Source organism: Argentina silus, assembly GCF_951799395.1.
Source record: "Argentina silus genome assembly, chromosome: 7".
Classification (NCBI taxonomy): domain Eukaryota; kingdom Metazoa; phylum Chordata; class Actinopteri; order Argentiniformes; family Argentinidae; genus Argentina; species Argentina silus.
The window spans coordinates 22,249,766-22,319,491 of NC_139661.1; the positions used below are offsets into that span (position 1 = coordinate 22,249,766).

The 69,726-nt window shown below is 45.3% G+C and overlaps 8 protein-coding genes across 13 annotated transcripts in view; 4 read left to right on the forward strand and 4 right to left on the reverse strand.

The window, feature by feature from the left end:
* Positions 1-606, reverse strand: part of avp (arginine vasopressin) — a gene marked incomplete at both ends in the record, with an annotated part of 1,218 nt that extends 612 nt beyond the window's left edge. Inside the window, one exon of the mRNA XM_083672642.1 lies at positions 487-606. Within this exon, the coding sequence (XP_083528768.1) occupies positions 487-606 (120 nt within the window). The remainder of the gene's footprint in view (positions 1-486) is intronic.
* Positions 607-5,061: 4,455 nt separating this feature from the next.
* Positions 5,062-9,841, reverse strand: ubox5 (U-box domain containing 5). 4 transcript variants are annotated; one of them, XM_083672755.1, is made up of 7 exons: positions 9,722-9,841; positions 9,369-9,436; positions 8,229-8,330; positions 7,262-8,055; positions 6,346-7,124; positions 5,925-6,074; positions 5,062-5,557 (listed from the first exon to the last, which is right to left on the reverse strand). In XM_083672755.1, exons 2-7 carry the CDS (start codon positions 9,420-9,422, stop codon positions 5,340-5,342), a joined length of 2,097 nt encoding a protein of 698 aa, XP_083528881.1. In that variant the 5' UTR covers positions 9,423-9,436; positions 9,722-9,841; the 3' UTR covers positions 5,062-5,339. The 4 variants fall into 4 exon arrangements, with proteins under 4 accessions (XP_083528881.1, XP_083528880.1, XP_083528878.1 ...); XM_083672754.1 differs by having other exon boundaries at positions 9,562-9,841; XM_083672752.1 differs by having other exon boundaries at positions 9,369-9,841.
* Positions 9,842-13,426: 3,585 nt separating this feature from the next.
* lzts3b (leucine zipper, putative tumor suppressor family member 3b) lies at positions 13,427-18,031 on the reverse strand (the record flags this gene model as incomplete). Its single annotated transcript, XM_083672940.1, has 7 exons — positions 17,870-18,031; positions 17,042-17,506; positions 16,446-16,613; positions 15,716-15,844; positions 15,112-15,303; positions 14,619-14,849; positions 13,427-14,212 (listed from the first exon to the last, which is right to left on the reverse strand). Exons 1-7 carry the CDS (start codon positions 18,017-18,019, stop codon positions 13,427-13,429), a joined length of 2,121 nt encoding a protein of 706 aa, XP_083529066.1. The 5' UTR covers positions 18,020-18,031.
* A 5,541-nt stretch (positions 18,032-23,572) lies between these two features.
* smyd1b (SET and MYND domain containing 1b) lies at positions 23,573-30,879 on the forward strand. 2 transcript variants are annotated; one of them, XM_083673132.1, is made up of 10 exons: positions 23,573-23,796; positions 25,343-25,519; positions 25,817-26,030; positions 26,315-26,445; positions 26,678-26,716; positions 27,992-28,187; positions 28,809-28,901; positions 29,042-29,205; positions 29,727-29,895; positions 30,202-30,879. In XM_083673132.1, the coding sequence occupies exons 1-10, from the start codon at positions 23,675-23,677 to the stop codon at positions 30,358-30,360; spliced, it is 1,464 nt and encodes a 487-aa protein (XP_083529258.1). In that variant the 5' UTR covers positions 23,573-23,674; the 3' UTR covers positions 30,361-30,879. The 2 variants fall into 2 exon arrangements, with proteins under 2 accessions (XP_083529258.1, XP_083529259.1); XM_083673133.1 differs by lacking the exon at positions 26,678-26,716.
* Positions 30,880-32,292: 1,413 nt separating this feature from the next.
* Positions 32,293-33,324, reverse strand: LOC310806514 (isotocin-neurophysin IT 2-like; the record flags this gene model as incomplete). The annotated part of the gene is made up of 3 exons (XM_083672641.1): positions 32,293-32,438; positions 32,726-32,930; positions 33,205-33,324. The coding sequence occupies 3 exons, from the start codon at positions 33,322-33,324 to the stop codon at positions 32,293-32,295; spliced, it is 471 nt and encodes a 156-aa protein (XP_083528767.1).
* A 4,037-nt stretch (positions 33,325-37,361) lies between these two features.
* Positions 37,362-42,621, forward strand: znf366 (zinc finger protein 366). 2 transcript variants are annotated; one of them, XM_083673111.1, is made up of 7 exons: positions 37,362-38,345; positions 38,502-38,669; positions 38,869-39,019; positions 39,224-39,415; positions 40,869-41,043; positions 41,229-41,554; positions 41,693-42,621. In XM_083673111.1, the coding sequence occupies exons 1-7, from the start codon at positions 37,429-37,431 to the stop codon at positions 42,164-42,166; spliced, it is 2,403 nt and encodes an 800-aa protein (XP_083529237.1). In that variant the 5' UTR covers positions 37,362-37,428; the 3' UTR covers positions 42,167-42,621. The 2 variants fall into 2 exon arrangements, with proteins under 2 accessions (XP_083529237.1, XP_083529236.1); XM_083673110.1 differs by having other exon boundaries at positions 41,229-42,621.
* Positions 42,622-46,782: 4,161 nt separating this feature from the next.
* On the forward strand, positions 46,783-53,610 carry mrps27 (mitochondrial ribosomal protein S27). Its single transcript, XM_083672654.1, has 11 exons — positions 46,783-46,863; positions 47,187-47,264; positions 47,917-47,987; positions 48,258-48,316; positions 48,853-48,967; positions 49,247-49,325; positions 49,473-49,588; positions 50,521-50,623; positions 51,021-51,163; positions 52,490-52,660; positions 52,875-53,610. The coding sequence occupies exons 1-11, from the start codon at positions 46,788-46,790 to the stop codon at positions 53,121-53,123; spliced, it is 1,260 nt and encodes a 419-aa protein (XP_083528780.1). The 5' UTR covers positions 46,783-46,787; the 3' UTR covers positions 53,124-53,610.
* A 10,228-nt stretch (positions 53,611-63,838) lies between these two features.
* On the forward strand, positions 63,839-66,123 carry ptger4a (prostaglandin E receptor 4 (subtype EP4) a; the record flags this gene model as incomplete). Its single annotated transcript, XM_083672937.1, has 2 exons — positions 63,839-64,618; positions 65,551-66,123. 2 exons carry the CDS (start codon positions 63,839-63,841, stop codon positions 66,121-66,123), a joined length of 1,353 nt encoding a protein of 450 aa, XP_083529063.1.
* Between the last annotated feature and the right edge of the window lie 3,603 nt (positions 66,124-69,726).

Below are 69,726 nucleotides of genomic sequence, written 5' to 3' on the forward strand. Positions count from 1 at the left end.
CAAGAGATTAAATGAACAGTAAATGAATAGCGATTACTGAATTTAGGCTTAATTCGTGCTCTTGAAATATGCCAAACATAAATTGATTTATTTCCACCATTAGGCCTACATCATTACGTAACATCATTACAATAAGCACCAGGACTAACTCCGAGAAGAAGAAATAACTGGATAACTGAAATGACACTTTGGCTGTGCGTTCCTGGCTAGTGCTACAACAATCGGGCGCGGTAAAAGCGCTCTGAGCGCACAGTGACATTTTCAAATCAATTTTGGACCAAGAATAAACATTTTCTGTGAGAAAAATATGATTTAATCTGTGAAATGTTCATTGAACCCGATGTCTCCTCCACAATGGTAGCATAATTGCAATGATGCGTTTCAAACCAGTCATGCGTAAAATGGTGATGCGTAAAGTGGAATGATGACGGTCTCTTTCTAACTCTCTCCAGCTCCACAACTGCGGCATCTCTCTGCGGTCCGTACCTGTGTGACGCTGGCGTCGTGAAGCGCGCGCTTCCCTCCCCGAGGACAGTTTTGGATGTAGCACGCAGAGGACAGCGCGAGGAGTCCGAGTACGCACAGCGGAAGCGCGGAACTTGGCATTGCAATTACACGGAAAATGCGCACCTGCATCCTTCCAGTCTCCAACCTCACGGATGAGTGACAGCTATCCGATGCGATCCGTTATTTATATGGGGATGGGTTGGTCATTCAAAATGATTTGACGTCAGAGGTTTCTTCGTACATATTCAACATCTATGGACATATTCTTATATGAGTCAATCATCTAAAATAGCCTTTTCAATCATCTAAATTCGAATCACTGCCCCAATTCTGTTTTGCTCCTTGATTCAGTATGATTCTCTCGAACATAAAGTAAGCTAAATAAAACAGAGGTAGTTTTTTTGGTGATTTGTCACCAATTGGTAAATGCAATACGGGTAGAGGAATACTGTTCACATTGGAAAATTAAACATTAAGAACATGATAGACTTGTTTTCCTATATGGCACTCTCATACAAAACATAGACAGAGAGATAGACAGCTAGATCTATCTAACCCTAACCCTATATATAGATAGATAGATAGATAGATAGATAGATAGATAGATAGATAGATAGATAGATAGACAGATAGACAGATAGACAGATAGACAGATAGATAGATAGACAGATAGATAGATAGATAGATAGATAGATAGATAGATAGACAGAGTCACAATATGGCCTGTATGATCCCATAAAAGGAATAGCGGGGATGGAGGACAGAGAGAGAGAGAGAGAGAGAGAGAGAGAGAGAGAGAGAGAGAGAGAGAGAGAGAGAGAGAGAGAGAGAGAGAGAGAATCACACTGCAGTGTCTGTCTCTGCATCAGATATAGTCCATCTAAATCTGTCAGTACAATACAGAGCTGGTTACCTGGCAGAAGAAAATATCTATTCCGTATTCAAGACTGCATGTACACTGATGTGATATAATGTTCATGAATTATTTATAGATGTGATAGGTCATATACAAGCATGCAAACAAAGGGTGGCTTGAACAAAATAAATTATATTATCATGTGCCATATGGATTATTGTTTATTACTTTTATCATAATGGGGACAAAGCATTGATTATGCATGTATTTTGCGGGTGGCTTTGACAGGGACTCAAGTGTCCACATCTTTATTACAGAGAGAGATCATTGTTTAACATTCATGTATCACATAAAGGACATAATTGTCCATCATTCATTGAAAAAACAGCACCAATCCGTTTTTGGATGTATAAATGTATGATATATATTCACTCACCAAACATTTTATTAGGAACACTATACTAATACTGGGTAGGGCCTCCCTTTGTTCTCAAAACAGCCTCAGTTCTTCGTGGCGTTGATTCCACAAGATGTTGGAAACATTCCTTCTGGTCCATAAAGACATGATTGTATCACGGAAATCCTGCAGATTTTTCAGGTGCACTTTCAAGCTGTGAATCTCCCGTTCTACCACATCCCAAAGGCGTTCTATTGGATTCAGATCCGGTGACTGGGAAGGCCACTGAAGAACACTGAACTCATTGTCAAGGTCATGAAACCAGTTTGAGACGACTTTTGCTTTGTGACATGGTGCATTATCATGCTGGAAGTAGCCATTAGAAGATGAGTCAATTGTGGCCATGAAGGGATGCACATGGTCAGCAACAATACTCAAATAGGCTGTGACTTTCAAGCGAGGATTGATTGGTATTAACGGGCCCAAAGTGTGCCAAGAAAACATTCCCCACACTATTACACCACCTCCACCATGAGAAGGTGTACAGGTGTTACACCACCTCCACCATGAGACATGTGTACAGGTGTTCCACCACCTCCACCATGAGAAGGTGTACAGGTGTTCCTAATAAAGTGTTCAGTGAGTGTATGTAGCCATTGATTCTTGAAAAATATGACCTATAGATGCCTTGAAGCTTAATACAACTGTCTTGTCATAACCCAAAATATATTTACATTTACATTTACAGCATTTAGCAGACGCCTTTATCCAAAGCGACTTACAACAAATACATTTGTTTAAGTAAGTGAATCATTTATCCAACAGTCATCATAAGACAAAGTAATCAATGCTCACACCAGGGGCCATTGGCAGTCGTAATGCCAGAAGCCAATTTTATTTTATTTTTATTTTTTTATTATTAACAGGAGAGAACTTGTACAGGGGGGTAGTGGGGGTGAAGAGGTCTCAAGGGTTGGGGTTAGGGTTAGTACAGGGGGGAAGTGGGGGTGAAGAGGTCTCAAGGGTTGGGGTTAGGGTTAGTACAAGGGGGGTAGTGGGGGTGAAGAGGTCTCAAGGGTTGGGATTAGGGTTAGTACAGGGGGGTAAGTGGGGGTGAAGAGCTCCCATGTTGAGGTCAGAGTTGAGAGTTGTAACTTGTTGCGTTGTAACATTTCTCAAATGACGGATGTGGGTTTAATGAATTTCTAAAGAAGCAAAACAAGTCCTGGTCAAAATCGATGGTAACATTTGCATTTCAAATAGACATTTAAATGACTGGTTTAATTGTTGTGTTCTAGATAAATGGCTTGTTTCATGCCCAGGCTTGTGTTCCACTTCTGTCATTATGCAGCTGATTAATTCACATTAAATAGCGAAATTAAACAGGCACATTGCTCAGAAGCACAAAAGGGCGAGGGGGTGAATTGTGTGTGCTTGATTGTGTTCTTGCGTGTTAAATTCAGAAGCCAGCCACCTGATGATTAGATTAGAAACAGCTTTCCAGACTGATATGACAGTAAAAACATCACATGTATACCCTCATCAGAGGACGGGCTCATTGTAATGCATGGAATGGAATGAGGAATGGTATCAACTGTATGATATACCTCCACCAGCCTCCACAGATAACAGTATTCTGCTACTTAAACTTTGACTTTCAGGTTTGACTTATTCACAGCTGAGGTCTGTACAGTGTGGATGGTTTATGTCTGCACAGCCCATAGATAGTGTTGTTTTTGTTTCCCCAATTTAACCCCAGTGCGGATGCATCAGAGGGAGAGTGTGGCAGCATTGCCTTCCACCATTCTACTTGTTATAAAAGGAAAACTGGGTCAGGACACTCATCAAGTTTTTCTTATTGTCATGGCAACTGACACTTATCTGTATATTTGCACATACAAGAAATTGACTTGGTGAGGTTGGTGCATGGGACATAAAAAACAAATAGCAAATATTGATGGAGGGAGTAGAAGTGGGAAGGAGGGGGAGGGGGCAGACAGAGAGGAGAGGAGGCGTTGAAGGTGCTCTCCTGTCCGGCTGACCACACAGGACAAGGTCCCGCCGTCTGTCCCAGAGCAATACCACACAGGACAAGGTCCCGCCGTCTGCTCCAGAGCAATGCCACGCGGGACAGGAAGAGAAGAGCCAGAGATGGACAGGATGTGAGCGGTGAGGAATGAGGATTGTTGTTTAGAAGAGGAGGAAGAGCGGAAGTCCAGAAAGAAGGTGGAGAGGAGAGGTGGAGGAGAGGTGGAGGAGAGGTGGAGGAGGTAGAGAGTTGAAGAAAAGAAGATAGAGAGAGAGAGGAAGAGGAGAGGAGGGTTTTTCTTGTTCTCTCCATTATTATACGGCAACCTTGGTCCACTCTACTGCCTCTCTCCTCCGAACATTCTTTATGCCTCTGAACAATGAAAGGCAGGCAACCCAAGGCCTGAGAGAGACAGGGAGAAGGACGGTGGAGGACCCAGTTCCCTACCAGGTTAACACTGAGATGAGACAGACAGAGAGAAGGACGGTGGTGGACCCAGTTCCCTACCAGGTTCCCTACCAGGTTCACACCGTGAGAAGAGAAGGTGCAAGTCCTTTTATTAGGTTACCGTGTTCGTTAAAGGTTAGTTTGATTTGAACCACCTCTGTTTCTGATGTAAACGACATGCTTTAGAAAGGTAGAGACTTTTTGTGTGGATTCTCTTGGTTTAGAGAAACTGAGTGTAGCCTTATCAGGCTAACAGAAGAGCTAGGGACCAGCGTGCAACCATGAACAAAGGCTCCAAAAACACCTCAATACGTCTTTTTTTTTTTAAACTGCTCCCAGTATAGTAATATATAATACATACATGCCATTTAGCTGATGCTTTTATCCAAAGCTACTTACATTGCAGTGAGTGCATACATTTCAGTATATATGGTCCCAGCAGGAATCAAACCCACAACCTAAGCGTTGTTAGCAACATGCTCTACCGACTGAGCCACAGAGGACCACATAATGATGCAGGTCTTCAGATGACGTACATGAATTTGTGGCTATCCAAACCTCTTCTGCAATGTTATATTCCATTTTGTTGATGAGGCGTATTACTGGTGCCTGTAATTTTCTCAAATCCAACTGACATTTTACAACATGCTATTTACATAAAAAAAAATAGAGATTTGGTTAAAAGAATCTGAACGTATCCTTTAACCAGATACTACTGTCTCAAGAGAGGGAAGTTTCCGGCGCTTCTCGAAAGCAAACACAAAGGCGGCGCGACCAAGCAGGGAGAAAGGTGTGGAATACGGAATGAAACACATTCAAAAGAAGTTCTAACAAACATATTTTATTGAGGTATTTGGTAGAAGGTGTGCAGGAACATTACCTGAGTCATCGTTGACCCGGTCCGCCGTCATCCGGTCCTTAGGCATGTTGCCTACTGCTCACATGTGCAGTGAAGGACACGCGTGTGGAAAGTGAGGGTGGAACCACGTGTTGGGTGGTCGACAGCACACGCATGTTCAATGGGGGCATATCTGTTCAACACAACACATTTCTATCTGAACGTTCTCGTGAATTCGCCTCGAGAGCCCCGTTCAGTGATTCAGTCAGTGATGTACGCGTGTGATGTCACTTGAAGAGGCAGGGTCACGGCAGGTGGGACACAGGAAGCGATTGGGCGACGCTGTGGTGACACAGTCTGGTGGACGTGACTTCCTGTGTAGGCAGGGACGGCACAGGAAATGGCCACATGGTAGGCGGTAGGCAGACAGGGAGGTAGAGTAGACGGAGAGAGAGCAGGAACACAAACCACACCTGCTTTCACCTGAGAGAGAGAGAGAGGGAGGGAAGATAAGTACAAAGTATTGAGAAAACTTAACGGCATAATCTGGAAGACCTGCACTTGGAGAGTCTTCCCATACGACACCTCTCTCTGTCATGAACACTGCCAGCTGACTAAGGACAAACAGCGGTCTGCTGGAGTTGGATGTACTTTACCTTCCCATAACAGTACAAGTACAATACTCCAGGTCATTCATATCCTGAAATATAATTTGTTCAACAATTTACCTTGCGGAAAACAAACATTTACTTATTGCATCATGTCCTACAAAGGAGGAAGGAAACATCTGCGTTATGAATCATACAAACAAGCCCCATTTCCTTGTGTCTGTTCCCCCATGCCCTCTGACCTGCGGGGGGCTCAGGTGTGTCTGCAGTCTGTCTGTGCTGGTTCGAGGGCGAGGCAGAGGAGGTGAAGGAAGGTCGACCCTGCAGGGCAGAGAGCAGGGCCTGGTCCAGGCTGGCCGTCAATCGCTGCTCATGGGAGCTACCACTGGGAACTGTGAGGAGGAGGAGGAGGATGACACACACACACACACACACACACACACACACACACACACACACACACACACACACACACACACACACACACACACACTTCAGTACAGGGGAGGACACATAAGAGGAGGAGCCCTACCAAAGGTGAGAGAACACCAGCGTTCCTAAAGTCTACCTGAACATAGTTTGGAATCAAAGGCGTATCTTAAAAGGTGGGTATGAGTCCAACAGTGGATTCACAGATTTCCGAGACGTTTTGCGAGGACTCACCTGTCGAGTTGGTTGCAGAGGTCGCGTGCGTTCTTGGCCTTTTTGATTCAGGCAGTTGTTCATCAGAGTGGCCCCCCCTGGCTGAGGCTGCCTTGGGCTGGGCAGTGTCTGTGTCCCCTCCCAGCTCTCTCTTCCGCCCACATCCAAAGCGTGGCCCTTGATCTTGGGCATGTGGTCTCTCCTCTCTCCTTCCAGGGTGGAACTTAGACCCGTCATTCCCATTCTCCGCCCTGCTCCCTCCAGAGCCACTCCCTTTGCTCTGTGTAAGCTGCTGTCTGTCCCTCTGTGTATTTCCACTAATTGCCTTCTGTTGGAGTGTCTGCGTGAATGTCCCACTGTTTCCACACAGCGCCCCCTGGTGGCTGGCTGACTCTATATTAGCACCACTACCACCACCATCACCACCAGGATCACCAGGACCACCAGGACCAGGACAGTCTCCAGACTGCCCTTCCCCCTGTTGAGCTAGGAGTCTGGATGGGTGGGGGGTATCCTGCCCCTCCTGTCTCCCTATCACCCCTTCCCTGAGGCCTGCCCCGGCCTGGAGGATGAAGCGGTCAATGCGGCTTTTCAGGTGGGGGTTAGGGAGGGGTTGGGAGTCTGAGGTGAAGGGGACCCCCGTGAAGGGGTCATTGGGGGCCCGCCCCCAGGTGGCTTCCCTCTTCTCGTACTCCTCCAGAGTGGCGTTGTCCACTGATGCTCCGCTCGGCAGCAGCATGGGTAGTGACATCACTTCCTGGGTCAGGGGATCGAGGAAATCTTCAGGAACGGATGTGAGGCTGGTGTCAGACAGTAACGTTTTTGCAATAGATTAGAGTAGAACGAAATACAATGGAATAGAATAGAACTGAACCATACATAACAGTGTTAAAATGAGATTAAAAAACTGGTCAAATAAACCAAATGAAAAACATACCTTGATGTTGTCAGCGTCCGTGGTGGATGATTGACAGGTGAGTGCTGAGAGGCTGAGGGTGGAAGGCTAGGCTGCGTGGGCGGCGGTCTCAGACTAGCGTTGTAGTCCCGGTGGGCTCGACTCACCCTCTCCAGCTCCTCTGGAGAGCAGCAGCGAGCGGGCAGCCCCCACACCGCCAGGGCCTTGAGCCCCATGGCGGAGGCAGATCCGCCAAACGGCACGGTCACGCGGAGCTGCGTCACAGAGCCTAGCGACAGCGGACCCCTGCTCCACAGCTCCTCCTGCCTGGACCTGGGCGGGGGGGGCGGGGCAGGGGAGGGGCAGGGAGGGCGGGAGCGTGAGCGAGGATGTGAGAAGCAGACGAGAGCCTCCTCCCTCAGCTCGCAGCGGCCCACCAGACAGAACTGGCGGGCGTCCGTGTCCCCCTGAGCGTGGCCACACTGCTGGTTCCATCGCTGGCCCTGGGTTTGGCTCCGTTGTTGAGCCTGGTCCTGGCTCTGTTGGCCCCATTGCTGAGCATGTCGGCTCCACTGGTGGCCCTTGGATTGGGCCGGTTTATGACCTTGTTGTATGTGTTGTTCTTGGCTCTGTTGGTCCCATGGTTGGCCCTTCTCCTGGGCCTGCCGGAGCCCTGTTCTGAGGCCCTGCTCTGGGTTGTGCGTCTGGGGCAGTAGGGGGTCTGAGCTGGTGCTGATCTCCAGCCTCTTGCAGGCCTGCCCTCGGTCCATGCCCCAGGGCCAAAGCTCCACATCCACCCTGCACACCTCCACCTTGAAGGCAAACTGCAGCGTCACCTGGGAGCAGATATGGAAGGAGTAGAGCATGAACAGTATGAAATGACAGAAAACCAGAAGCACGCATGGAAGCCTGTCCTTAAGCACTTACCCTGCCCTCACCTAACAATTAGGGGGCTTGAAAAATATCACACACACACAACTTTTACCTTCTCCTTATTGCATCATCTCACCTGCACGGGAGGACGCAGGAAGTACTCCAGCTTGAAGCCCCGCCTCCGGACAGCTGGGTCAGCTGACAGGAGGTTGGTGACGTCATACCCATCCGCACACAGCTAGGGGAGAGAAGTGCAGAAAGGGGAGAGGAGAGGAGAGGAGAGGAGAGGAGAGGGGAGGGGAGGAGAGGAGAGGAGAGGAGAGGAGAGGAGAGGAGAGGAGAGGAGAGGAGAGGAGAGGAGAGGAGAGGAGGCGAGGCAAAAAGGAGATGAGGGCAAGAAAAGGGAAGGACGGAGGGAAAAGAAGAGGGGGGAGGGAGGGAGAAGAGAAGAGCCAGATAAAGCACAGCCAACACAGTATCAGACATCTTACGACACATGTAGAAAGAGAAGAACATATCAAGGTCAGCTGTGACTCAACCTCCCACACACCACCTTGCCCCCCCCCCCTCCTCCTCCTCCTCCTTCATCCTCCCCCCTACATACATCCTGCTCTTCACGTCTTCCACCCATATGCATCTCTCCATCTACTCCTCCTTCTCTCCTTCTCCAAAAAAACCAAAACAAACGTGTGGGAGGACAATGACGGGGAGAACCTGACAAAAGAAAAGCTCATTAAGTTGGGCACCAAGGTTGCCTTCAGTAGTTAAGCAACAGGAGAAAAAAAAATAAACGTTTTTCAAACGGAGCCTACGTTGTCTGCTATTGAACACAACCCACGTTCAGAGAGTTTCAGGTAGAAGGTCTGTCTGTAACACAGACTAGAACATACACTGTCAAACACATCGGTAGGCCTAACCGTGGGCTGGGGTGTACCGTGTTGAGCTATGAATTTCGACATCTCAGACATAGTTTTAATAACCTAAGTATTCTCCAGGTGAAGAGCAGCAGCACTGGATCCCTACAGAGCAGCACTGGATCCCTACAGAGCAGCACTGGATCCCTACAGAGCAGCACTGGATCCCTACAGAGCAGCACTGGATCCCTACAGAGCAGCACTGGATCCCTACAGAGCAGCACTGGATCCCTACAGAGCAGCACTGGATCCCTACAGAGCAGCACTGGATCCCTACAGAGCAGCACTGGATCCCTACAGAGCAGCACTGGGGATTCTGTTAACAACATAAGTTGAATGTCATGTAATGTAATTATTGGTACCTTGTTGCACTGGACAGTGGTCTGAAAATGTGGCAGGCAGAGATTTATCACCATGGTCTCGACTGACCCTGTGAATAAAATTAATCCGTTATGACTCATACCATTCACAATTCTTTAACAATATACACTGACTAAGGGAAATCGCTTTTCTCCAATTGAATGAAATTGAATGTTTTCAATAAACACACTGAACTTTGGCTTTGAAAGCAGATTATGTCTTTCAGTGTGTGATTGAGTTTCTATCATGTTGATGTCGGTCGTCCCTCCGGCTGCTGAGACACTTCCCGACAACTTGGGACTTGCTGCAGAAGCTGGCTAGCTTGCTAATGTTCCTTGTGGCTAAAACATATTACCTTGTCTGCAAATGTTCTAGTGAACCAAACTGTTAACATGGAAACGAGCTGTCTGTACATCAATACGGAGACTGGAGCTCTTCTGGTTAAAGGTTTGCCTTGACAGGTCCACCATCGCGGGAAGGCACCGCTAAGTCCCAGCTAGCATGTAGCTACAACACAACCAACATGCTGATGATGTAGGGAAAGGGAGGGAGGACAAACCTCGTGCGTAAAATATTATCGCGATCGCAATTGCGACTGCACAGTACTCTTTCAAACCAATTATTGGCTGTTACCAATCCCTGATGCTAATTTATGTGATAATGAATGTATTTAATGAATACCTTACAATGTCTATTATGCACATCAGAGATTGGTAACATATACATTGTTTGGTGGTTATGGTTTTGACAATTCAAGACAATACAGAATCATCAAATGAGATGTAGACCAAATATACACTCACCGAACACTTTATTAGGAACACCTTCTTATGGTGGAGGTGGTGTGATGGTGTGGGGAATGTTTTCTTGGCACACTTTGGGCCCGTTAATACCTATCAATCATCGTTGGAATGCCACAGCCTATTTGAGTATTGTTGCTGACCATGTGCATCCCTTCATGGCCACAATTTACCCATCTTCTAATGGCCACTTCCAGCATGATAATGCACCATGTCACAAAGCAAAAGCAGTCTCAAACTGGTTTCATGAACATGACAATGAGTTCAGTGTTCTTCAGTGGCCTTCCCAGTCACCGGATCTGAATCCAGTAGAACACCTTTGGGATGTGGTAGAACGGGAGATTCACAGCTTGAAAGTGCACCTGAAAAATCTGCAGGAATTGCGTGATGCAATCATGTCATCATGGACCAGAATCTCAAAGGAATGTTTCCAACATCTTGTGGAATCAATGCCACAAAGAATTGAGGCTGTTTTGAGAGCAAAGGGAGGCCCTACCCAGTATTAGTATAGTTTTCCTAATAAAGTGCTTGGTGAGTGTATGTATTAGGGAAATTGATATTTAATGTAACCAAATGTTTGATAGGTTGGTAATCTGTTACAAATATGTGTTTTAATGTTTTATTGTTTGCTGAATAAAATGACACTCGGGACCAAAATGATGTTGACGCGAATGCCTTTATTTCTTCTGCTGAAGACTGCCACGGAATGACCTTCATCAACCCATCACAGGAACAGAAATACAAACAATAAAAATAAGTACAAAAACATCGGTAGCCGTTTGTTCTCTAAAACATTTATATCAACAACATCAAAAGTAAACAACGGTTTCGGAGATGATTGCTGCATTTGTACAATGCGGTAGATCAAAGGAAAATGGATGTATCTACAAACTAAAGAATAGCTCAGATGGCATGTACTGTATACTTGGTCAATTCACCATAACATATAATAATAACAAAATGATAGTAACAATTAACTTTTTTAATATTCATACATTATATCTTTGTATGCTGGAAAAAACAGGTACACATAAAAAGCCATGATATCCACATCTGATTCCACTGCTAGTCTGAACTCCTGGATAGAACATAGTGGAGTCAGTCTGAACACCAGGCCGTGGGGAAGGTAGTCTCTTCCTTTGCATGGTGCTCTGGCTCTTTGGGATGCATCCCATTTTGAAAAAATTGCACCCTTTCCCTCTGCTCTTACTGACTTGTTCTTGCCAATCTGCAAGGAACAAGTGATTGTGACAGTTTTGAGAATGGAATACAGCCTTTCTCTGGCCCAAGCCTTTCACATTTTTGTTGCCTACTTTCATCACTGACCCTGTCCCTGGCCGACTATACCTAAGCACAGTGTGACCCCTGACCCTGTCCCTGGCCGACTATACCTAAGCACAGTGTGACCCCTGACCCTGTCCCTGGCCGACTATACCTAAGCACAGTTTCAGTCCAGTCCTCTCTTTCTGCGCGCTCTATTGGCACTTGCTCCTCTCCTTCCCATGCGTGTATTTTTACATTCTCCTGTACATCGGGTATACTGACTGACTGGTCCCTCCAGTTAGTACATCCTCAAAATTCTTATAAAAGCATTATTAGAATAAATACACAATGATAAAAACCACGTATAGCCAGTGTGCTTCTGTCAGTGTTTCTTTAGCACACTTTTCCAGTTCAAATAAAATAAATGGGCCCTCTCCAGAAACAAGCACAAGCTGACTCACTGTCAACAAGTGTGTCGATCTGATTCGATGGGTAAGTGAGAATGCTGCTCCACCACTTTGCCCTCTGATAGGCTAGGTCCAATCTTGTTGATACTGATCCCATCCCACCCAGGTGTCTGGGAGTAGGGGCTAAGGGGGTTGTTTCCAGACAGGGCCACAGAATCCAATCATTTTCAAGTATATCTCCCTGCAGTGGGAGCCCTGACACAGCTCTATGCTGACCCCTTGTGTTCATCTATAGTCACTGCAGACAGTCTGCAGCACTGGAGAGCCAGGTTCTCCAAAACTGTATGTCCCTGAATCTAACGGAACACTATGCAGTTGGGGCCAATCACATGGCAAGTCACGCCATGCTATAGAGAGAATAAACGGGTATACTAGTGCTTTTGACTTCTCTTTTAATGGGTCAGGTTAACTAAAGCCACTTTAGTAGAAATTAACCTGATTCTGTTATACCTGAATTGAATATCGAGTTATATTGTTTTGTGAAGATGTAATCCGATCTCAAGAAACTGGGGACAGGAATTTAAATGGAATCGACCGACTCCATCATCTTAGTTTCCTTCCCAAACAATGCACTGTAGGTTTCTATACCATCCCACTCAAGGGCACCACCATCTGGTCATTCTAAAATGGATCGGAAGTAAGGCGCTTTTTGGATGCAAATGCAATTGTGACCTCTAACACTAATCCCCAACCTCAAACCCACAACCAATAAACAGCTCATGTACTTGCTAATTCACTTCAGACCACACCTACTGTCCACTTGTGTTTGTCCCTTCTGGGCTAGCATGACTGGTAACTACAAATGCTCTCTGAGTGGGACTTTTCTCCCTTTTTCCAAGCCTATTATCAATGGAGTAACACTGCTTACCACCAAGACTGCCTGCTTAAGTGATGTGTGGTGAATGACCATTGGTAGACAAGCTGTTTAAGAGCTCAGCGGATGTGGGTTTTAGCTCATATTCGGTTGCTTTGCTCATGGTGTCTTATGCTGCTGTGTGGTTGTTCAGTTTGCGTGGTTGTTTTTCACTGTTTTCTATTCTATTTTTCTGTATACAGTACCAGTACCAGTACCAGTACCAGTACCACCTACAGTACCAGTACCACCTACAGTACCAGTCAAAGGTTTGGACACACCTTGCCAAGAGTGTGCAAAGCTGTCATCAAAGCAAAAGGTGGCTACTTTGAAGAATCTAAAATATAAACCATATTCTGGCTTGTTTAATTTTTTTTTGTTTACTACATAATTCCATATGTGTTCCTTCATAGTTTTGATGTCTTTAATATTAATCTACAATGTAGAAAATAATACAAATAAAGAAAAACCATTGAATGAGAAGGTGTGTCCAAACCTTTGACTGGTACTGTCGTTTGCGGCATAGTTTAAACCGTATTGTCTTCTGTTGTACTTGGCAGACTAATTGGCATCTCACTGTCTGCAGTATATTTCTAAGTGTACTGGATAGTATTGAGCTGTAAAGTTTGTGTTGTAATTGTATTTGTCAGGTTTACAGTCAACTGAGTGGAGTGACTCTAAATCTCAGTGGACTCTATCCTCTCTAGACGTGAGGGTCCTGCCCACGGTGGGGCCAGCTGGTGGAGGGCAGGGGGGCCCTTCTGGTCCTCACAGGGTGGGGGGGAGAGTATGAGGGCGATGGGGGCTGGGAGAGAGGGCAGGGGAGGCAGGGTTGACAGGGCTGGTGGTGGGGGAGGGGAGATGGAGGAGGAGGGGGAAGGGGTGTTGTGTGCTAGTTTGGACCCCAGCTGTCCCACGCATTGCTCTAGGGCCTGGTTCTTCTGCAGAGTCTCCACGTAGCTAATCTGGAGCTGTGCCTGGTATTTCAACACCTGCTCCTTCTCATCCTGCCAGGTGTGTCGCTCCTGGTCGAAGCTGAGGGCCTGGTGTTCACGCTGCTGCCTCTCTAGACGCAGGGCCCCGTGGAGCTGTTCCAGCTGCCTGCGCAGATCCCCCGACTCCTCCCACTGGGCCTCCTGACGCTGCTGGCGAAGTTGGGCCTCCTGGCGCAGGTGGGCCTCTTGGCGCTGCTGCCTCTCCTGCCTCTGCGCCTCCTGTCTCTGGGCTTTGGCCTCGTCGCTCTGGAGGCTGAGTAGGGAATCGAAGGAGGAGGGGAGAGGGGTGGACGAGGGCTCTGAGGGGGGGCGGGGGCAGTGGAGAGCCGCCCATGGTGGGAGGAGCCCTACCGTTGCTAGGGTCGGGGTCAAGATGGGGTTAACCACCCCACCCAGCTGCCCCAGAGCCCGCTTCAGACCGAGCACCTCAACCTCAAACACACCCAGCTTCTCCCTCAGGATAGTTACCTGAGAGAGAGAGAGAGAGAGAGAGGATGAGCAAGTGTGTGTGTGGTGTGTGTGTGTGTGTGTGTGTGTGTGTGTGTGTGTGTGTGTGTGTGTGTGTGTGTGTGTGTGTGTGTGTGTGTGTGTGTGTGTATGTGTAAGGGGAAAGCAAGTACAATTTAACCGCTGACAGAAGGAAACTGTGAAATTGTTTCTAAATGTCATTCTGGTTAATGTGGATGCGTGTGTATGTTTGTGTGTGTGTGTGTGTGTGTGTGTGTGTGTGTGTGTGTGTGTGTGTATGTGTGTGTGTGTGTGTGTGTGTGTGTGTGTGTGTGTGTGTGTGTGTGTGTATGTATGTGTGTGTGTGTGTGTGTGTGTGTGTGTGTGTATGTGTGTGTGTGTGTGTGTGTGTGTGTGTCCCTACTACCTCTGCTAGTGTCCTCTTCAGCTCCCCCTCACACCTCTCCAGCTCCAGGCTCTTGTTGCTGTAGGAGTCCTTGAGGCCCAGCATGGCCTCCTCCCTCTCCCTGAGCTGGGCGTTGAGCTCCTTCAGCTGGCCCCGCAGGGCCACCATCTCCCCTGCCCGCTGGGTCACCTCCGCCTGGCTCTCCCTCAGCTGCTGCTTCAGCAGGGAGATCTCCCCCGCCTTCTGACACACCTGGAGGGGAGGGGAGGGTGGAGGGGAGGGGACCCACAATTGGCATTTTAGCAGTGATTCATCTCCAATGGGAGCAAATCGAGTCAGACTCTCAACACACACATGCATATCGCCCCCCCTAAACAGACAAACAGACCTGCTCAGAAATGAACAGACAGACATACATGCGTCCGTGCACGCAAGCACACACACACACACACACACACACACACACACACACACACACACACACACACACACGCCTAGCCCTCCGCTATCTCACCTCCCACTTGGTCTCCTCCAGGCGTGGCAGTATATCGGCCTGTTCCTTCCTGTAGTCCAGACACTTCCTCTCCAGCTCCTCTCTCTGGGCCAGGAGTGCAGCCATCTCCTCCTGCAGACAGCGCTTGTCCTGCGACAGACGCGTGATCTGGGCCTGCAGGGCGTTCTGGGAGCGCTGGGCGCGGCGTGTCACCTACAGAGCCGTGCGTTTGGAGTGAGCACATGTACGGAGAGAGGCCGACGTTAAAGCCCAGCGCCATGCTGCTGGGTCAGAACCTCATCCAACAACTCACTCAGTCAATAGATGGGTTCAAGTTGAAATTCTGGCAGTCCAGTTAGTTGGGTTTGGTGAGAGTGTCGACGTGTGACGTGTGTGTGTGTGTGTGCGTGTGTGTGTGTGTGTGTGTGTGTGTGTGTGTGTGTGTGTGTGTGTGTGTGTGTGTGTGCATGTATGTGCGTGCGTGCGTGCGTGCGTGTGTGTGTGTGCATGTATGTGCGTGCGTGCGTGCGTGCATGTGTGTGTGTGTGTGCGTGCGTGTATGTGTGTGTGTGTGTGCGTGTGTGTGTGTGCGTGCGTGTGTGTGTGCGTGCGTGTGTGAGGTCACCTGCTGCAGGCGCGAGGCGTAGTTCTGTCTCAGCTCGTCCATCTGGCGCTCCCAGACGCGCTGCTTCTCCTCAAACACCTGGACGATGGCCGCCTCGCTCTGGTCCAGGTTACGCCGCATGTGCTGCACCTGAGAGGGGAGGAGAGACGGGGAGACAACGCAAAGAGGGCAAAATAATGATTAACATTTACATTAACATTTACATTTACATTTATGGCATTTAGCAGACGCCTTTATCCAAAGCGACTTACAACAAATACATTTGTTTAAGTAAGTGAATCATCTATCCAACAGTCGTCATAAGATAAAGTAATCAATGCTCACACCAGGGGCCATAGGCAGTCGTAATGACAGAATGCTTTTTTTAGTTTTAGTTTTTTAGTTTTTTTATTAACAGGAGAGAACTTGTACAGAGGGAAAGTGGGGGTGAAGAGGTCTCAAGGGTTGGGGTTAGGGTTAATATGGGGGGGGGGGGGTAGTGGGAGTGAAGAGGTCTCAAGGGTTGGGGTTAGGGTTAGTACAGGGGGGGTAGTGGGGGGTGAAGAGGTCTTTAGGACTGGGTTAGGGGGGGAGGTTCTTGGAATGTAACATCCAATGAAATTGCGAGCACATTCTCTCATCGCTCCCACCAGTTCAGCCCAAGCAAGATCTGAAACAGGTTTGATCACGGATAACCCCTGTCTGACCCCTGTCTGACCCCTGTCTGACCCCTGTCTGAATGACCTCTCACCTCTTGCTCTTTCTCCCACAGCCTGTCCTCCAGGTCCTGGATGATGTCATCAGAGGAGGGGGAGGGGCGTAGAGGCGCAGGGGCGTCGCTCAGGTGGCTCAGCCTCTGATAGGACGATGAGCTCTTCCCGGAGGAGGAGCGGCCGCTGTCCGAGGCGCTCAACCCGTTCTGGAAAAAAATGACATAATGAGTTGACTTTATGTAATCAGGTGGAATAATGAGTACATTTACATAATCAGGATCATGTTCAAATGAGTTGCATTCATATGCCTCCTTTCACTATGCTGTCTTTACGTTACGTAAACATGTTGTTTCCACAGTACCAGTCAAAAGTTTGGACACACCTTCTCATTCAATGGTTTTTCTTTATTTTTTATTATTTTCTACATTGTAGATTAATATTGAAGACGTCAAAACTATGAAGGAACACATATGGAATTAGGGTTAGGGTTAGGGTTAGTATGTAGTAAACAAAAAAGTGTTAAACAAACCAGAATATGGTTTATATTTTAGATTCTTCAAAGTAGCCACGTCTTGGCAAGGTGTGTCCAAACTTTTGACTGGTACTGTAGATCTCTGGCTGTGGTCTCACCTACCTGGTAGCCAGGTTTGTCCAGCCTCTCCATGCCCGAGGCTCCTCCAGCACTGCCTAGTCTGTTGATATGACTGGTGGAGGCGCTGAGAGGCCCCAGGGCTGCCGGAGGCCCGTAGACCAACCCAGACCCGACGTAGGTGGGCAGGCTGGTCAGAGAGTTCCTCCCTGAGACCGACATCCCTCCCTGGACACCCCCTCCATTACCATCCTGCCCTCCCTCTGTTCTACTGCCCCTCGCTGGACTGTCCTGGTCCAGGAGCAGGGCCTCTGGGACCTCCCTTGGTTCTCCTCCTCCTCCTCCTCCTCCTCCTCCTCCTCCTCCTCCTCCTCCTCCCTCTCTGCGCCCCCCCACAGCCCTAGCCTCACCCCCGGCCCCTCCAGCCTGCCCTACCAGGTTCTGCATGGAGTGGAAGCTCTTGGGCACCACCGGTTTGAAGGCCGAGGGACGGACGAGTCCTGAGTTGTTCTGGAGGGTGATATGGATACAAAGAATGATGAAACCGTTGTAACACATTAAACGCCTATATAAATATATATATACAGTATAATCACTTACAGCAAAGGTATGAACTCAATCAAGCTGTAGTGAAAAACAATACCACCAATCCACAGCAATCATAGGGGTTATGAAATTATATAACTATATAATTTATATATTATTTATATAACTGTGTAATTAGCAAGTTATGATGTAACTGCAATGATACACAATACTGCAGTGCATGCATGAATCCAACCCACAACCTTGGAATAGCAATTACCACACTCTAACCCACTCAGGCCATTGGGACCTGACTACATACTGTACGTGTTTGAGAGATGGACATACCTGCTCCAGTTTTCCAGACACAGGAAGGATCTTCGGGGGGTTGTGGTTGGGTGGGTTGCTGTGGTTGTCTGCGGTGGTGGTCCCAGTATCTCTGTGTTGGTGCTGGGTCATCCCACTACTGTTCTTCTCATTCCCTCCCAGTCCCAACATATTCCCACACACGTCCAGGCTAACTCCTCCTCCTCTCTGCTCCCTCTCTCTCTCCCTCTCTCCCCTCTCTCTTTCTCTCTCTCTCTCCCTCTCTCCCCGCTCTCTGTCCCTCTCCCTCTCTCTGTCCCTCTCCCTCTCTCTGTCCCTCTCTCTGTCCCTCTCCCTCTCCCTGTCCCTCTCTCTCTCTCGCTCTCTCTCTGCCCTCTCTCTCTCCCACTCTCTTTCCCTATCCCTCTCTCTACCCCTCTCTCTATCCCTCCTCCCTGCCCCATTTCCATAGCCCACCCCCGTCTCCCCCCGGTCGCCGCTGGAAGCAGTCGCTGTGGTACGTTCCGTGTTGGAGGAAGTGGCAGCCTCACAAGCGGCGGGACGTTCCGCTCCAGAACACGTCCCAGTTGCAGTTCCAGCCCCGGGACCGATACTAACACTTCCTCGTTCGTCGCTGGACGCGGTTTCCTCAGAGGCCGTTGCCGGGGGCGGGGGGAGGCGCTCCGCGCTGCAGCTGCGGTCGGCCGGGCAACGGCGGGATAGAGGTGGAGCTCTGGGCAGGGTGGTCCTAGTACCCACAGACTTCATGGCAAACTCCTGCTCCCCAGCCACCCCGCTGCCGACACTGCCCATGGTAGGGTTAGGGGTTAGAGGTCAGAGGTCAGGGGTTAAGGGGAGGGGGGGGGGGGGAGTCACACACACACCTGGAAGTAGTGTGGGTCATCATTGGCTAATGGGGGTACTGGGGGCACACACACTGGAAAGAGAGGGAGAGAGAGAGAGAGAGAAAAGGGGGGAGATAGAGGGAAGGGGATTAAACATAGGTAGTGGTATTTTCTTTTTGTTATATGCTGTATATACTTCTTTGACCAGTGGAGTGTACAAAATGTGCCTCTCTGCCAGCCTCCCTTACCGACTCTCCCTCACACACACACACACACACAAACACAGTGCATTACCATTGATTATATAAAAGAGAGCTCAGAAACGTCATTGTATGTATGCATGCAAGTGTGTGTAGTCAAGTGTAGGCGTATGTGAGATCAAGTCATGATGAAACACACTTCCTACTAACTGCCCACATCCGAAAGTTCTAAGATATGACTCACAGTGATATTTATACAGCTTGTGAAGTCATTCATTTTGAAGTGAAACAGAACTCCCATCACTGACATTCCCTAATAACCCATAACATGACTGTGTGTGTGTGTGTGTGTGTGTGTGTGTGTGTGTGTGTGTCTGTCTGTCTGTCTGCATGTGTGTGAGAGAGAGAGAGAGAGAGAGAGAGACAGAGAGAGAAACAGAGAGAGAGAGAGAGCCGCACTTCTGCTCTACTCCTCCATCGTCCCTCCATCCCCCCACCCAAACGTATCTTTACTCTGGCTTTACTTCCACTCGGGTGAGTAGGCTAGTCGTAGTAAGATACAACCGTCTCTGCTGCTCTGCTCACACCCCCCTCTCCTCACGACTCTCCATCTCCCTCTCTGCATCGCTGGGCGGCTACAGCGAGAGCATCCTTAGGAATTAAAAACCCGAAAATAGATTTTCCCGAGGTACTATCGGGTTTTAGATGGAAATGATGACAAACGGGCATTTTTAAGAAATTGCCATTGACCGTTGTATCAGTGACTTTGATATGCCTACCGTATCCCCCAGTAATGCCCTATCTACCCATCACAGTACTCACTGTTTGCTGCACCACCGTCGGTTTAGGACACGACACGACAATTCGCACGGGCTAAAAGCGCGTTTCTCCTTTGAAAATCAAGCGAAACCCTAAACGGATGAAATCTGAAGGATTTAACAATGTTGTCAGGGATTGATAATATCGTCTTCGACCGCAGTCAGTGTCGGGTGCTGATGATGATGATGAAGTCAACGAAGGATGCGAGCATCAGCTGAGAGACACACCGCACACGCCCACCTCTGCCCGCCCCTTTCCCGCTCCATGGAACGCCCATTTTTAACATTCGAGTATCCAGGCCATGCACTCTGAAAACACTTTCTATGTATGTATGTATGTATGCATGTATGTATGTATGTATGTATGTATGTATGTATGTATGTATGTATGTATGTATGTATGTATGTATGTATCTATCTATCTATCTATCTATCTATCTATCTATCTATCTACCTATCTATCTATATATCTATCTATCTATCTATCTATCTATCTATCTATCTATCTATCTATCTATCTATCTATCTATCTATCTATCTATCTATCTATCTATCTATCTATCTACCTATCTATCTATCTATCTATCTATCTACCTATCTATCTATCTCTGCGGTTCTCTACTTTATCTTATGATGACTGATGGATAGATGATTCACTTACTTAAACAAATGTATTTGTTGTAAGTCGCTTTGGATAAGGCGTCTGCTAAATGCCATGAATGTAAATGTAATCTATCTATCTATCTATCTATCTATCTATCTATCTATCTATCTATCTATCTATCTATCTATCTATCTATCTACCTATCTACCTATCTATCTATCTATCTATCTATCTATCTATCTATCTATCCATATATACAATATATCTATCATGTACTATTACTGTAACATGGGTTGATCAGATGTAATAATGACATGTTAATATTTTCTACCCTCTCTCTTGTCTCTCTCTCTCTCCATTCACAAATTCAACATGTTGGAGTTACCATGGTAACTTTTTTTGTCCATTGTCAAGCCTGGCCCCTATGATCACATGATGCAGATGGGGGGGAGAGGTTGCGATGCAAGAGGAAAGGTGGGGGGGGGAGAGAGAGAGAGAGAGAGAGAGACAGAGAGAGAGAGAGAGAGAGAGAGAGAGAGAGAGAGAGAGAGAGAGACAGAGAGAGAGAGAGAGAGAGAGAGAGAGAGACAGAGAGAGAGAGAGAGAGAGAGAGAGAGGTTACTTCTCCCTCCCTTTGCCCCTTACTGTGCACGTGCCTGGTGTGTGTGTGTGTGTGTGTGTGTGTGTGTGTGTGTGTGTGTGTGTGTGTGTGTGTGTGTGTCTGTGTGTCTGTGTGTGTGTGTGTGTTCAAGAATGTATGAACTGTATGTTCAGTTATAGTATATATGTATAGTGTAGTATAGTATATATGTATAGTATAGTATAGTATATTGCCTTTGATTTCTATGAGTCAGCACAACAGAGGTATATGACAGAGCACAGAGCACCTGCTCTGCTGTGAATGAAAACTCACAATGACCACATCTGGTTGAGTAATTAGATATGGCAATATAAGAGCTGGGGGACAGTCATTTTTTCTTACCAGAATACCTTTTCAAGTGTGACATAACTAGACAAAACAGTAAAGTGAGCAAAGATGTGAGGCATTTGTTGCCTCGTTACAGTGTTATTACATATCTGTGTTATTACATATCTGTGTTATTACATATCCGTGTTATTACATATCCGTGTTATTACATATCCGTGTTATTACATATCCGTGTTATTACATATCTGTGTTATTACATATCCGTGTTATTACATATCCGTGTTATTACATCTCCTGGGTTGTTCCACTGGTTGTCTTTCAAAAACCAAAGGTGAGATATTTTCTAAGAAAGCTAGCAAGCTAATTACCATTTACAAGCTATTTACAAGCAAGCTAGCACCGCTCTGAGAAAGGCACCATCAATGTTAGCAGGTCTATTTTTAAAGCCACGTGGATGCGTGCTTGAGGGCTGACAGTGTTTTAGATGAAACCCAACCCTCCTGGTTAAAGGCTAAGACAAAGGTCATTGAAGTACACAAGACACATCCTGGGCCAAAAGAGTGCTTGTTCTCCTGTCCTCACCTGACCTTCTTGTGACTTGTTGTTTTACTGTTTTTCAAGATCAAAACCAGAACAAAAACAACTAAACACACATCAAACCCATCAGTGTGACATTCAGACACAAATACCAGAACTAATGCATTCCTTTGCACCATGTTTGGGTGCTAAAGTCTGCCTTGTGACAAAGGTGATGAATTGTAGAGGGAGGCGATACAAGTATAGATTTTATGGAATGTTTCTGTGCCATAAACTAACACTAAAACTAACACTGTCCCACATCATTGAAGTTTACGAGACCTATACGAGCTCAAGGAGCGTTTGTTTGTTCTCCTTCTAACAATCTTGTTGTTTTAACAAGATGAAAACCAGAACAAAAAAAACCAGAACAAAAAACATCTCCATCTCTAGTGCTCAATCAATCAATCACTCAATCTATCCTTCCATCCGTCCATCCAGGTGGGTTGCTTGATCCAACCTGGCTCCATCCTGCTTTTGGTGGCCCGTTCTGGGAACCAGCTGTGAGAACTGCAGCAGGATCTAGAGGACTCTATGGAGGTCCAGGAGGGTCTGGTGGTCCTCTGTGTGCCCGCTGACCTGAGTACCAGAGAGGGGGTGGAGGTGACGGCTCAAGGGCGGCTCAAGAAGGGTCATTTGGCAATATTTGAATATTTGCCTACTGCAACTTTAATGTCAGTGGGATATTTGCAAGGGAAAGATACTCATTCATCAGTCTAAAGTAAGTGTTCTCCCTCCCTCCCTCCCTCCCTCCCTCTCCCTTCAGGCTCTGTTGGTGATGTAACGTCTCGTCCTGTTTCTTCTGGTTTGTTTAACACTTTTTTGTTTACTACATAATTCCATATGTGGTCCTTCATAGTTTTGATGTCTTCAATATTAATCTGCAATGTAGAAAAAAATAAAAAAATAAATAAAGAAAAACCATTGAATGAGAAGTTTTGACTGCTACTGTAGTTATTGCTATAAACTTATATGAAGACTCTTAGACTATTATATTATATTATATAGCTGTAGAGGGGCAGAACGAATATGTACAGTATATTTTTCTGTTAGAGGATCAAACAGAAGACATATTTGAGTGCTGGCACTCCTTTTATAGTGAAATTGTTGGAAATGCAGTGGGTTTTCTTGTTGAGCAACGTAAATGGAAGTTATGTTCTGTGGTGTGTTTTCTCCAAATAGGTTTGCAAATACGAAAGCAACCATTTTAACCTCAATTATCTAATCTAAATTCTAGGACATGGCCATTAGGTCTTGAACTGTGGGCAATGATATTGGCCTGGCCTTATGATATCCAGCTTGTCAGACATGCTACCCATGCAGTAAGAGTGTCACAGAGAAAGTGCCAGAACAGGGTGTTAAAAGGGAGATAGAGGGGAGGAGGGCTTGTCCAGCCTCCAGCAGCTGTCCAACGTCACCATGACAGACAGGCCCAACTGAGGGACAAAAATATCCCCCAAGTCCCAGGAGAGACCAACTTAGCGCGGGGGTCAGAAAAGTATCGCAAAAATTCTCACTAAATCCTGAGCTTCAGCAATTTCCCCCAAAATGGGAGACTTTTCCCACCACCGTTCACTTTTTAGTTTCTGTCAGTCATTTCAACATTACTTCCATAGAAACAAAGACCACCCTTCAGTCCCACATAACCCCCCCTTTTCTATCTGACTTGGTACAGCTCAAGAGGTGGCAGTCTATTTTAGTAGTAGGGGTGTGGAATGTCCAGTTGTTATACTTGGAAGATATAGAGGACACAATCGTAGGTAGTAGTACCTCATCCACCCAGCCACTGTATCCAGTCTTTCTCTCTCTCTCTCTCTCTCTCTCTCTCTCCCACCTATCGGACTGTCTACCTGTCTCTTGAAGCGCCACATCTGAAATGGAGAGCGTCGAGGTGTTTGATTCACCTGGAAAGGGGAGGGGTCTAAGAGCCGCCAAGGAAATATGGGCAGGAGATGTGCTTTTCTCCGAGCCCTCTTTCGCTGCTGTTGTATTTGACAGGTACTGTATGGGTGAATGAATGGGGTTTGGCTTGACAATCCATGACTAACTCCGTACACATGGGGACCTTAAATGGACTTGATATCTTTCTAAAGCATTCCTATCCCTTCTGGGTTTCAGTGAATTTTGATTTCAGTTTCATTTCGGTTTAAATACACTGAATTGATATACATGTTTGGGTAGGCCTACTGTAGTTTATGTACACTGAATTGATTGATAGATTTGAGTTTTATTGTGTTGGTTATATGTTTTTCTAATACATTTATTTTGTTTAAAATGGTAATAATGACTAAGATTGAAACGTAAACTTAATCTCTGGGGTATTATCTATTCAATCATAAGGTTTGTTCATATTGCTTCATATCTTTGATTCAGGGACATTGCTGTTAAGGCTATCATCTACCTCCACCACCCTAACATTCACACATACCAACACACATACTCAAGCTGATCATAGCTGAGGACATGACACTGTAGGTGATAGTTATTAGTGTGCTTGCAAAGCAACACACTACTGTTATTTGTCATACTTAATTTTCTTCTTTGTGTCATTATTATTCTATTTTCTTCTCACTGCTACCTACAGCTTTTATGTAAAACATACCATTTCAACTTTGTAACATGCAGAGAGGCCTAACTTGAGTTGCTTGTATTCAACTTTTGATACTGATTATACTTTTTAAAATATTACCATTTAAAAGTCATTATGTCTCTAGCTACATTATCTAGCACTGTCTTTTACAAATAGCCTCCCTTCAATCTAATCTATAAACATAACTAGCTAGGTTTTTTTTTCTGTGGGACACTAAAAACTCGCAATTTCAGCCGATGTTGTCTAAACCTTTCGGCAGCTGACATTCAAAAGGTTTCTGTCGCTTAATAGTTAAGACAATAGGGACTCACACTGGAAGCTTTACAATCCTGGAAATCTGAAACCATGCCCCTCTGCTGGGGTGTGGAAACACCACTACTTATAGCTGACTTATGTCAGCCACTTACGACATTTGCTGTTTCAATAAACTCTTTCATGGGTTTTGGTTGTCAAAATAGTTAGCTGTCATCACCATCAACATAGTTAAAAGACTCAAAGATAGAACTATGTCACTAAACGTCCTCTACTACCAATAATTAGAGCCAGCTAAGAAAGCACACAAGTTTCTCCTGAAACTTCCTTTTCTAGCCTATCCCTGTTATCTGACCAATGTGGACAGACCACTCTGTGTGAACTGACCTGTTAGGGCTCTGAATGTTCTCAGCACCACAGAGATAAACCCCCCCCCCCCCCCCCCCCCCCAAAAAAAAATAAAAACTGTTATGTGGTCATGGCGCTTTATAGTAAATCTGAATCTTTATAGTAAATCTATTTGGTAGTAGTAATATCTGTGTGTTTTTCATACATAAGAAGTGCTATACTGAGAGAAGTGAACAACTGCCAGGCTGTATAGAGCACCTTTCTATCTGGACTGTCCCCCCCCCCCCCCCCGCCCCACACCCCCTCTCTCCCTCCTCCCCTCATATCACGTCTCTCTTCCCTCCCCATCTCCAGCCTGGCCGACAACATCTGCCACACCTGTTTCCGTCGCCAGGAGAGGCTGCAGAGGTGTGGCCAGTGTAAGTTTGCCCAGTACTGCGACCGTACCTGCCAGCGCGTCGCCTGGGAGGAACACAAGCAGGAGTGTGGTGCCATCAAGACCTTCGGCAAGGCCCCCAATGAGAATATCCGGTAAGGGGGGCGGGGGGGGGAGAATGGGGGGTCAGAGGGGATATACAGGATTACCCAAAGCTTGCTTGTGCCAATATATACCCCTCTGACTCATACAGTAACACTCCACATTAAGGTATACTACACCCTAACCCTAACCCTAACCCAGTACAAAGGGTTTAAAATCAGCTGATAGTACTGGGTACTTTTTTAATGATAAGGCCTTCTGACACAATGCTTTCTTGGTCACTATCAAGTAACAGACTACTAAAGTTCGTGTGAACTTTGACCTCATATTTGGTATCATTGTGTTGACAGTCTGGCTGCGCGTGTTATGTGGCGTCTGGACAAAGAGGGCGGGATCGTGTCAGACATGCAGCTCACCTCATTGGACGATCTGGAGGACCATGTGGGTGACCTGCCAGAGGACGACCTGAAGGAGCTGAAGGTGGACATCCACAACTTCCTGGACTACTGGCCGAGGAACAGCAAGCAGCATGTTGTGGACAGCATCTCACACATCTTTGGAGTGGTACGTTCTCCGTTTCACCTCTGCTTTTATTATCTTTAAGACACTCCATCTTTTCCTAACTTTGTCTTTCTCCTCTCCCCTCCTCTCCTCTCCTCGCCTCTCCTCTCCTCTCCTCTCCTTTCCTCTCCTCTCCTCTCCTCTCCTCTCCTCTCTTCTCTTCTCTTCTCCTCTCCTCTCCTCCCCTCCTCCCCTCCTCCCCTCCTCTCCTCTCCTCCCCTCCTCCCCTCCTCCCCTCTCCTCCGTTCCCTTGCCCTCCCCTCCTCTCCTCTCCTCTCCTCTCTCAGATAACCTGTAATGGCTTTACTGTCAGTGACCAGAGGGGTCTCCAGGCAGTGGGAGTGGGACTGTTCCCTAACCTTTGCTTGGTCAACCATGACTGCTGGCCAAACTGCACCGTCATCCTTAACCACGGAAAGTACGTAGCACACCCACACCAGAGCTGAGGTTAAAGGCATTTACATTAATATCCTGAATTGAAATGGAATTGACCCGACCCGAACTCCTTCATGTCTACAGTGATATTCACGTCTGAGTGTATGTATGAGGGTGTGTGAGTGTGTGTGTGTGAGTGTGTGCGCGTGTGTGCACACAAGTGTGCGTTAGACTGCGTGTGTTTGGTGTAAACTGCTTCCTGCTTTGTCTTTCAGTCAGTCGGCTGTGAATACTATGTTTCATTCTCAACGGAGGTGGGTCTCTGGCATCAAATCCCTTCCCCTGTTCTCCCCTTTCTGAACATCAGAAATAATAAACCTCACCATTCTAAACTCCTAATCCTAATCCCAGCTCCTAAAACCTCTAGAATCATCCAGAAAGACACCACCCATCTCCACTAAAAAAACCTTCACCCACAAGTCACCCTTCGACCTTCGACCCGTCACTTGTGAGGATAAACTTGATGCAGAGTTCTAGAATCTGGCTCCAAGTTTAGAGTTGTGTCACCACCGCCACTACCACCACCACCACCACCACCACCACTACCACCACCACCACTACCACCACCACCACTACCACCACTACCACCACCACCACTACCACCACTACCACCACCATATCATCATGGACTAGCCAGCTAACTCACTAATCACACTCCATCAGAAGACATCAGACACCTGATCTGACTCCATCGTACCGCCGTATAACGTCTTCTGGGACTGTCTCTGTCTGGTCACCTCTATTTAACGTTTGGGCTGTCTTTTTCTGTCTGTCTGTCTGTCTGTCTGTCTGTCTGTCTGTCTGTCTCTCTCTGTCTGAACTCAATATACACAGAGAGCTAATATATAATATATATATATATGCCATTTAGCTGACGCTTTTATCCAAAGCGACTTATATTGCAGTGACTGCATATATTTCAGTATATATGGTCCCAGCGGGAATCAAACCCACAACCTAAGCGTTGTTACCAACTGAGCCACAGAGGACCATATCATCATAGACTAGCCAGCTAACTCACTAATCACACTCGATCAGACGATGTCAGACGATGTCAGACACCTGATCTGACTCCACCGCAGGAGAGCTGTGTGAGTGATGGGCTGGTATTTTATTGCGTAACACTGATGTGAATATCTGTGAGGAATTTGCTGTGGCTAGTAGACTTCCTCTAGGGGATCTACGCGGACTATTCACATGAATATAACACACACAGTACGGTGCATTGCGGTGACATTTCCATTTTCCGTACCTGGAGCTATGACTTGATTATATGATTGCTTGCTGTGACTGGGTACATCTCAGACATATGAAGTGGCTTCCCCTCCTTGCTTCTATCCTTCATCTGCAAAAAGTTTAAGTTAACAGAGAAGTAATGCAGAATATGCCTGCTTTCACCTGTCCCTACTCTACTTCTTTCACATAAAGGGGGAAAAAAACTAAGAACACAGGCCATTTTAGACAATACAGGCCCCCCACACCTCCAATAGACCTCCATGACCCCTCCTCTCTGTCTTTCCCCACCCCAGGATTGAGCTGCGTTCCCTGGGGAAGATCGAAGAGGGAGAGGAGCTGACGGTGGCATATGTGGACTTCATGAGTACGACGGCTGAGAGACAGAGACAGCTGAAACAGCAGTACTTCTTTGACTGCACCTGTGAACACTGCAAAGGCCACATCAAAGATGACCTGAAGATGGGGGGCACGGAGGTGGAAGGAGTCAAGGTGTGTGTGTGTGTGTGTGTGTGTGTGTGTGTGTGTGTGTGTGTGTGTGTGTGTGTGTGTGTGTGTGTGAAATGATTTAGTAGCGGTTTCAAGATTAAATGTTATCTCTGTATGTCAAATCGTCACGTGACATTAGTACTGTATCAGTCCACTGTACTGTATCAATCCTCATATCGTTCTGACAATAGCCATCTGGGTCAGGGTTCATTATATGACACACACACTGGGCAATGTGAGACACACACACACACACACACACACACACACACACACACACACACACACAAATGTGCATTCACCTCACTCACCACCAGGAAGGGGAATGGGCCCCTGTCAGCACATCCATATCAACAGTTAGGTTCAAGTGTGTGTGTGTGTGTGTGTGTGTGTGTGTGTGTGTGTGTCTGGGTCTGGGTCTATTATTAGAGAGAGTCAGGAGTTATTATTATGGTTCAAGGGTTTTAATAATGAGCATAGTGGTGGAGTCATACGGTCTCTCTGTATGGAATTCCCCATGCAAGAGCCCCTGAACCTGACATATGAAAGAAAAGGCCCTTAGCATGTATGTTATGACTTGGATCTTATCTCTAATTAAATTCATCAATCTCTCCTGTACCGTAGGTGCCTGAGGAGGAGGTGAAGGAGATAACAGAATACAGCTTCAAAATGATGGAGAAGATGGACAAGGCTCGTTATGAGGGAAACTACCACCAAGTATGACACACGCACACACAATCTGATAACCTTTCACTTGTCTACAGTCATCCTACTGTCTTTCTAATTATCTTGCCACTGCTCAAAATTATCTTTTTCATCATCATCGCCCCCCCCCTCTCACCCTCGCCGTCTTGCAGGTGATGAAGATGTGCAGGGAATGCATGGAGAAGCAGGAGAACGTGTTGGCTGACACACACATCTACCAGCTGAGGATGTGGAGCACAGCCAGCGAGGTGCTCTCCTACCTGCAGTTCTTTGAGGAGGCCGCCGACCTCTCGCGCAAGATGGTGGACGGATACACGTGAGTGATGGACATGTTTATGATGACGGATGGATGATTCACTTACTTAAACAAATGTATACAGTACCAGTCAAAAGTCTGGACACACCTTGCCAAGAATGTGCAAAGCTGTCATCAAAGCAAAAGGTGGCTACTTTGAAGAATCTAAAATATAAACCATATTCTGGTTTGTTTAACACTCTTTTGTTTACTACATAATTCCATATGTGTTCCTTCATAGTTTTGATGTCTTCGAATATTAATCTACAATGTAGAAAATAATAAAAAAAATAAAGAAAAACCGTTGAATGAGAAGGTGTGTCCAAACTTTTGACTGGTATTGTAAGTCGCTTTGGATAAAGGCGTCTGCTAAATGGCACAAGTGTAAATGTAAATGTTTAGGGAGTAAAACGGACTGCGTTTCTGGATGATCGCTTTCACTGATGTGACTCACGTTCACACACTTCTTCTCCACACGCACTATTCTGTTTACCACGGTAAGCTGTCGTATGACGCTGACGTATTCATTTCCTCTCTGACAGGAAGCTCTACCATCCGAACAACGCAGCGCTGGGCATGGCCGTCATGCGGGCGGGAGTGACCCACTGGCAGGCTGGCATGATCGTGGTGGGCCACGGGATGATCTGTAAGGCCTATGCCATCCTCATGGTCACCCACGGCGCCACCCACCCCATCACCAAGGACCTGGAGGTGAGACCGATGTGTGCAGATATGTCCTAGATATATCCTGTAGACAGAGAGAGAGATAGACAGGCACAGGCACACACACACACACACACAGTCACTAACACACACACAGTCACTAACACACACCACCCCCACCACCATCTGATCCCCCCCCCCACACCATCTGATCCCCCCCTCACCACCTGATCTCTCCTCCCCCCCCACCACCTGATCTCTCCTCCCTCCCCCCCCCACCTGATCTCCCCCCCCGCCCCATCACCTACCATCTGATCTCTCTCCCCCTCCCCCCCCCCCCCCCCCCTACTCCAGGCGATGCGTATGCAGACAGAGATGGAGATGAGGATGTTCCAGCAGAATGAGTACATGTACCACAGCATGAGGGAGGCGGCGCTGAAGAACAAGCCGGCCAGCATGATGAGCGAGCCCATGGAGGAGGGCATCAGGAACCTCTTCCGCCGCAAGAAGTGACCTCACAGCACACTCCCACACAATGACCTCATAGGTCGCGGAGCACAACGTTCAGACACAACGACCTGGAGGTTTAACACCTGGATCTAGACAGTGCTAACAAGTAAAAGAGAATTCCTAGAAGGCGAGCCACATTGCGGTCACACCGGGGGCACGTTCAGCTGTGCCGTGTTTTCATAGGGAACTTACTGACAACACATGCTCTCAACAGTGTGGAATGTTCAACCTTCTGTTTGTCCTCGTTTGGGGGTCAGGGCAGAGCGTGACAGGTGAGAATTATGATGCAGCTCAATCAGCACCCATTGTTAGGCCCACTACTGTTCAAAAACAACAATCGTTTCCGTTCAATTGAATGTTGCACAACTCTGTGGCCTGCTGACCGCAGCCCCGCGTTCAGATCACCAGCCCGGTGCCTCAAGGATTTTTACCCACAGTGTAATCTAACGATATGTCAGGAAAAACATTTAAGCCGATTTCTGTGATTGCCTCATTTGTATCCCACTGGCTTTTTGTATTTGATCCATCATTAAAACTCACATTAAAAGTGCTCAATTCATTTTTAAGCCACACGGCTGGCCCACCACTTTAGTTATATGTCTGGCTAGGGAAATATGAAAGCTGCATGACACTGGTTTACAAACAATAAAGTAAAACCTAATATTTTGAGTTCAAATAAAATGAGTTCTACTAAAGTGAGACATTTAGAGATCTTCTGAATGGAAATGACCATTGAACAGAACAAATCCCAGATGGCACCATTAAGTTTGGGTCTCTTTGGAGTCTTATCAAATAGGAGACATTTCCATCGCCTTTAAACCAGCTTCCTGTCAACCTAGACATTTGTCTTTGACTTGACCTTATAATGCAATAAATGAAGAGAAGAGCCTTTTACACATGTTATTAATCCAAGCATTATCATCTTCATGTGTTTGCTTATCCTCTTGTACACAATACCTGTCTGAAAAGAGGAAGGAGAGAGTCATCTAGTGGACATATTCAATAACCACAAGGTTGTGTGTGTGTGTGTGTGTGTGTGTGTGTGTGTGTGTGTGTGTGTGTGTGTGTGTGTGTGTGTTCTCTGATCTACCTCATCTTAATCTGTCTGTGTGAAATGCAGTCTCAGAACAGAGACTCTGGCTCTCAAAGGGGTTAAGGCCCAGCCATGTCCTGTCCGGTCTTAGACACAGTGGTACTCTATACGCTTTCATTCGTAAGTCGTAAGACGTAAGTCGCTTTGGATAAAATATACAGTACCAGTCAAAAGTTTGGACACACCTTCTCATTCAGTGGTTTTTCTTTATTTTTATTATTTTCTACATTGTAGATTAATATTGAAGACATCAAAACTATGAAGGAACACATATGGAATTATGTAGTAAACAAAAAATTGTTAAACAAACCAGAATATGTTTAATATTTTAGATTCTTCAAAGTAGCCACCTTTTGCTTTGATGACAGCTTTGCACACTCTTGGCAAGGTGTGTCCAAACTTTTGACTGGTCCTGTATAAGAGACAGATGATTTAGAAGATACATGTACATGTGGTGACCTGATGGTCTTCGTGAGACCTCCCCCCCCCCCACCACCACCTACACCGTCAAAGAGGAAAGACACACTGTACACCAAGCATCTCTTACAAGCTTTATTACTAATATACAGAACACATAGCAGGACTGTCCACCTGTCTGCATCATCCCACCTATCTTTATACATAGAGTACATAAAATATATTAGTATGCATTACAAAGGCAATCTGAACAGGGGTTGTCAGGGTTTCGTCTTGCGGGGTTGCCTGGCGACAGTGCAGAGAGAGGTCAGTACAAGGGGGAACAGAGGTGCGATGATGAATGGACTACAACTAGGTGATCTATAACTACAAATCCCATCCTAACTCCCAAACAACTCCCATGGAACCCTGGCTTCGCTGGTAGCTCATTGGTGGACTCGATGAGGAGGGGTACGGCCAGCCATGTGCAGGAGCCTGAGGATGATGTTGCCAGAGTCGCTGCCCTCTGATTGGCTGATTTGGTCGGTGTCCTCCTCCTCGGCGAGACAGGATTGGTCGGTAGTGCAGCTCTCTGAGATATGAGAAAGGGATGCAGGAAGTTCAGAAAGGTGCACTAGTCTGAAATCCCCCTCCCTAGGAGAGGTCATATGTCTACTGCTGTCCCCTTCGATAGCCTTTTGGAGTTTCCTCTGTACACAGATCTAAGAGTCTAGGGGTAGGGGGTATTACTATTACAAGTGCATTATTCTAGCCCCCAGGGTAGCCTTTAATGCTTTTAATGTTTAATCTTTGAGCATATTTGCACGCGTTCTTAATTTTCATTTTCATGTCTTTATGATCTGATGAAATGTCCTGTACCTGAGTCACAGCAGACCCCTGGAGCAGCACAGTGCCCGCCCTCTGATCCACAGGGTCTCCCTCCCGCCTGGCAGGGGGTGGACAGGTAGTTCTCCTCCATACAATGTGCTGCCTCTGGGGAGCCCAGCAAGCAGCCCAGCCCCTCTCCACAGCAGATACTGGGGCCAAAGCAGTGGCCCCTGTCCCCGGGGCCACACGACATGCACTGGAGGGAAGAGAGAATTATAACGATTGCCGTATTATTCTATTCACAATCATTTTATGACATCATTCTATAAATCATTGCTCCATCAAGACAAAGGAGGTGCTTTTGATTTTGACAAGTGAATGGAATCAAAGAGTCACAGAACTCATATCCTCTTAAATCGTTGTACTCAAAACACAAGTCTTACTTCCCTTTTACTTGAAACAGTTCAGTCTGTGGAGAATAAAAGCACTTTCTGATCCAACGGTTCCAGAGAGCCCTAGTTGAGCCTCACCTTGCGTTGTGGGCCGTCCATGATGGATCTCTTCCCTCCGATGGGACAGTTAGAGATGTAGCAGGCTGAACAGACGGACAGGAAGAAGAGTAGACACACAGACACAGCAGCTCCAGTCATATCTATGAAGAAGGAGAGAGAGAGAGAGAGAGAGAGAGAAGAATGGAGAGGGAGAAAGGAAGGGCGGGGAGAGGTAAAGAGGAGGAAAAAGGGCAGAGAAAGAGAAGAGGCAGGGGAGGGAGGGATACAGAGAAAGAGAGAGGAGTGAAGACAGAGGCAGTAAGAAGGTGTTCCTGTATACAGGTACAATATGCAGAAACAAAGAGAGATAGACAGACAGACAGACGGACAGACAGACGGACAGACAGAAATGTAAACAGACAGACACTAACACACACACATATCCTCAGACTCACTTCTTGCTGATCTCCTGCTCAACAGTAGAAGTCAAAGGGCTTGGTTGGTTTCAGAGTCGCAGGTGACTGTTGAGGTTCTATGTCCTGAGGACCACCCAGGCCTCTTATATACCCTGTCCCCTCCCTCTGAGAGTGACACGGACCCCTGGTAGCCACTTAGGCTTCATTAGCTGGCCCGTCTCACTCCTCCCTCACCCCCAGTGACAGAGCTGGCCCCAAGGCTGGGCTGGGCAGAGGGCTGGGCTGGGCAGCGGCCCAGAGGGCTGGGCAGGGCACAGTCATTAGTGAAGGTCTGTGTCCGTGACCATGCATGTGAGAGAGGAGAGAAAGGTTAGAGGAATGTAGATGATGATGGAGAGGTTGGTTCCAGCCATCTCATTTATGTACTGAGATGAGAGAAGGTGGTGATAGTGAATGAGGTAGTTGTTGTAGAGTAGTATTCAACTTCAAAACATAACATGGCTGCACTGTGTTTGGAATATATGGCACTTAGCTGACGCTTTTATCCAAAGCAACTTACATTGCAGTGAGTGCATACATTTCAGTATATATGGTCCCAGTGGGAAACGAACCCACAACCTAAGCGTTGTTAGCACCATGCTCTACCAACTGAGCCACAGAGGACCACTTAAGAGAATACCAACATGTTGCCAATCTCATCAGCCAAGTATACAAATATGCTCAAAACACACACACACACACACACACACGCACGCACACGCACGCACACACACACACACACACACACACACACACACATGATTGTCACCTTAATAGACCTGCTAATTGCTCATATAGGAATTAGCACACATTCTCCAGGTCTTAGGTTAATTGATGAAACGATCTCATTAACACAGATGACGATTATCAGCAGTTTATTAAAGACTTTCCACTGTTTAAATGTGATGAGCTCAATTAGTTCCCTCAGGATCTGTGATCCTGTTATGCGCGGAGAAAGGCGGGGTCAGAGTTCATGTAAACGGAGGCGAGAGTTGGCCTCGGACGAGCGTCTGACACACTCAAACACGTGTCATACAGTTTCCATCATATCCCATTTCTAATCAGTCCAGAATATGTTACCACTGCTCTTCAACAGTGAGTCACAGAGAGGTCAGAGGTCATTCCTTTCTACCCTCCCTTCACCGATCAAATATGACTGATGCTGTCATGGAACCTCCAGATATTGAGTCAGGAATTCTGTTTGAAAGTATTTGAAAAGGGTGATGGTGTTGCTGTCCTCTTGTCTTGCACACTGCCAGTCAGACCCAACAGTCAACAGTTGAGTTCTTGCAGTGGTAAAGCGTCTCTGCCCCCCTGTGGGCGTATTGAGTCACTGCGTGTGTTACACTGTGAGGATTATTCCCACATCAACCATCTATCTATGTTGAGGAATAATTCTCCATAGTATGTTTTAAGCTTCGTCATTAGATAATCAAAATGTGGTTATTAATTAAAACATTTTTACCTTTAGATAGCCCATCCACTTAATAATGATAAGATGAACTCTTAAAAAAATAAGATTATTGGGCTTCACTTTGATTGGGATTTATGTTGTCACTTGTTATGTAAGTCACCTGTTGATACATTTTGATATATGAGATTATTATTATTATTATTATCATGAGCATTCAGAGGATGCATGGCACATCAATAAGCTTCCTCTGGTAGTCTCTCATTGGTCAACTCGATTGCACCTATACATAATTGTCCTGTAGCTGCATCACAATTTCCCACATTTCCTGAAGCCTTAAATTGCAATAAACATATTCTTATTTATGTCAAACAAGTCGGAATTTATCAAGAGAAAACTTGATAGACTTCCAGAACTCTTGGATTTACACTGGAAAACCCTGTCCTTTCATTTCATTACAATTTATAATATTTACACTCTATAATATTCTAACTGCATTGTTCTCATTTTTAAGTGTTCAAAATTGGCCTAATCTATCCCAAAGCTGTGTAAATCCTTATTTCGTAGAGAAATGGAGATGTCTATCTAGTGTTTCCTTATTTTTCTGCAGGAAGGCACTCGGCTTGTTGACTTCCTCTCCCCTCCCTTCCTTCCTTCTCTCCGAAGGTACTCATCTGAAAAATGAGAACAAAGTGATTGTTCCTGTTCTCTTTCTTAAGTCACTTCAAATGCTGTCTGCGGACGGGCGGCTCATTGTCAGGAGCGGGGCCAGAGGAGAGAGAGCAGAGAGACACAGGTACAGCGGGCTACAGCACCTCAGCCTACACACAGCTACAGAGGGCAGAGTCCAGGCTGGGCTACACTGGTCTACGCTGGGCTACACTGGACTAGGCTGGGCTACACTGGACTACTGGGCTGGTGAGTGGTCACAAACACCGCCTCAGACTTAAATAGGGTACTGGGGGGCATAGGGACGAGGAGGGGCTTCTGTTTAGTGTCTGGGTTGTATTGTGTTGGATCCACTGGGGGTACACACGGCAGGGCATGAGTTGGAGGACAGGGGTCTTTGGGTATGGTGCCATCATCATGGTCAGGGTGGGTAAAGAGAGACTGTGTGTGATCCAAACATTTGAAGACTTGTATTCCATCGATAAAGGATAACATCATAACACTGAGCATCAGAGGTTGCATGGAGCCCAATTAAAGAGGACATACTATATCAGAGTACGTTTTTTTGGATAGTTGTTTGAAGATGCATTGATATTAGGTTCATAACTGCTTAATTGTAAACTGTTTGACATTTGGCACGGTCCTCTGCAAATTATTATTTGTTGCCTCTGCTTATATCTGAGAAGAAAATTCAGAGAATTTAACAAGACCATTCAGATACCATCAGATAGTTGCATATTTTCTTGTATGAGAAAATAAAATAATGTGGGAAACATGTAAAAAAAAAGAAAAACACTCTTTTACCATGAATCTGTGCTCTGAAGTTTGTTTGAAACACATTAGTATGCATTAGATAATAATATTCTTCCTCTAGATTCAGAAACATAAACCTGACCACCTTTCTGAGAAAGGTAGCAGCATGTATAGAGATCACACACGATATTTACTGTAATAATATGCATATATTATAGAGGTTTGTGTCGTCCTCTTTGTAGCCAGGCTGCAGAAGTGGAACAGTTCCCTGTCTGACTATCTGCTTCACATTATCATAACATCACACCCTCTGTTTACCACACCCCATTCCTACGTTCTACTAGAAAACGCATTCTCTTTATATTACTTTTCTTACTGTGCATTACAGTACATTTACATTTCGGGGTTCTTCAAACTGTGTGCCCAAAAATGATCCTTTCGTTTGGATGGTGTGCGTTTCTGAGTTACAGTAGGAGATTGTACTATGTACAGTACACATTACAGTGAAGGGCAAAAGGAGAAGTGCCCTTCCATCCATCAGTAGCAAAGGTTGAGCAGAGCAGAGAGAGGGAGAAGCGAAAAGCGTGCAGGAGGGAGAGGTGAAGGTTGACAGCTGACTTCCTGATTTCAGGACTGGTAGTCAAAGACAGGAGCGCTGTGTGAGAAGGAGAAGTGACAGATCTGAGGGGGGAAAGAGGATTTGGTATTGTCACTGTCACTGCTACCTGTGGCTTTCCTTCTTAATAGGCACTGGACTTGGTAGGACTGGTTCTCTTTTGTCAATGATCTACATGAATTTGTTCCTGTGTGTACTTCCCCAGGTAGAAGATGGAAACAGATGTGATCGCTTTCAGACCAGGAAGGAGTCCTGGTCTGAAAGATGAACTAAGACCAGTCTCCCACCACAACCTTTACCTGAGCCCACCTCCACTCTACCTGAGACACTTCAAAAACTCCCCTCCCAGATATAGAGATATGTCCCCTACCAGCCACACCTACGGCAGCGTATTCAGTCCTCCTCCTCACTATCGCCCCCTAGGTGCAGAGGGTGTCCATGACACCCATAGGGAGGGCTCCCAAAAACGCAAAAGAACTCCTATCAAAATGGACCCCCAAGATTTTGAATCCCCTACTGGAGACATTAAGGGGGGGCGTGACCATGGCAGCACCAGGACTGTAGATCTCTCCCATCTCCCCTTCCCCCTCCCTCCCCGCCCCATCCTCTCCCCCTCTCCCAAACCCCTCCCAGGAATGATCGACCTGAACAGACTGCAGCTGCAGCTGCACCACAGGGCTCTGTCCAGGTGTGACCAAGTCATGGGCCTCCCGGTGCAGGTGAAGCAGGAACCCCTCAGCCCCTCTCCCATATGGCCCCCCTCTCCCCTCCTCCTCCACCACCCTCCACCTCCATACTTCCCCCCTCTCCACCCCGGCCTCCTCCCCTTTCCCTACTTCATGCCCGGGCCGGTCATGCACCTCTCCCCTGGGGCCTTCTACCCCAGAGAGGCCCTCAGACCCAGCAGACGCGGCCCAGATGGAGGCACCAGAGCTGGGATGACCAGCACAGAGAAGCTGGGCCTCAACATCCACATCGACGACAGCTACTATGTAGACGTAGGGGGAGACCAGAAGCGGTGGAAGTGTCGTATGTGTGAGAAGTCCTACACCTCCAAGTACAACCTGGTCACACACATCCTGGGCCACAACGGCATCAAGCCCCACGGATGCCACCTGTGTGGGAAGCTGTTCAAGCAGCTGAGTCACCTGCACACACACCTGCTGACCCACCAGGGCATGCGCCCACACAAGTGCCAGGTGTGCCACAAAGCCTTCACCCAGACCAGCCACTTGAAGAGGCACATGATGCAACACAGCGACGTGAAGCCATACAGGTGAGGGCTGGAGGATCCACATATGTCTGTGGTTTCTCTAACCAATATGTCTGGTCCACGTGGAATTTCATGTATACTTGCTGACAAACTCTCCTCTCCTCTCCTCTCCTCTCCACTCCTCTCCTCTCCTCTCCTCTCCTCTCCTCTCCTCTGCAGCTGTAGGGTGTGTGGTCGGGGCTTTGCGTACCCCAGTGAGCTGCGGGCCCATGAGCTGAAGCATGACAAGGGCCAGGACAACGTGTGTGTGGAGTGTGGCCTTGATTTCCCCACGCTGGCTCAGCTGAAGAGACATCTGAATTCCCACCGTGGACCTACCCTGTACAGGTGAAAAGAGGAACATGCAACCAAGTCGCACGCACGCACACGCACACGCACACGCACACGCACACATGTGCACAGGCACACACACACACACACACACACACACACACACACACACACACACAAACACACAGTCCTACAATAGCTTTCTACAAGACCGTTTTTGGGTAAATACAAGGTGCCTTACTTGGTCTTGTTACAGGTGTAGCGAGTGTCAGAAGAGCTTCCAGTACCCCAGCCAGCTGCAGAACCACATGATGAAGCACAAAGACATCCGGCCCTACATCTGTAGCGAGTGTGGCATGGAGTTCATCCAGTCCCATCACCTGAAACAACACACACTCACTCATAAGGTATAAATGTTGGATTCTACCTTTCTGTCGTGATTGAGGGGACAGGGTCAGACTGGGGGTGGGGGGTGGGGGGCAGTGCAGGGCAAGTGTATAACCTCCTGTTCCAATAAGGTAACACAACATTGTCTCTGCTCTAAACTGCTGCTCATTCTCTTCCTCTCTCTCTCTCCCCCCCCCCTCCCCCCTTCCCTCGATCTCTCTCAGGGGGTGAAGGAGCACAAGTGTCGTATCTGTGGCCGTGAGTTCACCCTCCTGGCCAACATGAAGCGCCATGTCCTCATCCACACCAACATCCGGGCCTACCAGTGCCACTTGTGCTTCAAAAGCTTCGTCCAGAAACAGACCCTCAAAGCCCACATGATCGTCCACTCAGATATCAAACCATACAAGTGCAAGGTGGGTCGTCAGCTGGTGTGAATGTTAACGAGAGAACAAGAGACAGTTTCAGTTTTCAAATTAGCCCTAAAGTGCTGGTAAATCTATTTATTGCATGACGACAGTATTTCAGTTTTGCTATTGCCACACAATAGGCGGTCTGCATGTGTCTTTGTGTGCATCTGCCAGATTTAATTCTGCTTAACTACTAAATCTGCTGTGCAAAAATCAACCGACAGTCTGAAGGGTCTGTGCTCCTCTCTGTTTTGGCGTTGCCTGTGTGACCTTGGTGTTTGGTAGGAGGGTTGAAACGATGACCAGATAGCAGGGAGGAGAGGCTTTTGGCAGTGAGAGCCTCCTCGTCCATAGGAAGGATATCGCTGCACAAACTGCCTCTCTAACAATGGCCCCCAGCCTCCCCGGAGAAAAGGCCCCGCAAATAGATTTCATCTCGCTTTCTCTGCTGCTGGAGGGAGCTTCCTGTTTTCTCACGGTCCTCTTGGACGGTTTACAGTCCCTCTCTCCTCCTGGAGGAAAGGACCACCCTAATAAAGAAGAATGCAGAGGAAGGACAGCACAGGAGTTGCCCTTCCCAGCCCTCCTCCTGGCCCCGTCTCGAAGCAGCTTCCTCTGTGTGTGTGTGTGTGTGTGTGTGTGTGTGTGTGTGTGTGTGTGTGTGTGTGTGTGTGCGTGTGTGTGTGTGTGTCTCAGTGTGTGTGTGTGTCTCAGTGTGTGTGTCTCAGTGTGTGTGTCTCAGTGTGTGTGTGTATGTGTGTGTGTGTGTGCGTGTGTTTCAGTGTGTGTGTGTGTGTAGACGTGTATGTGTGTGTGTGTGTGTGTGTGTGTAGACGTGTATGTGTGTGCATGCACATTCATTCATGATTACATTCAGCTCCTCAGCTCTGCATACTCAGATGATTTAGTCATCTAACAAAGTTGTTTGGCAGAGAGCAAAGTGAGATAAATGGAGACTGCATTTAAACTTCAGTCTTAGGCCTGTTGTTGTTCTGTTGTTCTGCCCTTGAATGGTGTTTACTACAGAATGAAATGCCACAGATGTGGTTCAAGGAATAAGGCCATGTCCAAATTGTTATCCAGAACAATGTATATAAACTATTTCAATAGCTTTTATGTGGTCAATGATTTCTCTGAAGGAAAACATGCCAGAATGTAGATTTTTGTTAACCGGTTGTTTGTTACCATATATTACCAATAGCACTATGCAATTATTTCATCAGAATGCTGATGGAAAAAACATATATACAATGCTGAAAATACACTAATTTTTATAAAATAGACTTACAGCAGAATTTCCTTCAAGAGTGGAGGAATATCTCTTGCACATTTAGTTTGTTCTTCAAATGATCCAGGTTGGTTTGACTGTAAGGTTGGTTTGACTGTAAGGTAGCAACAGTAGACCTTTTAGTAAGCTGTTCTTAAAGCACAAGTTTGAATAGTTTTGTTTGTCTTCCAGCTGTGTGGAAAGGACTTCAACAGGATGCACAACCTGATGGGTCACATGCACCTCCACGCAGACAGCAAGCCCTTCAAGTGCCTGTACTGCCCTAGCAAGTTCACCCTGAAGGGAAATCTCACGCGCCACATGAAGGTCAAACACGGTATCATGGACAGGGGCCTGGACGCAAGAGGTGAGGGCCCCATTCCAATCCTCTAAAGTTCATCTAAAAACATCCTGACACTGACATTGTTAGAATCTGAATCGAATCAAATCAAAATTAAATTAAATCGTATTTATCCCCAGGGGGGCAATTATTGATTGATCTCAGAACCAGAATCTAAGTTCTCTCTCTCTCTCGCCCCCCCTCCCCCTCAGTGTTCAGACGGAGGGCACGGTTCTGCCTGTCCAACCCGCTGGGCCTCCTGACCCGCTACAGCCAGGAGGAGCCCTTTGACCTTTCCCAGAAGCCGCGGCGACCCCGATCCAGCCTGCGACTCTCCCAGTCAGACGGGGAGAGTGTCCCTGGGAGCTCCTGTCAGGAGGAGGACGAGGAGGAGAGCCTCTACAGGAGGAGCCAGTACAGCCCAGAGGTCTACCAGCATGTACCAGCTGTGGAGGAAGAGGACGTGTATAGACCTGAGCTGGAGCAAGGTGAACAGATGTATCCAGCTGATCTAGGGCCAGGTGAGACAGATGAACCGGTGTTCCAACACAAGACAGGGGGCCAGGTGTACCGCTCGGGTGACCAGGTGTATGAGACAGAGTCAGATAGCGGTGGACACCACACGGAGCATGTAGCTGACAAGATATGTTACCCAGGGCCAGGTGAGACAGACGAGCAGAACGATGACTCAAACTCAGAGCTAAGTGACGAGGTGTACCAGGAGGAGATGGACCCATCAGAGCCAGGTCAACAGGTGTCAGGTGACACAGAAGGCCAGGTGTTTGATTCCGAGTCAGGTGAAGAGGTGTACACACCTGAACTCGGTGAGAGGGAGTATAGCTCAGAGGCAGGTGAACAGGGCTACCTTTCAGACCCATGTGAGAGTGCAGAGGGTGTAGAATCTAACGGTGAGGAAGAGGAGGGTGTGGGGAGCATTCATGGTGGTGTTGATGAAGGACAGGGGGAGAAGGGTCAGTGCTCTCTTGCTAGGGAAGAATATCAACGTCTGAGGTGTTATATCCACCATGAACACTCCTCTCCTACGGGGAATAGTCAGTTCTCCGATGTGACGAGAGAATACTATGCTGAGGAGGCAGAGGTTGAGAGCTGCTCCAACATGGAGGGTAGAGAGAGGTTGAGCAGTGCTTGAATAAGAAGCTGTGAAGCATGTTGTATTTCAGAAGCTGATAAAACTGACAAAACTAGTGAATAATGTATGAAATGTGTATCTTTGAGAAAGGAGACTTTGATCAGGGTGCTGTACATAAAATGCAATTGTTTTAGAAATATCGATATATTTTTCTTTAGTTTATACTTTGATAATGCCAATTGATAATTCATGGAGCATGGAAACATTTAGATTTCAGTAAAATCTAGAGTTTAGTATGATTTCAATCACTTCTAATGTTTTATTTTTCTATTTCTGAAATACAATTTCAAAATGCTACTATTGATTATTTTGTAAAATCTTATACCAATCTATTTGTAAATTATTCTCTTTTATTGTGGAACTCATTGAGCCAATAGAAAGCATCTCATGTAATGAGAGAAACCGTTGTTTTGTGTGATTTCCTGTAAAGCTTTGATTTACGGACATTGAACGAATTACCTAATCTGTATTTATAAAAAATAATAATAAACAGAGGATTTAATACACTGATGTTTTGCTCAATATATCCTGCACATCATTAAAGGAATTTAATTCAGAAAATAATACAAATGTTTCCGACAGTGTGAGTGTGATTGCACGTATGTGAGTCTATACTGTACATACGTGTTAGTGTGTGTGTGTGTGTGTGTGTGTGTGTGTATGTGTGTGTGTGTGTGTGTGTGTAGGATTGTTGTGCTAAATGAAGTGAAAGGGGTGAGTACAGTAGACACACCACAGAGTACAAAGGCTACAGGGTCGAGTAGCCTCCTGTCCTGTCTAGGGGGGGGGGGGGGTCGCTGCGTCGCTCACTGGCCCCGCAGCCCACAGACCAGGGAATGATCCCGGTGCTCCAGATGGCCGGTCTACTGGTCTAAGGCTGCTCATAGACATGCATGTAGAGGCCTTGTATGGAGGATGAATGGCTTTCTGACATAGGACCCTGCATACGACCAAACATTCACCACCTAGGAAACAATGTGTGACACTGACTAGTTCATCTGGGGCGTCTCAATCATAGAGGCTCCCTCAACTCTCTTTGTTCTTTTACACTGACCTGAAAACACGGAGAGCCTGTGATCGGTGTGAACAACGGGGTTAGATAGTAGTACAGTAAATAGTAAAGGCTCCTACAAAGAAATTATTTTCACCTGTCCAGTTCTTTCATGTTAGTGGGCAGAAAGAAAGAAAGAAAGAAAGAAAGAAAGAAAGCCACTGTAGAACTATTGAAACACGCTCTCCCTGCAGGGAGTCAGTATTGTCCATCGGCCACATTTCCTCCTCTCTGAAAGCCAACAACACAGAAGCAGAGATGATCACTCACAGGGAGTTTCAAACGAGCTGCCTCTCTTCTCAGAGAACAGAGAATCTCTCGCTTCTCTCACAAAGGAAAGGAAGAGGAAGAGAAAACGTCTCTCCATAACCCCTCAGGTCCCCATCAAACAGACGCGGTGGGTGTCCCAGACAAAAAGCCTCCAAACCTCTCTGTATATTTTATTGTTGATTGTTGTACTATTGTTGAAAGAAGAAAAGGGGGAGTGTGTGTAATACTGAGTTGTATATTCCACAGATTTGTACATTATCGAAGGTCACTTTCTACGAGGACCGCATTCTTTGACCTCATGGTATTGGGTGGATTAGTTAAAAGTAAGGTTCACTAACATTCTGTGTATGTTTCACAAAGCTTAATGGTTCCCTGAGAAGCTGACTATTTGGAACAGCCAACCTATAGGGTGGCTTGAATGTACGATTCATGTGATTTCAGGTACATCACGAAACATTTCTCGTCAGTTGAAAAACAAAATACCAATGCTTCTCCATTTCTACCAAGAGAGAGACCACCATATCCTAAGAAAGTAACTGTGAACGGTTTGAGGAAGTTCTCACATCCTCCATTTCTCCTCTCCTCTCCTCACCTACACGGTTCCTACACGGTCCCCCACCCCCACGGGGGGCTGAATGATACAGAAAGGAAGTTTGTATTCTGTATTCCTGGTAGAAATAGAAAGTTCCTGGTAGAAATAGCCAGGAGTCACAGATCTAAGGTCAGCTTACCCTCCCCCAATCTAAAGCTTAACCATTAGGGAAGGACACAACAATGACCTTAGATCAGTGCCCAGTAATTGCATAAGGTAGTGGTGATCACTCACACTCAGGTCTGCTGAAGTGAAACTGTTGGACAAGTCAGGAGGACAAAGGGACCATACACACACCCACCCACCCACCCAACCACTCACACACAGACACACACACCCACACAACCTTCTTCAACCTTCTCTGCAAAATATTTCCTCTTTCTCATGGTAGAAAAACGAGAGTGTAACATTTTGTGGCAACCTACCTAAGCGATGGTTCGGATGTTATCTGACATGGTTGATAAAACCTCTTCTGTTTTCAAACACAGACTCTTCCTCTTGCTTATTCAATGTAAATTAAACAGTTCCTTTCTTCAATCCTGGCCAGGCCCTCTGTCCGTTCACATGTTTGTGTCCTCAATCGTAGCCTAACACTCATCATCAGAGTCCTGCGGAGTTCAGAACGGGGTAGAAGTACATAGTAGTAGTAATAAAAGTCTCTATAAACCCGTGTATGTGTGGCTGTCTGTCTTTGGTATGGGACCACACTTTCAGTATTGTTCTGTAATGTGTCATGCATAATGTATTATGGGCTTACTCAAAATGTATTGGTCAGTTAGCATTGATGCTCTCTACTGTACCTCCTCTGTAAATCAAACAATACTTAACATCAGAATCAGAATTCTTTTATTTGGTAGTATATTTGCACATACAGGAAATTGACTTGGTGAGGTTGGTGCATGGACATAAAAAACAATAGCAAGTATTGACAAGAAATTTACAAAATAGCAAATATTAACATTATACTTAATACAATACAAAACAATCACACAAAACACACAGGAAATACAGTATCTACTGAATAATCATAGGCTTACGGTAAAGAGGAAACGGTTGATGGATGAACACAACTAAAGGTTCAGAAAATAACTTCTGGATTCTTATCAATAGCACACAGCCATGTATTTCTGACATTACATTTGTTTTTTTTTGTTTTTTTTTTACATTTATGGCATTTAGAAGATGCCTTTATCCAAAGCGACTTACAACAAATACATTTGACTCAGTAAGTGAATCATCTATCCATCAGTCATCATAAGAAACAATTATTTATGTTAGGACCAGGGGCTATTTGGCAGTCATAATGCTAAAATGTTTTAATTTATTTACAGGATGAGAAACTTGCACAGGGGGGTAGTGGGGATGTGTAGGTCTTTAGGAGGGACAGTTAAGATGTAGCCTGAAGAGATGGGTCTTCAATCTACGGCAGAAGATACAGTACCAGTCAAAAGTTTGGACACACCTTGCCAAGAGTGTGCAAAGCTGTCATCAAAGCAAAAGGTGGCTACTTTGAAGAATCTAAAATATAGAAAAATATATAGAACAGAAGAATTTAGAATCTAGATGTTGTATAATACAGATGTAGTACATGAAAACTGGAATGTTAAAGATCTAGGCTAGAACAGTGGACATCCAAATAGAACAGTATTTAGAACGCTTGTCTGTCCAGGCATTGTCTGTCCCTTAGTGTCGGTAAGCAAGCCCAATGTTGGGACTAAAACTGTTCAATTCCTGTGTGTTCTCTTTGGCAGGGTTCTCAGGTGAGGACTTCCTGTTTTGGTGGTCACTGAGTGGATCAGAGGGTGCTAAGATTCTTCCCGCTTTTGTTTAACAACAGAGACCCACCCCGGACACAACCCTAGTGACACCTCCCTAGATACTGGGCCAAGAGTTCACATAATTACCATCAAGGAATGTCCCCAAGTAAACCAAAGATTACGTGTGGGTTTTTTTAATGTTATTAGACTATTTTTGAAATTTGATTTTATGTAAATTAGATTATACTTCATTAAAGAATAAATTAAATGGCTTAGTGCAGAGGTAGAAGCCTAGGAACAGAGTTTGGTTTGGAATAAGTATACTGATGGATCTGCATGTTCGGGTCAACAATCAATGTCTTTACGTCCTCAGTTGAACATTACATTTTGCATAATCTTATACTTCATTGTTCCTGCAGATCATGGTCATGTCGCCGTCCATATGGGTGTAAAAGTCTCTGGTCCAAACACACCGCATGTCGTCAGTGTTGATGCTGAGGTTGAAGGAGTCCCCGATGCAAGAGCTCCTTCTATTGATTAGTGTTGACATGACATTCTGAAAATACATAAAGAGATATGCACTACATCACATGGCATTGCATAATACTGGCCACTAATTGCAGATTATTGTAAATCTACGAGGCTGTGTGATTTCGGCAACACTGGAACAAACTTTGACATTGAATTTTACGTCTGTTCATTGTCATAACGGGCCATACCAATTCATATAATATGGGGCTGTGACAATCATATATAGAAATTGATTCTTAGTTTGATGTTTATAATACACCATGTATTTCATGTGGATGTGAATAATAGTTTATACCTCATTCAAAAGCCTAAACATTTACATAATCACCATCAGCATAATAATAATAATTTGGGCTACGGTCTCAATCTCCCCAAAAGGATGCACCCCCCCCCGCTTTCTCACAGTGGTATCGTCTCAAGATGGCAGCCTCCGTGTTGCAACGCTGTTTAGGAGCTGTCAAAGTTATCCCGAAATGTGGGAGTCAGAGTTTTACAGGTAATTCATGAATTGTTCAGTGGGTGAAGTGATAACATTAGACACTGATTTGATCGATCAATTTGTCTTTTGCCACTGCCAGTCGAGTTAGCTAGCTGCCTGGCTAGCTCCATCTGCCTCTGACGAGCCCCTTCCAGTGGCTGCCTGCGATCTCCTCCTGTCATGACATTTAAAACTAGCAGGCTGTTGGGGGGACTCGTTTGAAGCTGAAAACAATGCATTCATATTTCAAAATGGTGGTTAATGAAAACATTACCCTGCAGTCGGTTAATATCCACCTCGATGTGAAGTGTGATTCATCCCGTTTGTGTTCGTCTCGACAGCCAGAAGGTGTTTACTCTCGGCAGCATACACAGACACCGCGTTATGGGAGGCGAGAGGAAAGGACCCTCAGAACCTGGGTAAGATCATAATCCTCAGCCATAACCAGCCTTCTCTCCCAGTCTGTATTCCATCCTTCACAACAAATAAAGAACCACAGACGCAGCCGTCACTCAACACAATAAAAGTAGAAAGCTAGGCATTGCAGTCACACACTTCAAATTGCTGATTTGAAATCTGTCTGTAATTGCGGTACAGAGACCAGGTTGTCTGAGAGAATGTAGGTTATTGCAGCAGATTTCAATTCCAGTTCTGGGACTCCATAGTATGCTTTTGGTCTGCAGCACACCTGAATCGAATCAGCTAATCATGAAGCTCTTGATGAGGTTAATCTGGTGAGGTGATTAAACTGGGGAGGTCATTAAACTGGGGAGGTCATTAAACTGGTGAGGTCATTAAACTGGTGAGGTCTCAGGTTGGAAGAAGTCCAATGACAATTGTGTTTGCGTAATATGAACATAGGGGGGCAGCATTGCATTGACCCAAAATGAAACAAACTGTCACCCTACTGTAAAGAGTTTCACAAAGATGGCAATGGATTGATTAAAAAAAAAAAAAACAGTTATTGTTTTGCACTGAGCCATTCATGCTGTTGTGAATAATGAATGTTTTGACAATGTTCATCAATTAGGGTTGAAGCCTATTTGACTAACTGTGAATGTCATCCTACAGCCTTGCTGGCTTCATTCATGGACAAGACTTATGACAGAAAGTTTCCTGTCAGCTCTCTGACCATATCACGGGTAAGATGAGTATTTATAGTCCGGTCCAGACAGAGAGATATCATTCATGTTTTAATAATTGATTTGGGGGCAAAGGGATAAAGTAGGTAATAACCATATCATCCCTCATGCCTCTGTGGCTCAGTCGGTAGAGCACGGCACTAACAACGCTTAGGTTGTGGGTTTGATTCCTGCTGGGACCATATATACTGAAATGTATGCATTCACTGCAATGTAAGTCGCTTTGGATAAAAGCGTCAGCTAAATGGCGTATATTATTTTCTTTTTCAGTTTATTGACAACATATCTTCAGGAGAAGAGGTTGAACAAGCAGACTACTATCTTTACAAGTAAGGCTGAAACATGTAGAATGTCATTTCATTGTTTGGGTGTTCACAGTTCGGACGTCCGTCGCTGGTTGTGTGCTGACCTGTTTTTCTGACATTCTTTGCTGGTGTGTTTATGTACAGTCACATACGTGTGTCTTTGTTCTGTGCTTCTGTGCTGCATAAGAGTCTTTCCTGTTTATTTCCCCCCGCAAATATGTGCTCACTGTTATAAGATTACAAGATTTAGTAAACATTTAGTAAAGCAAACACAGCCCTTGCTATGGTATTTTGGCCTTTGTTATTAACTCTGTTCAAAACAGTAGAATAACTAAAAATGAAGGAAACACTTAAAGAGAGTTATAAGACAATGACATCATATAATGAAATCAATCCTTATAATGCAAAGTGCATGACAAGCCTATTGGTTGATCGTTTAGACCTACACTTTCCTTCAATCTTATCGTAAGGCCTACGTAACAGCAGCGTAATGACAGGCCGGGTTCCATAAACACTCATGAGAAACTTGTTTTTAACCTCTGTGTTTCTCCCTCCTGTAGATTTCGCCACAGCCCAAACTGCTGGTATCTCCGAGACTGGACGATGCACAGCTGGGTCCGACAGTGCCTGAAATACGGTGCTCGAGACAAGGCACTGCACACCCTCAAGAACAAGGTACTGTAGGTTTGTGCAGAGTACTGGAGAATGCTCTCCCGCTCTAACTGTGCCTCATGTTTACAAGGATTCAACCAACCATTCTATTTAAGAACTTACTGTATTGTTCAAATGTCCTTAGTTCTGGGTATGGGCTTCTCCAGCACTCAGAGCAGTACTGTTTCTCCATGCTGGATTCATCACCTGCATGGACAATGCTATTTGCTGTGCCTCAGCTCAACCCAATCATGGGATTGGACAAAATAGCGCAACTAATGTTGTCTCCCGATCGCTGTTTAGGTCCAGTATGGAATGTTCCCAGATGACTTCACCTTCAACCTACTGATAGACTCCTATGTTAAAGATGAGGACTTCAAAGGTAAGGCATTCTGAGTGTTTAACGTTGTACCGGACAGGCAGTACTATCCCAGGACTCCCTGGTTGGTTACTGTTCCCGGGGAGAATGTCCTGGTAAAAAGCAAACTTGAAACTGTACAAACGTGTGTGATGTCTGTATCGTTTGTAGGTGCCTGTTCTGTGGTAGAAGAGGTGATGCTCCAGGAATCTTTCGACCTCCCCTCCACTCAGATTCTGTCCCTGTATGCACTGAGCAGTTACCTCGCGACCAAGCCAGAGCTCAGTGTAAGTTAAGTGCCATTCATGGCTCTATCGGTGTACCAACATGTTATGGTTATGGTGCCAAAGTACAGTTGGAATGTCGTAATTGTGTCGAAATTAACGGTTGTTGGAGCATCCATTCAAGGACTACAGAAACGTGTGTGTATTTAGTTTAGTTTATTAGACAATTTTAAAAGAAAGCACACATAAATACAAAACCTACATGTACACGAATAAAATGATCAAGTCCAAGACCTGTTTTTAATTGTGGTGCTCAGTGCAGTAGCTATGGCAACGCAGTGCATGGGCACCTCAAAGGTGTTTTACGTTTGATAATGGAAAATACATACAGACAAAATATACAATAACAACAACAACATGATCACCTAGTCTAAACAAGGTCAGTGATCCACAGATCTAACATGACCTCGCATTACAAAGACAAGTGTACATGTACTTCATTGACTCTGTCCTACAGTATTGACTGACTGTTTGTCTGAAGCGTGTGTGCTCTGTAATGCTCTGTGTGTGTGGTATTGCCTGACTGTTTGTCTGAAGCGTGTGTCTGTGATGCTCTGTGTCTGAAGCGTGTGTGCTCTGTGATGCTCTGTGTCTGAAGCGTGTGTGCTCTGTGATGCTCTGTGTGTGGTATTGCCTGACTGTTTGTCTGGAGCGTGTGTGCTCTGTGCTGCTCTGTGTGTGGTATTGCCTGACTGTTTGTCTGAAGCATGTGTGCTCTGTGATGCTCTGTGTGTGGTATTGCCTGACTGTTTGTCTGAAGCGTGTGTGCTCTGTGCTGCTCTGTGTGTGGTATTGACTGTACTGTCCCTCCTCTGTGTGTGGTATTGCCTGACTGTTTGTCTGGAGCGTGTGTGCTCTGTGATGCTCTGTGTGTGGTATTGCCTGTACTGTCCCTCCTCTGTGTGTGGTATTGACTGTACTGTCCCTCTGTGCAGGCGGTAGAGGAGAGGGCTCTGGGAGCAACCCTGCTGATTGCTGGGATGAAGCAGGACAACACTGTCGGCCTGAGCGCTCAGCTGTTGGGCTGTTCTCTTCTAGGTAAGCATCTTTGGCCTCTTAGCATACAGGCTGCTCGTCTGAGATCCTCTCTAACACTCATCCTCTTGTCTAAACAATACTTAACAAAATGTAAAATATTGGTTGTGTAGAGTTTGCTTCTTTTTTCTACAGTATCTCTCTTTTTGCAACATTGTAAAGTTGCTCTCCCTCTGTCTCTCCCCCCTCTGCCTTGGTTCCCTCTGTATCCCTCTGTCTCTCCCCCCTCTGTCTCTCCCCCCTCTGCCTTGGTTCCCTCTGTATCCCTCTGTCTCTCCCCCCTCTGTCTCTCCCCCCTCTGCCTTGGTTCCCTCTGTATCCCTCTGTCTCTCCCCCCTCTGCCTTGGTTCCCTCTCCCTCTGTCTCTGTCTCTGTCTCTGTCTCTGTCCTGTGTGTGTAGGTAAGGCGGAGATGACGGGGGGCATCCATGCTGTGTTCGTGGGGATGCCTCTGATCTGGACCCCGGGGTACCTGGGCCGAGCCCTGGCAGTCATGGAGAGAGTGGCTGCTTCTCCTGCAGACGTCAAACTGTCAAAGGACGCTGTATGTACCTCCCATAACCTCTCCCAAGACCGCACTGTCTGTGTACATTGGTAGATGACGACCCACAGCCAGACCGGGGTGGAAAAAGTACTTGTAATCATTAATGTTTGCCTAAAGTGCCAGATGGCCGGGGTTCACACTTTTGGGACTATACCATTGGTTACATTGCACTGGGAAAACTCAGTCAAACGCAGGTGAATATTTGAAATTATTTCAAATACTATTTAAACCCAGGTCTGATCACAGTCCAGAATAATGGACAATGTAAACATTTATCAGTGCTTCTCCTAGTGAAATGATCATCTTATCTTACCTGATGATGGTCTTCCTGTATGTCCTTCTTAGTCTAAGAAAGTATTCGATTTTCAGATTTAAGTTATTAGAGTATCAGATTTTCGACACTTGAAACTGAAAATGTACATGTGATTCACTCGCTGTCCGTGCATGCTGTGCAGTAGAGCTGGTGATTGGTGACAACTGTTGACCTGAAAGCCTCATAATGTATTTAGCATGACACCACACTAACATGGTAAATGGAGGAAGCTGCCACTGTCCAGGTCCTGCTGATGACGCAGTCCCTATTTTATCTCCAGAGAGCTGTGTTGATGTACCACACACGCTGTCATATCAAAGTTATTTATCCACGCACACACACACACACACACACACACACACACACACACACACACACACACACACGCACACGCAAACACCCCCCGGTATCGTGCGTTCTCTCTGTCCAGTTCAATAGTTCAGTTGGAGTCAGAGTAATGAGATTTCAGCAGTCAGGGGAACTGGGGACAGTCTGGAGAGCTGGGGACAGTCTGGAGAACTGGGGACAGTCTGGGGAGCTGGGGACAGTCTGGGGAACTGGGGACAGTCTGGAGAACTGGGGACAGTCTGGAGAGCTGGGGACAGTCTGGGGAGCTGGGGACAGTCTGGGGAGCTGGGGACGGTCTGGAGAACTGGGGACAGTCTGGAGAACTGGGGACAGTCTGGGGAGCTGGGGACAGTCTGGGGAACTGGGGACGGTCTGGAGAACTGGGGATCGCTGCTGATGACAATTGCTTGTTTGGTCTCCATGCACTCTGCACCACGTATGTCAGAAAGCAGCACAGTGATGGTGAGGTAATCAGAGAGGAAGCATTAGACATTGACAATGAAGCCCCAGGGTGTGTGTGTGTGTGTGTGTGTGTGTGTGTGTGTGTGTGTGTGTGTGTGTGTGTGTGTGTGTGTGTGTGTGTGTGTGTGTGTGTGTGTGTGTGTGTGTGTGTGTGTGTGGGAGGAGTCCCTTTGTCTTACACTTCTGTATGTGTTTATTTCCAGCTGGACTATCTAGAGGGGTTGTTACAGGACCTATCCTCTGCCTCCGAATCAGAGTCCTCCTCCGGAGAGGAGTCGGGAGGAGAGGAGGACCAGAAGAAGGGGGAGGAGAAGGTGGATGAGGAGGACATGGCAGAGAGAGCCAAACTGCCCGACTATGCCAGCACATTCAAGGTTGGTCCTGCACACACGGATGTATTTGATTCAGTCTTGAACATACGCTTTCTCTCTCCCTTCTTGTTTTACCCCTTCTTTACCCTGATTATCTGCTGTCCGTATAACCTGTGTTTGACCTTCCCTTCCCCGCCCGCTAACCCTAACCCTAACCCTGCAAAGAAGTGCTTTATAAATCCACTCCACTCCTAACCTCTCCCCTCCTCCTTTACAGGACCTGAGCGGGCAGCTCCAGTCCCAGGGTAGGGTGGATGCAGGCTCCCTGAAGGCCCTGGTGTCTGGCCTGGCCCAGCAGGCTCTGGCCTCCGCCGAGGAGTCTGACCTGGAGCTCTACCAGAGCAGGGTGCAGGACTGGGAGGCCGAGAGGCGGCAGCTGATCGTCAGGGAGAAGGAGATGAGGGAGAGGGCCGAGCAGGAGAAACAGGCCCGTCTGGCAGCCAAGGCAAGAGCACAAGAGTCATAGATTAGATAGGTGGACACACTCAGAAGAGGTTGTCCCCTAAACGCAGACCTAGGACCAGGCCTCCCCATCAGGCCTCCCCATCCCACATCTATATCCAGTTCCACACACAGGTGTACGGTAAGACTGGAGTAGAAATGATCGGGCCGCATAAGAACTGCGATTAACTCACGCTGTTGGTCCCTACGATTCCAGCACTGTAAAACACAGAAAAAGGTACAAATATGACACTGTGAATTGTCTTTCATAGGTTGTTGCTCATATACTGTACACACATGTCCTTATATAGTGCAGTTGAATGTTGCTTTGCCTCTGTTTTTGATTCTTATTTGCGTCAGTACTTCAGATCAGTTCATCCCATGTAACCTGGTCTTTTGTGTCATTTCTGTATAAATATTATTTTGTTTGTCACCGTGTTGATTGGCGATTGGAGCCCAAACTGTCAAATCTCTCCTGGATTATTTTTTGCTGTATTAAAATATTATGATCTCAAAATAGATAGGATTGTGAATTTCATTCTTATCACGACTTGTAGTATTATTTTTTCCTGCCGTTGACAGATACATGTTGATGTTATTTGTGGAGCTCTAGTCCAGTGATTGTTAAGCCTGATGATCACTGTGACCTCATGTAAGCAGAGAACGGGGGAAGAAAATCATGCCATCACATCCTCCCACTCCTTTTCCTCTACTCTCTCCCAGAATGGTGTGTGTGTGTGTGTGTGTGTGTGTGTGTGTGTGTGTGTGTGTGTGCGCGTGTGTGCGTGTGTGTGTGCGCGTGTGTGTGTGTGTGTGTGTGTGTGTGTGTGTGTGTGTGTGTGTGTGTGTGTGTGTGTGTGTGTGTGTGTGTGTGTGTGTGTGTGTGTGTGTGTGTGTGTGTGTGTGTGTGTGTGTGTGTATATGTCTCTAAGAGGCATCATAGCTGGTGTTTTTTCCCAAGAGTATGAATCCCATGTTATACAATCAAAGGGGAGGACCTCCGATAGCCGATCTTGAGAAAACAAAGTTGTTCTCTGCGCAGCTATGAATGTATTTGCATTCTTTAGCCTTATCTGGAAGCCTCCGCCACAAAGAAAAGCCAATAATCACAGATCTAGACAATAAGTAATGTTCGTTCAGCCCTCAGAGTTGACAGGTTGTTCCTATGAGGTCTGAAAGTACCTGTGTACTTTATCCAAACAGTGACAACAGCACAGCATGAATATGTAATACCACCAAAGTACAACTTAGGACATGCAGTACCGTACATAAACAGCCCATTTGAGGGTGGACACTTTCAGAGTAAGCTGCCCTCTTTGTTTTGGCACTTTTTTGGAGCGATAAGTCATCAATGGGTAGAAAGACCTGTTGTGGAACACATAATGTGTTCATTCCACATTCTGTCGCCGCTATTCAGTATTCATGGCATAGCTTGGGAAACGGGCTGGTATGCAGACCAGGATGAATATAAGGCAAAAATACTCAAACAAGAGCCATTGTCGTAGAGGCTCCTTGCTGACTGCTTCTTTTAAGATTCAAGAGATTTAAGATCCAAGACATTACTGCCGTACCAATCGTAGATTGTTAGGAATTTGCTTCGGTCTAGCACGTGTAAAAAACAAGGACAATTCCACACAGTAACACTCATACACATAGGCCTACACACAAAGGGTTAAAAATATGGTAGAAAAATACAATACACAGTTTAAAATATAGACATAATCTGAGATAAATAGTACTCGGTCAGGACATAAAGCGACGATGCTAAATACTAAATTTCAGAGAGACTCCGGCTCTGTTATGGAAGCGTCCTCTTCTTATTGAATGTGGTCCTCTCAGGTCGTGGGTTTGATTCCTGCTGGGACCATATATACTGAAATGTATGCACTCACTGCAATGTAAGTTGCCTTGGATAAAAGTGTCAGCTAAATGGCAGATATACAGTACCAGTCAAAAGTTTGGACACAAACTTGCCAAAAGTGCAAAGCTGTCATCAAAGCAAAAGGTGGCTACTTTGAAGAATCTAAAATATAAAACATATTCACTTTTTTGTTTACTACATAATTCCATATGTGTTCCTTCATAGTTTTGATGTCTTCAATATTAATCTACAATGTAGAAAATAATAAAAATAAAGAAAAACCATTGAATGAGAAGGTGTGTCCAAACCTTTGACTGGTACTGTACATTTGAATGTCCCTCAGCCTCGTCCCTGAGGATAGCACTTCAGAGAGGCCGTCTGCTAGGTGGGAGTCGTCAGGTAAAACCCACCAAGTCCCTACGGCGGGTGCGTGCGGAACACAGTGATGCAACAGAGGGCAGATGGCAACCAATGACCTTAGATGCCGTGGGCTCCACTCGCTCAAGCTGCTTCCTGTCGTGGGCCGTTGTATTGATATATCACACTGTGATTGAGAGTGTGAGGACAGTAGAAATTAGTCATTGGGGTGTGTGTGTGTGTGTGTGTGTGTGTGTGTGTGTGTGTGTGTGTGCACATGTACAGTACCAGTCAAACGTTTGGACACACCTGGGGGCGCTTAGTGGTGTAGCACACTAATGCACTTACCACGTAATCGCAAGGTTCCTGGTTTGATTCCGACCCTCGACCTATCTTGCATGTCATCCCTCCTCTCTCTCTCTCTCCCATCCTTCCTGTCAATCTCTACTGTCTCTATCCCCATAAAGCAGAAATGCCCTAAAAACATATTTAAAAATAATAATAATAATTTAAATGATTCTTTAGGCTAAATGTCATACATGACCCAATACATAAAATCATACAATGTCAATTAAAAAAGAAATTAAGAAATTAAAAAAAAAAAAATCATTAAAGAAAAATCAAAAAATTAAAAGAAATGAGTCATTGCCATCTGGGACACACCAATTTTTTGGAGCTGCCTTAGGAAGAACAGTCTTCGGTCTGAGTTTTTTAACGACTGCACAAATGTCCTCCCATTTCAGAGTGTTCAAGATGGTGGTACCACCAACCAACTTAAAAGAGGCCGCTATCTATCCACTGTTTGGTCATTTATCACTAATGGTATCACTAATGTATCACTAATGGTATCACTAATGTATCACTAATGGTATCACTAATGTATCACTAATGGTATCACTAATGTATCACTAATGGTATCACTAATGTATCACTAATGTATCACTAATGTATCACTAATGGTATCACTAATGTATCACTAATGTATCACTAATGTATCACTAATGGTATCACTAATGTATCACTAATGGTATCACTAATGTATCACTAATGTATCACTAATGGTATCACTAATGTATCACTAATGGTATCACTAATGTATCACTAATGTATCACTAATGTATCACTAATGGTATCACTAATGTATCACTAATGTATCACTAATGTATCACTAATGTCTCTAAGCAGGTGATGTTCTTTATGTACGCAGTTATATTCTAGTTCTATATGATATCTTTCACTTGTTTATCTTGAAATTCGTATTTCTCTGATCTTTTAAATATGACGAAGTGAAATCGTCGTTTTTTTTTTTTAAGCGAGAACGTGATTAAGTGAAAAATATCGACACAATTATGTCTTATGTCTGCTAAGTTGACCATCTGCTAAGTTGACCATCTGTGAATGTAGACCTTGACCCACGCATTCTATGATTCTCTCTAAACCCACCATTGATCAAAGCAAATATTGACCGACTGTATTATATGTGCACAATAACTTCCTCCCTCAAACAACTTTGAGATGAACCTGGGTATGAGGTGATGGGCATACCCATAATGCATCATCACAGACCGTTTCACCTCTCCTAGCTATGCACTGTGACTGCAGAGGCCGAGCATGATCAGGTCAGGTGAGGTCATCATAATCTCTACTGTATATCATAAAGGTTTGCTCTCTAGTGAATACACATTCTTTAACAGTCAACTCAGATCCATTAGAAATCTTCTGCTGTTGCTCACCTCTTGTTTTTTTCCGATATTTGTTCTATAAATATTTGGTCAAAGCCCCCAAGCTGTATAACCCAGTTATTGAAGTAGTTGTCAAACAGTCTCTAGCAGAAATGTGACATTTGCACAGTTTGGCCATCTCTCAGACAGGTGTTCAAACAGACAGTTTGGCCATCTCTCAGACAGGTGTTCAAACAGACAGTTTGGCCAATCAGGATGTCTGACAGTCAGGAAGACGCTTTATTCAGATCAGTGAGTCTTGGATGCTCTGACTGCGCTGGGTTAAGTGCTCTAAGAGCTTCAGCTTTGGGGGTGCGTCTAATTTGAAACGGTAATGCAGGCTCAAAAACAGGCTGTACGAGGTTCCGACCCGCAGCTGTTTCTGGTCAACTCTGTCATGGTCCGTTTGAGAAAAACATCACTGCCGTAGTTAAAGATGTTCTACATGTGATGCGTCACACTGATACAGACCACCATTTACACAGAAATGACTCATTCTATTATACAGTGGCCTGCATAAGGAATGGAACAGTGAAGCATTTTGTCTTCTTTCGACTCTGTACTCCAATATTTGTTTCACCGTGAGGTTAAAGTAGAGATTCTCAGCTTTTATTGATTATTTATTATTTGTGTACATATTTGTTTCACCATTCAGAAATTACACCAATGTTTATGCATAGTCCTCCCATTTCAGGGTACCCAAAAGTAATGGGACAGATTAATCAAATAAAATAATAATAAAAAAAAAAAGCAGTATTAGTATTTGGTCGACAATCCTTTGCATGCAATAACTGCCTGATGTCTGCGACCCATTGACCCCACCAGACGCTGGGTATCTTCTCTGGTGATGCTCTGCCAGGTCTGTACTGCAGCCATCTTTAGTTGTTTGTTTTGAGGTATTTTTGTCTAAAATCTTATCATCAGGAAATTAAATGTATGTTTAATTGGATTTAAATCTGAAGATTCAAGACCATTCCACTTATAGAAAAAAATCATGAGTTGCTATGGCAGTTTTAGGTCATTTTCTCACTGTATGATGAAGCACCATCCAATGAATGGTGGAATTTGCTTGCACTTGAGTAGACAAGATGTTTCTGTACACTTCAGAATACATTCTGCTCCTGCTGTCAGCAGTTACAATCATCACTGAGATTAACAAATGAGGTGGTATGTAAATCTTGGGCAGATCCTTTTTTCTTCAAACCTTTCTGTTGCAATCACTCTGGTACATGATAATATGTACCAGGAGAGTATTCCTGATCTGTGGGACAGTTGTTTCAGTTGTTTTGGGGTTTTTAAATATGGTGAGCATTCATCAGTCATCCTCTGTGGATGTCTTCCTTGGCCTACCAGCCCATTTGCGATTGCTGAGCTCACCAGTGCTTTTTTCCTTTTTAATGATGTTCCAAACTGTTGATTTTGGTGTTTCTCAATTTTCAGCCTAATAATGACTTCCTTGACTTTCCGCTCCACTGTCCTATTATTTACGCAGGGCACTGTATATGTAAAGTAACTAGATTCTGGTGAAAGACAAATCTGCGAGAAAGTCACCTCTTTCTAAAAGTGAACCATAAAGTTACAGTCCCCCCCCACCCTCCTTCTTCTCTGGGTCTACACATTTCTGGGACTTCTTTGTCTCTCTCTCTCTTTCCTGATTTATAAGTGTGATCTACAGATGTGATGGGAATGGAACATTTTCTGCTGTGGGTGACATGACAGCTACTTCCCAGTGTGTTCTCTTCCCAGTGTGCTGCTGACTGTGTCTGTACTGTTCTTTAAAACACTGATTATGGGATAAGATGCATCAAGGATGTATTTTTGTTGGCCCGTGGACTCTCAGAGCCAGAGTCTCTGGAGAAAAGGGTTTATTAATCTTGTAGAATGCATCAAGGGCAACTGCTGCATATTTAAGCCTGCTAAGAGATTCATGAATACAAACAAAATCTAATTTATTTGTTGTTTGACTGTGAAGACGTGCATAGCTTTATTGTGTTTTGTCTTAACACTCATATATTAAACATTACTAGGCTACACATGGCAAATTTACACACATACAGTACCAGTCAAAAGTTTGGACACAAACTTGCCAAGAGTGTGCAAAGCTGTCATCAAAGCAAAAGGTGTAAAATTTTAAAATATAAACCATATTCTGGTTTGTTTAACACTGTTTACTACATAATCCCATATGTGTTCCTTCATAGTTCTGATGTCTTCAATATTAATCTACAATGTAGAAAATAATAAAAAAATAAAGAAAAACCATTGAATGAGAAGGTGTGTTCAAACTTTTGACTGGTACTGTACATTTAGATTGCATTGCTTTACTGTAAACAGTAAAGGCCCTTTCAAACTGCACTGTGTGTAAATACCTGCTAAGCTTTTTTTAAAGTTATATTGTGCCAACTGATTCCTGTGGGAAAACGTGCATTAAAACAAATGACAAATTTCACAGTTTCACATTCACCACTCATGACTCTGACTTTATTACTCATGACTCTGACTTTATTACTCATGACTCTGACTTTGTAGTGTGCCTTTGTAGAAGTGAGACAAGGGCGTTGTGATCGCTTACAGTAAAGGTAATTTAGACGAGCCCTGGAGAGTCCAGGAGAAGAATGTCCCGTCTGCCTGTGAGGAGCTGTCCTCCTGAGACCGAGAGCCCCGCCCCTCTCCAACACCGGCCCTGAGACAAGACCTCATTTAGGTTCTACAGGACGCTGACGTAGGGAGAACTCTAAGACAACGTTGTGATGATGATGTTGATGTGTGTCCCCAGTGTGGGATGTGAGTTACGAGGTAGTCCAGCTGACTCTCTGGGGAGCGAGAATTAAACATGACACAGCGATCCTACCACCCTTGTGACGTGGCAATGGTGGCATTCTGGTCTTGCACTTTTGTGAAAATGATTGAAACGCCTGTCACAACGTCTCACTGTGCAACAGTGGCAGCATTTGTACAAATGTAACTTTTATACATTTGTTGAAGTACACAAACACTCACAAATGCATATTAATCACTGGTCAACAAGTTATTTGCTGTAAAAATAGGTCTAAGTGCATCAAGACTATGGGATGTAAGAGGAAGGAGATTGAAGGAGTAATGGCCGTGATGATTCACATGTGCAGCAGACAGGACATAGGTGTCATGTGACGTTGACGTCTGACAACATACACACTTGACCAAAAAGACGTAAATGGATTAAAGGCATTCTGCAGTTTTTCCTCTCTAACAATCTCATTATGACTCAACATCAGGCAGAAAGTTATGTTATAATGAGACACCATATATTGTAAGAAAATACAATACATGTAATGAATGATAGAATAGAATGGACATTTCACAGGTGATATACACAGATACATGATTCGAATGAAGGGGAATCTTATGGACATCAACTTCCCTTCAATAAAGTGTATTTGCTGACACATTTTGGTTACTTTTTCATCAGAACTTTGTTCACCCGCATCCTCAGTGTTTCTACCCCAGGCACCTGTTTCCATCGTGTTCCACAGACTAGCCCGGACCATGTAGACATGTGTAAAGATTAGCCATAGCCGTCCCTCACAGACCCCCAGGGCACCGTTCATGCTAATGATTACACAACACGCTTCGGCCGGGTGTTAGAATGTTTAATGACCCGGAGAAGGGGTATTCTCAGTCCATGGAATATAAACTAATCTTGCTGACAACCTCCAACGAGTGAGTCCAGTGTACAGTCCTGCTTCCATCCATTGCCTGTGATAGGGTGTCCAGTGTGCAGTCCTGCTTCCATCCATTGCCTGTGATAGGGTGTCCAGTGTGCAGTCCTGCTTCCATCCATTGCCTGTGATAGGGTGTCCAGTGTGCAGTCCTGCTTCCATCCATTGCCTGTGATAGGGTGTCCTGTGTACAGTCCTGCTTCCATCCATTGCCTGTGATAGGGTGTCCTGTGTACAGTCCTGCTTCCATCCATTGCCTGTGATAGGGTGTCCTGTGTGCCACTACAGTGTGTTATTTGTAGCCATGGCTTCATATCTTTTCAGCGATACTGAGATTGAGCAACATTTATCTGCCATTGTGTCCCGCCAGAGAAGCACGTCAATCCGCTGTCATTGCAGCAGATTGTATGTCACAACCATGTAGATGTAACCTAGACATTTACAAACGGCCTGACAACAAGGATAACAAAGAGTCTTTGCTCTCTGGCTGGCATCACGTACCAAGCTCCCGTCGCTGCCAACCCAAACAGTTTACATCTGATTCTCTGAGACCAGCTTTGTTATTCTGCGTTAGTAATCACACAAAACCTTCTCCGGATGTTATGTACATGTTTACCAAACTCTAGAATAGACATACACAAACCCTTCCTAACGAGGGTTTGAAAACAAAGCTGTGGGGAGAGTGGGACCCAGGGATAACCCTCTCCACTACAGTACCTCAGCTCACCCTTATCTGTCTGTCTGGATTTAGCTTCTGTGGAGACAAAGATCGTGGGGGAATCCCACAGGCTGAGTATACAGTACATCAATACCCCGAGAGACAAGCACATGTTTTCACTTTAAAAACTAAACTACCATCATAAAACAGCCCTGAAGCGCTTGTGTGGCACAGTGCAGTCTGTTGACAAAGAACATAAAAATGTTAACACTTTGGCAATCGCTTTCATACTCACTTAAAAGGTATGTGTGATTGCCACAGTCCCAGAAAATATATATACGATTATAAACCTGCAATGGAGACTTATCACTCTCTCCCCACCAAGAGCAAACAAATGTGCCTGTACCTGTTCAAGCAGAGAAAGGAATAATTGTATTTGAGCTCTGTAGGTAGCTGCTGTGTTTTTAAATAGAAGGGCCCAGGGCAAGGCAGAGACCCAAATGATAAATTACAGGTTCAACCTGCCATTATCGGTAAAGACAAGCCCAGTATTGTGAAGGATATGACCCAGAGCGTTGCCTACATCATGTCGTACACACAGCTCGGCACATAGCTGTGGCTGTGGTTTTCACCCCTTCTCATCATCCGACATGTCCTCATAGACAAGGTCAGATCAATGTAAACTGTCAATAGAGACAGATTATCTCTATGTCTTTCCCCCTCTAGAACTATCAAAGTAGGCATCAAGAGAAAAAGTTATTTAGACACAGATTAAGTCTAGTTCTGGATTAAAGATCAAATATAATGTGAATCTCAATTGTAAAGTTTTTCTGGTCCAGGAGTAGGTTAACTGTAATCTGGGTTCAGTAAACAGCCCCCCAAGTGTATCTACCAGTGATCATTTGGGTCTGGAGGGGTGAGGTGTTCTGAAAACTGATTAAAAAGACATGAACATGCAGTAAGGAAGCACACAACATCTCAATAAAGCTAAATACTGTATGAAATCATACTGTAGTTACAGGAAAAATGAATCCCTTGAGCAGTGTATTGTCCATTTAGGTCTGCAGAGCTCTCAAACTCCACCTCTTGAATGTTGGAAATACGAACATTAGACTGTAAGTTATCTGACTTTCCACAAACAAATCCTGGAAAAGCACATTCACGAGAGGATTAATGTCTTTAAAATCTACTTACAGTACTGTATATATTGTGGCTAGGCACACACACACACACACACACACACACACACACACACACACACACACACTTGGCTGGTGCGCAGCAAGCAAACAAACCTGTGTGAGCCTGAGCTTGCAAAGAGCACCTTGTTACACTTTGTTTCGTACTGTTCCTGTTAACGTAAGTCGATAGATAACAAAATTCATTACAGGTGAAAAAAAGCAGGAACTTGTGTCGGCCAGGGAGAGCAGGGTCTCAGTCCTAGAGCAGAGAGCCTGCAGAAAGCCGTGAGAGCTCAACAGCTGGGGTATTTGGAGTCCAGCCAGGGCAAGAAGGTATAGAAGTTGCCCCTGAACACTGACACAGGATCAGACATGCCAATGGTTAAGGGTGGGATAGAGGGTAGATAATCTGATCCAGGATCTGAGCTGCTACCTTGACTCATGTCAGGGACGTTGGTGTCCTAGTCACCATGTTTGTTTACTCTACGATAGCACAGTGACGAGAGAAACTGAGAGACATCTGATTGGTTTTTTGAGGTTTTAGAGATGGAAATGACACCTGGCAGGATGTCTTCACAGACACTGACATACTACAGAGTTTAGGGGAATTTGCTGGATAATTGATTTGCTGTCAAGTGAATATTAGGTGTTAAATTTGAACCATAGCGTACTGTACCTTAGCTATACATTAGCTATACATTAATACCTTGTGAATTTTAAGGACCCTAAACCTCTAAAGGCAACAGAATAGGCTGCTCATTTGATCCCCATCTAAAATGCATTCTGTCTCATCATAACGTGTTGTGACTCAAGCTGCTTCTGAAGTGAACAGAGCCGAGGAACAGAGCTGGAGAAAGAAATGAAGGGGGCGGGGCAGTGATCTTGAGGGCAATTTGAAAAAGCACACACACATATCAATGAACTCATACACACACATATCAGTGGACTGAAGACTACACAGCTGGCTACTGGCAGATGAGAGAATAGGAATCCTTCACTAGGATATGTCATAAGTAACGTCGGTGGATAGGAGCATTACAATGACTTCAGTACCCATGGGTAACTAACTACATGGACAAAATCATCTGAACTCTTGGAAACATTTTTTGTTTTTTTGTAATTGTAATGTAACTTGTGAGTAGAAGTCCAATTTATTTTAGGTTTAATAGGCTTAATGTATTCGATAACAATGCACCTGTTATTTAATTTGAATATCAAAGATACATTTTGACAGAAATATTTGGACTCTTTTGGAGACATCAAAATGTGTAACAACACAGTGACAGCGAGAACCATGGTCCCGACCATACCTTCTATTATGTTTATTTTCGGTGTGGTCGGAAATGTCATCGCAATTGTCGTGCTCTGCAAGTCAAGAAAAGAGCAAAAAGAGACCACGTTCTACACGCTGGTGTGCGGTCTAGCGGTTACCGATCTTTTAGGGACCCTGCTCGCGAGTCCCGTCACCATTGCCACCTACGTGAAAGGGTCCTGGCCCGGCGGAGACCCGCTCTGTCAGTATTTCGGATTTATCCTCCTCTTCTTCTCTCTAGCGGGACTCAGCATCATATGCGCCATGTCCGTGGAAAGGTACATGGCAATAAACCATGCGTATTTCTATAACGACTATATAGACCAGAGATTGGCGGGCTTGACCCTTTTGGCAATCTACATTTCCAACGTGCTTTTCTGCGCCTTACCAAGTATGGGACTAGGACAAGTGATTAAGCAGTACCCGCAAACCTGGTGCTTTATAGAGTGGAGGAGCAACGTGACCACCCATGCCGCCTTCTCGTACGTGTACGCCGGGTTCAGCTCCGTTCTCATCCTAGCAACGGTGATCTGTAACGTGCTGGTGTGCGGGGCTTTGATTCGCATGCACCGGCGCTTCGTCCGGAGGATGTCCTTGGGGACAGACCCAGGCCGGATCGCGGACCCGAGAAGGAGACGCAGTTTCGGGCACCTGGCTGGTGCGGAGATCCAGATGGTTATACTGCTCATCGGCACTTCAGTGGTGGTCCTTATCTGCTCCATTCCACTTGTTGTAAGATTTTTTCTCATCTCTGGAGTCATGCGTTTTCTATCTATTACGCACAGATATTTGTCTGTAAATGGGCAATCCGGGATTGGTACATTAATTGTAGGACTTTGAAATCAATGATATAGCCATTGATTCTTAAAGAATATAACTTATAAATGCGCAATGAGCATTGAACTGTCTTACCCCATCAAATCCCATACGCTTGTTTTACTCCATTGTTTGTCAACAATATCATTGTAAACAAACTAGCATCAATACATTATTGTTAAAACGATTATTTTATCTCATGGATGATTAGTCCATGCATCCATAGCTCCATCTATACATTTGGGAGTGGTTACATTTCTCCAGCCCCATCCCTCGGCTGTTTAACTAAACAAAGTGGTGTGAGAACGTTTTGTTATTGTTTGTATCCCATATTGCCCCTTTAATGCACACATGTAACATGTATGCTTTTTACATCTGTCTCGTTCTCTCTCTCTCTCTCACACACTCACACACACACACACACACACACACACACTCACACACACACACACACACACACACACACACATATTCCCATGAGTTCATACAGTAAAGAATTGATTCATCATTCAATGTTCTTTATTAGATAGTCAAGAGAAGTACAATCCTAAATTAGTACAGCACAGAGAATTATGTAATTTTCCAAAGCTCCTTTACTTTATACCTGTAGTGTAATGCTGTAATTACTCTGCAACAACATTGTATCAGTAACATTTTACAGTCATTAAGCAATTGCTTTCCAATGATGACTTCGGCAGGTGTTATTACACAAGTGGAATAAGAACCTTTCAATTCCATTAAATTCAGTTTATCTCCATTTTCTTTATTTCCATAATCTCAATTTGACTCAACCCATTTCCATTCCATTCAGTTCAGTGAATCTAATTCCATTCCCTTTCCCTTTGCAGGTGCAGGTGTTTGTGAACCAGCTGTATAAAACTCCTGTGGAGCTGCGTCTGGAGAAGAACCCCGACCTCCGGGCCATCCGCTTCGCCTCCTTCAACCCCATCCTGGACCCCTGGATCTACATCCTGCTCCGCAAGGCTGTGCTCCTCAAGGTGGTGGAGAACATCAAGTGTCTGTTCTGTAAGATCGGGGCGCGGAGACAGCAGAGGCAGGGAAACTTTCACTGCATAGACGCCATCATCTCTTCCCGTGAGTCCCCCTCCCAGGTGTCCCGTGACCTGAGGGGGGTCAACAGCACCTCCCAGACCATCCTCTACCTGCCAGAGGGAAGTGAGGCCTACGCAGGAAGTTGTCATCATAAGACACAGGGACAGTTTGGGTCCTGCCCCTCCTCCGTCCGGGACCCCAGAGGTTCGTACTCAGAGTCAGAGCGGAGCAGTTCAGAGGACGGGAGCAGACAGGGGACAAAGCCAACTACTGACCTGTCGGTTGTGAGTGCTTCCCAGCCTTGTTCCAAAGACCAGGCCCTTCATGTGTCGCTGAGCAGTGAGACAGTACAGGAGAAATGTATCTGATCTGAGTTCTGAGAGGTTTCTGAGTGGCCTACGCTGAGATGACTGCTGTTATACTAATACTGTACTGTGTATACAGGCTTCACTCTCCTAAGGCACTTGCTCAGACATTTCCTAAGCTCTCAAGACGTGGTATGGCATGTTGAAACAACGTCACACAACCTGTTTGGGAAGTGAGGCTGAGTAACAAATCGAGGCACAGCTTGGAGAGAGACCTTGGAGAGATACCTGGATATGTACGCTTCTCTGCTCTGATGCCAAGCTACCTTGCTCATAAACATCTACTGTACTTTTTTTTTTTTTTTTTTAAATGTTTCTCTGTCATTTTGTACAGATCAAGGAGACAAGTAGTAACAACGAAGCAGAGCCTCTCCCCATGGCCCATGCCTGTATTACCTATACACCGTAGCCAACATGTTTAAACACTTGCCTCTTTCAATTATTGTGTAGAGTCTATGTCACCAGTAAGCTAGAATGATTGGGACCTTGGCCTACAGTGAGCAAATTGAAAGGCATTGAATGTGAGTCTGTCATTAGGTGTTTGCCTGTGTGCTGTGTCATCATATACTGTACCGCCAAAGGAGCTTCAGCTCACATGCATACAGGACCAGTCAAAAGTGTGGACACACCTTGCCAAGAGTGTGCAAAGCTGTCATCAAAGCAAAAGGTGGCTACTTTGAAGAATCTAAAATATAAACCATATTCTGGTTTGTTTAACACTTTTTTGTTTACTACATAATTCCATGTGTTCCTTCATCGTTTTGATGTCTTTAATATTAATCTACAATGTAGAAAATAATAAAAAATAAAGAAAAACCATTGAATGAGAAGGTGTGTCCAAACCTTTGACTGGTACTGTACATACAGCGTTTGCTGTCCGACATGACGTGAGGACGGTAATACAAGTGTTTTGAATTGTTTCATCACTAATGCACCGTGCCATGTTATATGTATGATAAACATATTAAGATTGTATTCCTCAAACTAGGTGTATGTCACAAATACAGAAACTATCTTGGTTCTTGACATTTTCATTTTCCATCTTTCTACTGTATGTGAGCATAGTGCCATAGTTTTGAAGAGTTTAGCAAAAACCTGATTTCTCCATAGAAAAGCTGTGTTATTATTTAGTATTTTGTGTGACTTTCTGAAAGGTCAAAGGTCATTCTTCTCTATGAGAAGGTTGTTACTCTCTTTATTTGGTCTCTATTGTTATTTTCTCTTGCTACTTAATGTTACATGCAGCAGTCTAACATACAAGTGTCTGTCAATGTTAGAATGTTCTAGCATTTCTGTAAAGTTATTTAAATCTGTTATATAGATCAAGTTTTTAATAACGTATTCAATGTGCCTATAGAATATTCATGTAAGCAATAAGTTCTGAAAAGGAATTCAATTGATGATTCACAGCCATTAAAACCCAATTTCTGCAAAATAGTGTATATGCTAAGCGTGTGTGTGCGTGCGTGCGTGGGCTATGTGGGCTACATGGGCTACACCTCATTGTAAAAATATATAATTTTACAGAAGTAATAGAGATATACATTATCAACACTATCGCCTCAAGTTATAAGATGATATCAAAATAAGCGGGAATCATTATGTATAAGCAGGAAGGTACTTCCACTCAGCTTCCCTCTGGAGGTTCCAGGAGGAGTTCAGGAGAATCATCATATGACCTTTATTAGCGCAAACAGATGTTCCTGAACGATGCAGGCCGCATCTTTCTAACGTTTACAGTCTAACTGAATGAACAAACACCTAGAACTTGGGTCCCAAGGTTATACATAATGAGGTTAAGGTTCAAACACCAAGACCTGACCGCATAAACACACGCACGGACGCACGCACGGATGGACGCACACACGCACGGACGCACACACACGCACGGACGCACACACACGGACGCACGCACACAAACAGACACACACACACTGCTGTGATGAGTGAAATGCAGACCTCCCAGGACATAACCTGGCTAAGGCAGCTTCCTTCTGAAACAATAAACATGATCTCCGGCTCCAGTCCAACGTGACTGAGCTTGAACAAGCAGCGCAGTGCCTAACGCAAACACACAGCGGAGAGGGACGTCAGCACGGACAGTCTGTGAGAAAGCTCTAAGGTGATGCTGTGGAAAGAACACATGTTAATTGAATTAGATTGTGAAAAGTGGTAACTTTGCCAGAGATATGGTCGCGTGCTGTAGGTCTATTTCGTTTCAAGTATCTTGGGAGATCGTAAACAAAAAAGAAAATAAATCCTTCTTCTAGCATTGTGACTGCCTATGGCCCCTGGTCCGAGCATTGATTACTTCATCTTATCTTTATCTTATGATGACTGATAGATGATTCACTTACTTAAACAAAATGTATTTGTTGTAAGTCGCTTTGGATAAAAGCTAAATGTAAATGTATCACTTTCATACACTTTGCATCTCTTGTACCTATTAAGATGTACATAGAGGAAGTCACTCGATGGTACAGTAATGTTAAAAACAACATCCATTTTCAAAAAAGGTTTTTACAAAACCTGCAACCCTAATGTGCAAATACAGTCAATGAGGGAGTTGTTGATGAAGATGTTCATACTGTAATTCAGGGTTAAGGTTAGGATAAGGGGTATAAGGTTTATGGGTTAAGGTAAGGGTTAGGGTTAAGGTAAGGGTTTGTGGTCAGAAAGTGCAGTACTGGGGGCGCTCAGTGGCGTAGCACACTAAGGCACATACCATACCCTGGTTCGATTCCGGCCATCGACATATCCTGCATGTCATCCCTCCTCTCTCTCACCCATCCTTCCTGTCAATCTCTACTGTCTCTATCCCAATAATGCAGAAATGCCCTAAAAATATATTTAAACATTTTTAAAAATAGAAAGTGCAGTACTACCCTTCACTCTTGCATGACAGAGAGTGACACACTATTAGATGTATATATAGGTATATATAGGGGTATATATAGGTATATATAGGTCTTTGCATCATATGACAGTAATTGAGGAAACATACAGTATGAAGCTGTTTTACCTCACAACAGGGCTCACATCCACATGATGCTCTGTACTCTGTCTCATGTTGGCTGTGGCACAGACTGCTCAACATCAGGGCCCAGCTGCTGTCACCCCCGAGGCCAATGTGACACAAGACAAGGCCATTACAGCATTACCCATGAGAGGGACCAGACCTTATGGGATGGCAGTAACAGCAAGGTCACACAGTGACCATTGTTTATAAGACGAGGCGTAGAAGGAAGAATAATGATCTAATACAGAGAGATGAAGACCAGGCAGAAGACGATACCTTGTCAGCCATGACCACCTTATACAGTAGCAATATGAAACTTCACCTTTCGGTAGCCTGAAATCAGCGGAGGTTCAATACGGTTGATTATGGCCTAATTCCATGATGTGGTCTCAACCTAAGAGCATCAGCAGAATAGAGGGAGGCTACCATCTAAGCAGCTTCAGGCTAGGAATTAGTCAACCTTGTGACTCAGTTAAGCCCCACACAAACATACATAGCACCCGGCTTAATTCAAGAGTTTAAAAAACAATACTGCACACTGCTAGTTCCCATGAAATCAGCTGTTCATTAAACATTGATCCACTTTG

Excerpts from the sequence above, each read along its gene's own strand:
- smyd1b (XM_083673132.1), top strand. The coding sequence starts at position 23,675 with ATGGAGAGCGTCGAGGTGTTTGATTCACCTGGAAAGGGGAGGGGTCTA. Across the intron at positions 25,520-25,816 it reads GCCCCCAATGAGAATATCCG|TCTGGCTGCGCGTGTTATGT; the intron begins GTAAGGGGGGCG and ends TTGTGTTGACAG. Across the intron at positions 28,188-28,808 it reads CGGAGGTGGAAGGAGTCAAG|GTGCCTGAGGAGGAGGTGAA; the intron begins GTGTGTGTGTGT and ends CCTGTACCGTAG.
- ubox5 (XM_083672752.1), bottom strand. The coding sequence starts at position 9,467 with ATGAGTCATAACGGATTAATTTTATTCACAGGGTCAGTCGAGACCATG. Across the intron at positions 7,125-7,261 it reads CGGACGCTGACAACATCAAG|CCTCACATCCGTTCCTGAAG; the intron begins GTATGTTTTTCA and ends GTCTGACACCAG. Across the intron at positions 5,558-5,924 it reads CACACCTGAGCCCCCCGCAG|GTGAAAGCAGGTGTGGTTTG; the intron begins GTCAGAGGGCAT and ends TCTCTCTCTCAG.
- mrps27 (XM_083672654.1), top strand. The coding sequence starts at position 46,788 with ATGGCAGCCTCCGTGTTGCAACGCTGTTTAGGAGCTGTCAAAGTTATC. Across the intron at positions 46,864-47,186 it reads TGGGAGTCAGAGTTTTACAG|CCAGAAGGTGTTTACTCTCG; the intron begins GTAATTCATGAA and ends TCGTCTCGACAG. Across the intron at positions 47,988-48,257 it reads GCTCTCTGACCATATCACGG|TTTATTGACAACATATCTTC; the intron begins GTAAGATGAGTA and ends TTTCTTTTTCAG.
- znf366 (XM_083673110.1), top strand. The coding sequence starts at position 37,429 with ATGTCCCCTACCAGCCACACCTACGGCAGCGTATTCAGTCCTCCTCCT. Across the intron at positions 38,346-38,501 it reads AGCGACGTGAAGCCATACAG|CTGTAGGGTGTGTGGTCGGG; the intron begins GTGAGGGCTGGA and ends TCTCCTCTGCAG. Across the intron at positions 38,670-38,868 it reads CGTGGACCTACCCTGTACAG|GTGTAGCGAGTGTCAGAAGA; the intron begins GTGAAAAGAGGA and ends GTCTTGTTACAG.